This window comes from Stegostoma tigrinum, chromosome 20 (genome assembly GCF_030684315.1).
Source record: "Stegostoma tigrinum isolate sSteTig4 chromosome 20, sSteTig4.hap1, whole genome shotgun sequence".
Classification (NCBI taxonomy): Eukaryota; Metazoa; Chordata; class Chondrichthyes; order Orectolobiformes; family Stegostomatidae; genus Stegostoma; species Stegostoma tigrinum.
This window is the reverse complement of record NC_081373.1, coordinates 35714939-35787027: the sequence shown is the minus strand read 5'-3', so window position 1 is coordinate 35787027 and position 72089 is coordinate 35714939. Positions and strand designations below refer to the sequence as shown.

General features: G+C 39.0%; 1 protein-coding gene across 2 annotated transcripts; it reads right to left on the bottom strand.

Annotated features, from left to right (window-relative positions):
* Window positions 1–43752: 43752 nt before the first annotated feature.
* On the bottom strand, window positions 43753–67285 carry glrx3 (glutaredoxin 3). 2 transcript variants are annotated; one of them, XM_048551131.2, is made up of 12 exons: window positions 67172–67242; window positions 61014–61129; window positions 59698–59806; window positions 56471–56545; window positions 55009–55180; window positions 49918–50090; window positions 48889–48950; window positions 48646–48703; window positions 48154–48206; window positions 48015–48054; window positions 46917–47009; window positions 43753–44259 (listed from the first exon to the last, which is right to left on the bottom strand). In XM_048551131.2, the coding sequence occupies exons 2-12, from the start codon at window positions 61022–61024 to the stop codon at window positions 44203–44205; spliced, it is 903 nt and encodes a 300-aa protein (XP_048407088.1). In that variant the 5' UTR covers window positions 61025–61129; window positions 67172–67242; the 3' UTR covers window positions 43753–44202. The 2 variants fall into 2 exon arrangements, with proteins under 2 accessions (XP_048407088.1, XP_048407087.1); XM_048551130.1 differs by lacking the exon at window positions 61014–61129 and having other exon boundaries at window positions 67172–67285.
* Window positions 67286–72089: the final 4804 nt, after the last annotated feature.

The following is a 72089-nucleotide window of genomic DNA, read 5'->3' as shown; positions in this document are numbered from 1 at the left end:
TCCACAACCTAGCAATAAAGGCCAAAATTCTATTTGCCTTTTTATTTACTTGCTGCACAGAAAATGAATTGTGTTTTGTTTCTTGCACAAGTATATCCCGATCCCTCTGTGCTGCAGTTTTTGATATCTCTCTCCACTTAAATAATCATCTGCCTTTTGACACTTCCTCACAACATGCATAACCGCGCAGTTTCCTACATTAACTTCCATATGCTATGGTTCTGAACACTCACTGAATCATTATATTTTTGGAATGCTTACAGTGTCCTCCACTGTGAAGATTAATGAAAAATATTAGTACAAATTATCTGCAATTTCCTTAATGCCCATTGTCAATTCCCTAGTTACATCCTCCAAGAATCCCACATTCATTTTAGCTACCCTCTTTTTATATACCCCAGAATTTTGGGCCAATTTACTTTACTTTAATAATCAATTTGATCCCTTTTTATTAGCTTTTTAGTCATCTGCTGATTACTAAAATGTTCTCAATTCTTTGGTCTACCACTAGATTTCACTGCCTTGTATGCCTTCATTTTTGATTGATTACTTATCTTAACTATCTTTGTTAGTCTTCTTATTGAATTCTTCTTTTTGATAGAACAATTTTTGCTGAGCTTTATGAAATAACTGTTAAATATCTGCCACTTTCATCTACTGACTGTCCCCCCTTCCTATTTTCCCAACTTGCATAAGATAATGCTTTCCTCACAATTGTGTAATAGCCCATGTTTAATTTGAGGATGCTGGTTTGAGACCCAAATTGATTTCCCTTAAACTGACTTGAAATGCTACCACTGTTTGATTGCCATCCCTAGAGATCCTTAAGTCTGAGATCATTTATTAATCCTACCTCATTGCTCTTTACTCAATCTAAAATAGCCTGTTCCTAGTTAGGTTGTGCAATGTACTACTCTAAGAAACAATTCCTGATTTACTCTAAACATTCATCTTCTGTTAACCTTGCCCATCTGATTTGTTCATTCAATATACAGATTAAAATCATGACCAATGTAGTGCCTCCTTACATGCCTCCATTATTTCCTGCTTTTATTTTTCATCCTATGGTGAGGAATCTCTTCTTTAAACAGCTGATGCCTTGGAGTTAATTCCCTAGCTATTCCTTACTTCCACCTAAATTAATGCCACATGATTTATTGCACCATATCACTATTCACCATGACATAAAAAACTTTCTATATTAACAATACTAGCCCAACTCGTTTTACTTTTGTTCCTGTTTTTCCAGAATGTTGAGTACCCTCAAATATTAATCATGCAACTATGACTGTATAATAGCTATCAATTCATATTCATTTATTTCCATTTGTGCTTTCAACTCATCCATCATTTTCCAAATGCTGTGTGCATTCAGAAAAACAGCCTAAGATTTGTCGTCTTACAGATATTACATATTTGAGTACTGATATCTGTACACTCTTCCAATTATATTTCTGCCCTTCTATCATACTTTGACTATCAATTGTCTCTTTACTACCCTGAATCTCTTCTCTCTTATTTCTGTTTAGAGTTTTTTTTTCATTTCTCTACCATTATACCCCACTAAAAGGGTAAAGGCAACCTTGACAGAACAGCTCTCTCCCTAGTACAAATATCAATGCACCATCAATGAGAACAATAACAGCTTCTTTAAATATATAATATGAAACAAAGATCCAAGTGAACATCGGCCCCTTAAGAATTGAGCCTGGGAAGAGAGTTTTGGGGAAATGACCAAGGAATTAAATATATATTTTGCAGCAGTCTGTACAGTGGAAATCCCAACAATATTAAAGAATAGAGGAGAATATTAAAGAGGAAAGATTAAGTATCATCACCATCACTGTAGCATTAGACAAACTAAAGAGATAAAGACAGGCAGGTCCCCTGGCCCCAATGGCTTGCATCAAAATATCTCAAAAGATGTAGCTACAGAGATAAGGGATGCATTGGTTGTAATTTTCTTGGATTCTAGAGAAGTATGAAAGGGTTGGAAAACTGTCAAAATGACACACCTATTCAAAACAGGAGAGGGACTAAAGGTGGATAACTAAAGGCTGTTTAGCCTAATGTCAAATATTAGAAAGGAATTAGAATTGATTATTAAGGAAGTAATAACAGAATATTTGGAATATTATAATCAAATCAAGCAATGTCAGCATGGCTTCATGAAAGAGAAATCATGCCTGACTAAGTTATTAGAGATTTTTGAAGAAGCCCATACTAAAGTGAAAACAGGGGATCCAGTAGCTGCTGCTTGGCCTGCTGTGTTCATCCAGCTTCGCACCGTGTTATCTCAGATTCTCCAGCATTGGAAATTCCTGCTATCTCTGATACAGTAGATGTGTTTATTTGGACTTCGAGAAGGTGTTCTACAAGGTACTTCAGACAAGGTTTTGTCATAAGATAAAAACTTATGGAGTTGGAGGCAGAACATTGGCATGGGTGGAGCATTCGCTAATGAGTAAGAAACCACAAATGGAGATTGAAGTAACTCCATGGAGTCAGTATCTCTTCATCAAGTCATTCTTTTTTTTGACACGTGTAAATTTCTTGACACTAATCCAGCTTTGTCAGAGCTGGCTCTCCGAAAGAACAGAACCTTTGAGACTCCTGTTCTTGCCTGTCAGCCAGGACTCCCTGCTTGGACCAGATTAACAGCCTCAATCCAGGAACTCATATTTTACAAGGTCCACCTGGCTGATCTCATTACAATCCTTATAGGGGTAGAGAGTTTTTTCGGGTTGGTAACGTGTCACTATTGAATATGGTTTTAAGGTCACATGTATTTAGGAAAATACAATGAAAAGTTTCTTGTCGCCACAATCCAGCATCAATTTGGATTACAAAATGAAAAGAAAAATTAGTTAATAGAGCTTCACCTTCTATTCAATTGGCAGAAAAAATATAAAGGCTGAAAAATAAGAAATAATATTCTGCTTTACAGTCCTTCTTGTCAAGCATGGCATTGGGTTTTCTTAATGTCTCATGGGTATCTGTAAGGTGTTCTGGTCTCCAGGTGGCAATGAGTGCCCATCCCAGGTCCAGTTGATGACCCAGGAGACCCCGGCACTGCTGGTGCCATCTAGCTGATATTGCAAGGAGTCCCATCCAGGCCCACCCTGTTGCCAAAACTGTAGCTGCTGCCACACCGACATCGCTGGGCGTCCCTAAATCAGGCCCACCCTGTTGCCAAAACTGTAGCTGCCACCGCACCAACATCGCTGGGCAACCCCAATCCAGGCCCACCATGCTGCCAACACTGTAGCTGCTGCCACACCGACATCGCTGGGTGTCCCCAAATCAGGCCCACCATGCTGCCAAAACTGTAGACGCCACTGCACCAACATCGCTGGGCAACCCCAATTCAGGCCCACCATGTTGCCAAAACTGTAGCTGCTGCCACACCGACATCGCTGAAACATTAACTCTGCTTTCTCTCCAAAGATATTGTCAGACATGCTGAGTTTTTCCATTAACTTATGTTTTTGTAATATCAATTAACTTCCTTTTTTCTAGTAATATCACATTTTCAGCTTTCCCAAGTAGAAACAGGTTTAAAGGGTCTCTCATCAATGCTTATGCCCCACAACAACTGTCCTTCTCACACAAGTCATTCTCCTAGCCTACTTTATCATGATGCTCACTTACTGCACACTCTTTCCAGTCTCTATCCCAGATACAGTATACAGTAATAAAAATACATACCAAATGGGGTCAAAGGGGTGAAAAATAATTTTAAAGAAAAGAAAAAATAACTTTTTGGTTAAATATGTGCAGTATTCAGAACAAAATCAAAAAATTTCAGACAAAAACAGTGGTCAATAGGTATGATCTTACAGTTATTACAGAGACAAGGGTACAAGAATATCAAAGCTGGGAACTAAATATTCAGGGATATGTGATGTTTTAAATGGACAGGCATGGTGGGTTAGCAATGCTAGTACAGGATGAAATAAATTCAGTGGCAATAAATGATCTTCAATCAGAGATGTAGAATCTATTTTGTTTCAGGTAAGAAATAACAAGGGGAGCAAGACACTGATGGGAATAGTCTATAGGTCCCCAGCAGTAGCTGTTCTATAGGAGAGATAATAAATCAGGAGATAATGAAGGCATATTAAAAGGCAGCATATTAATCATGAGTGACTTTAATCTTCATGTAGATTGGAAAAATCAAATTGGCAAAGATTGCCACAAGGAAAAATTCATAAAATATTTCAAGACAGTTTCTGAGATCAATATATTATGGAATCAACCAGGGATCAGCTATTTCAGATCAGGTTATGTGTAATGAAGCAGGTTTAATGAATGATCACAGAGGACAAGATTCTTTAGTGAACAGTAACCACAACATAGCAAAGTGTAGCATTTAGTTTTCGATTAACAAGCATGGGTTAGAAGCAACTTTTCTCAAATTAACTGAAGGTAATTACAAGGGAATGAGGGCAGAACGAACTGAAAAATTAGTTTAGCAGAAAAAACAGTTGAGGAACAACATCAGAAATTTAAGAAAATAGTTCATGACTCACAACAATATCATATATAATGAGGAAGCAAGATTCTCTGAAAGGGATAAACTGCACATGGTTAAGCCAAAAAGTAAAGATTGTATCAAATTGTAAGAAAAAAAGCTAATACTGTAAAGTGTATTGAAATCTAGATGATTGGAAACCTTTTAAAAGCCAAAACAAAACAATAAATTAGAAACTAAACTATAGGGCAAACTAGCAAATTCTTTGAACTTCTTAGACTATATAAAAATGAGGTGAAAGGCCATATTGAATATAAGCCCCTCAGAGAATGAGGCTGGTGAAATAGTAATGGAGAACTAGGAAATAGAAGAGGAGTTGAATAAATTATTTCTATCAGCATTCATGGTAAATGACAGTAATAGTGTTCCAAAATTACTAAAACAAAAGCCAGAAGTAGAGGAATAATAAATACAATAACTAACACTAGAGTAAAGAGTACAAGAGAAATGAATGGGGTTAAATGCCAATAGGTTCCCTGGAACTAATGGGATGCTAAAAGATGCTAAAGCCTAAAATATTAAAGTAAGTAGCTACAGAGATAATGAATACATTGATAGAAATCTTGCAAGAATCCTTAGATTCTAGAATTGGAAAACTGTCTTTGAAACACTCTTAATCACAAAGGGAGGAAAACAAATAAAAAAAAGGTCATTATAAGCCAGTTAGCTTAACATTTGTCTCTAGGAAAATGTTAGTCTATTATAAATGTTGTAAAAGCATTTGGAAATACATCACGGCATGTGTATTTTCCAAGGCCACACAATCATTATTCCAGGAAAGATGGGAGTTGTGCAAAGACCCTGCTGAATCCCCATCATAGCAGACCCCAAAGATGTTGTCTGGGAAATTCAAGATTCTGCTGAGCAATTCCTCTACACTCTACACGAAATAAGAGAACTCAGAGATGTTCTGCTGAAATTAAGCAAATAGCTACTCACAAAAATTTAGATTAAATATACAGTCAAACTCCTGAGTAAATACCCAACTGATCCCATACTTACCTCACACATGTCCCACACACTGCCTCCAGACCACCTATAACCCCCAATCCCTGACCTGATATCCCTGGGTCCTGACATTCCTGGCCTTCTCCAGACCCCCATGATCCCAATCTGGACCCAACACCATGCTTTAATGCTCCAGACCCACTCATTCCTACACCTGCTCTGGACCAGAGTTCTACCTTATCTTCTACTCCAGGATTTTCCATACTCCAAACCCTAAATTCCCTTACCCCACTTCAGACCTGATATCCTTGATGCCCCACTCTGAGACTGAAACTTCACCTTAAATCCTTACCTGAACCCCTTTCAAACCTGGGAGATGACACACCTTCTTCATGCCAGACCTGAATCGCCATGTCCTACAGCTGAAATGGAGAGCTCTTCGCCCAGTCCAGATCCATTTCCCCTTCACCCTCTCTGGAGTAGATCCCAACATCAAAACTTTCATTCTTGCTTGACCTGACAACCCTTGCGTCCACTCCAGGCCCAACCCCCACTTTGCCTGGTCAAGACCCAGCCTTGCCTTCCATTTTCTGGACCTGGCCCTCTTTCCTCGACACTTGACATGAACTCCCATTCCCCAGTGCCAGATTTGACTAACCCCCAACAGCCTAACCCTCTGCGGACCCAACTATGCTTCAGCACCTCAGGCTGACTGCCACTAAACCCATTGTGGATCTGCTCCCCTTTTCCCCAACCTGCCTTCCACCCGGAACTGATTTGCCATTGGTACCTTCCTTTAGCCTGCTCTAGCCACAAAGTGTCTCCACTGCCCCTTCTTCTGCTGCCAAATATAGCACCACCCCTTTCATGGCATTCACCCTCTCCATTCCCCATTTGCAACTTTCATACCAACCCTGGCCTTTCACCTACCTGACCTCATTTACTACCTTGCGCCCTAGAACCCTAACTATCTGGCACTCTGCTACTTGCTTGGTACCCTGGCACGCTACTTACTTGACAACTTTACCTTTCACACCCGAACTTTACAATTACCAAATGTACACTTTGACAATTCTTGTCAAAATGATTCTGGACTATTAACTTCCAGACTGCAGCAGCTGATTGCTATGAATAGGTGGGGTGTGATTTGCCAACCTGACAGCTCTGTAATATGGCATAATTTTCAGAATGGAAGTGCAGCTCCAACTTTCCGGAGGAATCCTGACTGGAATCTCTTGCCAGATTGGCAACCTTTATGATATCATCACTCCTTGGAAATGTTGTCCTAATATTATAAGACCATAAGACATAGGAGTGGAAATAAGGCCATTTAGCCCATCAAGTCCTCTCTGCCATTTAATCATGCCTGATGGGTATTTCAACTCTACTTCCCTGCACTCCCCCCGTAGCCTTTGATTCCTTGTGAGATCAAGAATGTACCAATCTCTGCCTTGAAGACATTTAATGTCCTGCCTCCACTGCACTCCGTGGCAATGAATTCCACAGGCCCACCACTCTCTGGCTGAAGAAATGTCTCATTACCGTTTTAAATTTAACCCTCTAATTCTAAGGCTGTGCCCACAGGTCCTAGGCTCCCCGCCTGACGGAAATAACTGCCCAGTGTCCACCCTTTCTAAGCCATACATTATCTTGTAAGTTTCTATTAGATCTCCCCTCAACCTTCTAAACTCTAATGAATACAATCCCAGGATCCTCAGCCGTTCATCGTACGTTAAACCTACCATTCCAGGGATCATCCGTGTGAGGGTCGTGGAGGGTCAAGATTATTTCAGAAAAGGGGATATCTTACCTGAGACATTTCTTAGCATTCTTCGAAAGGTAACAAGCAGTGCAGGTAAAAGGGCACTAGTGGGGGTAATATATTTGATATAGAGAGAGAAAACAGGAGTGAGACAGAGAGAGAGAGAAGATAAAATGTAAAAGCAAAACACCCAAAAGCTGGAAATCTGAAACAAAAATAAAGTGCTGGAGAAAATCAACAGGCCTTGCAGCATCTGTGGAGAGAGAAACAGAGTTAACATTTTGAGTCCTTTACAATTCTTCTTTGGAACTCTATTCATAAAGTACGCTATTTACTACTAAGATAAGAGCCTATAGTGTTGGGTTATGGATAGAGCCCATGGATATAGGATTAGTTAACCGATAGAAAGTAGAGTGTTGGAATAAGCAGAATATTTTCAGGCTGGTAACCTGTTACTCATGGAGTGCTACAGGGATCAGTGCTGTTGGTCACATATATTTACACCGTATATTAATTACCTATATTTATTTAAATGAAGAATGGCTGCAGACTGTTGTAGCACAGAGGTTTGAGGACTCAAACAATCTGGTATTAGAAATAGCTTAGGGAACAGGGAAGGCAAAAGGCATGTTGGCCATTATTTCAAAGAGAATGGCGTACAGAAATAGTGACGCCTTGCTAGAAATATACCGCACATGAGTTAGACCACACATAGGGTACGGTAAGCATTTTGGTCCCTTTATCTAAGGAAAGACGTGTTGGCATAGGAGGCAGTCCAGACAAAGCTCTTTAGGTCAATCTGAACAAGGAGAAATTTTTCACAGGTCAAGTTAAGTATATTGGAAGATTCAGTATTCTTAAGATATATGTGGAGAGGTGGTTTCTCCTTGTGGGGGAGTCTAGAATCAGAAAGTATGAATTCAGAGTAAGAGCTTGCCCATTTAAGACAGAAATGAGGGTAAATTTCTTCTCTCAAGGTGGTGATTCCATGAAATTCTTTACCACAGCTGATTGTCAAGACTGGTCGTTAAGAATATTTAAGGCTGATATAGCCATATTATTAATCAGTAAGAGAATTAAATGTTGTAGGGAAGAGGCAGGAAAGTGGAGTTGAGGATTTTCAGATCAGCCATGATCTCAATGAATGGTGGAGCAGATTTGCTGGGCTGAATGGTCTCCTTCTGAACTTCCTACGGTCATAGAATCCTTACAGTGTGGAAGCAGGCCATTTGGCCCATTGAGTCTACACTGACCTCCTAGCAGCAACCCACCCAGGCCCACCCTCCTACCCTATCCCTGTAACCTTGTATTTCCCAGAGCTAATGTTCCTAGCATGCAAATCCCTCGACACTACCAAGTAATTTTCCATCACCAAATCACCCAACCTGCACATCTTTGGACTGTGGGAGGAAACCAGAGCAATTGGAGGAAACCCATGCAGACACAGGGAGAGGGTACAAACTCTATTTAGGCAGTCACCTGAGGGTGGAATTAAACCCAGTCCTTAACGCCGTGAGGCAGCAGTGCCAACCACTGAGCTACCATGCCGCCCCATGTTGTCTTGTGTCTTGTGGCATATGGCAAATGAACTACATCTGAAATATGTAAGAAAAATTTTCAATCTACTTTTTTCTGCACAAACATGGTTATTGAGGTTATCTGATAATATAAATATCAGATTATTGAAAGAAAGTGGGCTCAATAGGAAATAAGTACTGTTTTAGAATAAAACAATTATAAATTTATAGTGACATATAACAAGTGAAAGTATATTTTAATTTCATATTCTTTTTCAAATTAACAATGTTTGCACAGGGCTATTGGTTACATTAGGGGTGGAAAATGTTGAATTTGCATGTTTTTTGCCACTTAATAGAAGATGCTAGGTTCTGACATGTTCTGAAAGAGATTTCCACTCAGACATCATCATAAATACAAAGTGAGCATGAAAGATACCACTTCCTGAAATGCTTTCATTATTGTAGACTGCATTGATTTTTAGTCAGAGATCTGTGGAATGTGCTTGTAATTGATAGCTGTGTAGTTTATCTCGAGAGTCAATTATTTATGAATAGTATTTCAGAGCTATCTTTTTCGCATCTCTACTGTTTAAAAATAATTGACCAGAGTTTTGTGTAGGCAAATAAAATCAATTAAAACATAATAAGCATTTGTTATTTTACTGATATTAGATAATTGTGCTGGTCCAGAAAAGGTCTTTGCAGCATAACCATTAGTAACATTGTTTATGTGTATATATTATGCAAAATCCTGTGTATGTGATTTACAACGAAAGGTTTTAAAAGGTTAAAACTCTACTCATCATTATCTCATAGCTGAAAAATTTACAATGATAAATTTAAATTTTGTAACAATGAGACAGTAGAATCAAAAGCGAACTGTACCGGATGATATACCTTATTTGCTATAATTTGTGAAACAAAAAGAACTGGGATAATCAGAAATTTAAGCTAAAATGTATTGCTCCTTTGTATCTGGTAAAGAAACATTTTTCTCCCACATATTGAAATGAGGTAAGGGCTGCATTAGCTCCTATTTTTTCAAGCTTGTTGCCCATTAAAAAAAAGATTTTATGTTCTTTTTGGCATAAATCATTCCCCAGCTGTGAAGTTTTAACCTGAGAATACAGCCAGTGAGGGATGCTCTGGATCAAAGACAATGTGAATATTGAAGGTATTGTTGAGTTCTGTGTTGGGATCTTTCTCTAGTTTCCCTTCTCTATCATTTTTGTCCTTCCTGAGCAAAAGCAAGAATCTTTTTCAGTTTAAGTCACAGATCCATCTCCTCCACTATGCCAATGAAGTTGCTTGAATTAATTGGAGCATTCCCACATCTGGGTTTATTGTCTCCAAGTTAGATAATTGGAGATAACTCTTTAATTCCAACATATGAATTTGTCTCAAGGTTTTAATCAAACAGGAGATACAGCTTTCTTCAAACCAGGCTTGGTTTCAGTCCCTTCTGATAAAATACATTAATTTCAGTTCTGACTGACTTTTGTTTATTGATGTTTTTCAAGAGGCTTAATTCAACCAGTGGTCAGGTAACTGTGAGTATTTAAAGTTGCTGTTTTCTTTTTCTGAAACTATTACAACTATTACAATGGATTGTAATACTAGGAACTAAGTTCCTAGTATTAACTTACATGCAGTGAGTCAAATAGTCATAGTCCGTTCTTTACTACTATCATGATAATCAAAATAATGTATTCCCCTCTGGTAATTTATCACTTTTTTCTTGCTGCATTTCTCACCTTCTGAACACAGATGTCATACGGATGCACCACATCATGACAAGGGGTCTGCCCATCCTCTACATCTGCTTTGAGGCATTAGTTTGATATGAAAAGTGGAAAATTGTTTATCAGTGAATTATTCTAATCGCCTGGGGCCTGTTCTGATCCTAGCTCAATTCTACACAGCTAGACATCTCTCAGATCTGTCATTAGAAACCTAATCCACAGGTTTTCTGAGGCTATTTGTGTAGTCTCTGCCACTATTTGGTTAGTGAATTTACTCAATACATCAGAAATGATGTTCCATATAGGAACCAAATGTAAAGATAAGAAAAGGGTTCAGGTCATGGAGAGTTCCAGGAAGGTGTTAAAGTTCACTCCAAATGCCAGACCCTAGTGACTTACAGCAACATTAAATTAAAAAGGTTAACATGTGGCTACAGAAATGGTGCAATGGAGATGGATCCAGTTCACAGGATCGGGATAGGGTGGACTCAAATCAAAGAGAGGAGTTGAACATTACCAGACGTGAGTCCTTAGGGTTAACTGATATAATTTTAAAAATATTGGAAAAGGTAGACTTAGATACAAAATGCCTCGATAACTGGGAGAGATAACAAGCATTAGAATAAGGAATACTTCAGAAATAGAAGGGTCAAACAAGGGATCTGAGGTGGGTTTGGAGCGCATTATATAAGTAGACATTGTAAATATGGTGGTTAAGTTTTAGGTACAAGTAACCACATGTAATTACGAGACCAGGGGGGGTTAAACAAGGACAGGAAAAGAAATCAGGATTCTCAGGTCACAATACTTCCAAGAAAGGTATGAAGATAGCAAAGGAAAATAGCTTGTGCAGGGAGATGAAAGTGGTGCTTCAGTATTAATCCAAGATTGGTTGTATTTTTGTTTTTGGTTCTGAGGGAATGGGAAAGAAGTCATGGGGAGAATAGATAAGGCCACAGGGGAATGGCCAAGACTTGTGGGAATTTTCTTGACAGTGTGAATGTATTATAAAGCAGAAGTTGAGCACCCTCTCCCACCAATAACTAAAGCCAAAGCACCCAGAAAGGAGTACCTCATTTTATAATCTGTTAATAGAGCCCCCAATCCATTATAAAGAAGTGGTTAAATAAAATAAACCCCTGACACATACTCTTTGTAATCATCAAGGATTAATTAATTTATTTATTTACGGCAGTGAATAAATTAACTAAACTATTATCAAACCAACTACACCCTCTCTAACTACTAACTATTCCTGAATAAAATAAGATTATAAAGGTATGCTGTTCCAATAAATACATGTCCCATACATATAAATTAAAACAATTAGAATTTAGTCTCTTGAAATTGCAGCCAGATTATGCATTTGCCGGAATGTTCTGTGCCCTCTCCGGTGAATTCTTCTCTCAGGAACACCCTTTTGGTTGAATTCGTTTGTCAGGAACATTAATGACTTGTGCCATTGGTACCTTTAATTAGATGGAGCTTACTCTAAGACTTAGAGAATTCTGTGAGAACCAGTGATTCTTTCATTTGGCCAAGAACTGTTGTCTTTGCAGATGCCAGATAGCTCTTGCCTGATTTTCCGAATTCCCTCATCTCTTATACCCTTCATGACACACTAATTTTTTACAATAGGATTGGTCCTAGGTTGTCAAAACCGTCAGATTTAAATCTATTTGGTTTTTCAGAATCTAAGTGCCTGGTTTAAGTTAATTGGCTGTATTAAAACTTGTCTCAATAACAAAATAAAACTGCTGTTTGGCCTGCTAACCATCCAGCCTTTTCATATAAATGTTACAATTCAGGTGCTCTGCACACCTGCAAACCCACAAGCTGCCCACAGAATTTTTGTTTAAATCTCCAGACCAAGAAAGGCACTTCATCTTTAAAGGAACCACACGCTGTTTTCTCCCTATCATTTTATAAACATTTTGCAAGCAGCAACATTTTACAAACACAAAATTCTAACATCCCATTTCTCTATCTACAATTACTCTACCTAACTTCACAACAAATGCAATCATATAGTTTCCCGCACCAGGAGGTGGGCAGTTAATTTGAATATGTAGAGAGTATGAGAATGACTATTTTACAATGCTGTCAACAGAATAGCCCCTACCTCATTCCCACCATCTGAGGAGGCCACCAGCTAAATGAAAGCATACTCCCAGTGGTAGTCATGGATGGAAGGCTTTTCAGTAAGGCATAGAGCAGTCAAAGAGAAGGAGAGGCAGCCCTTCGGGTCCAATAATATCCTCAGAGGGGCTTCACCTTCAGAACTTGGCCTATTACCTTTTTATAAGTTTATTTTCCTTATCTACTGGAGGCTGCAGGACACTAGAAAAAGTCTAAGCTCAGTTGTATGAAGGGTCTAGAAAGTGGCGTTCATACTCTCAATGGAGAATTAAAATCATTCAAAATAAGCCTTCTTAATATGAAAGAGAAGGAAATTTGCTCTTGGATGGGTATTGGGATTAATGGGATAATGTTTGAAATATTTACTTTTATGTTATGTAAATATGTTGTTATTTTTCTATTTTATCTTAATTTCTGTTGCAAAATTATCTTCTGTTTTATTGTTAAACTTTAATCTGCACCTTATGTGTTTATTTCAGTGAAAGACCACTTCATTTTTTAAAATTTAAATATGATCTATCAAGCTAGATATCAGTCTGTGATTGGACATGTCCAGGAGTAACATCCCCTGGATCATTACAAACTGAAAAGGGAAGCTTAGCATAAATAGGTAAGTAACACACAAAATACATAAAGTAAAGAGGACCAAAGAGAAAGAAAATAAGATGACAAAGATACTCAAAGAGACTACCTTCATAGGTAACATGAAACCCTGGAGACCAAGCACTATCCAAGCAAACCTTTTCTGCACCTTCTCCAAAGCATTCACACCCTTCTGGTTGTGTGGTGACCAGAACTGCATGCAATATTCCAAATGTGGCCTAATTAAAATTTTATACAGCTGTAACATAACTTGCCAATTTTTATATTCGGTGCTGCGACCAATGAAGATAAGCACGCTGAATGGTATTCTGACCACTTTTCTATCTGTGTTGCCACTTTCAGGGATCCATGGACCTGTACATACAGGTCTTTCTGTATATCATGCTTCTATGAGTCCTGTCATCACCTTGCATTTTCTGCTTAGATCTGCAATCTCTCTATCCTACTGTACCCTTTAATAATCCTCCACACTATCTGCAACTCGGCCAATTTTGGTGTCACCTGCACTCTAAATAATCAGACCACCTACATTTTCCTCCAGACAATTTATACAGATGACAAACAACAAAGGTCCCAGCACCAATCCCTGCAGAACCACGAGTTGCTGATTTCCTTTCCAAAAAGCATCCTTCCACTGCTATTCCTTGTCTTCCATGATGAAGTCAGTTTTTTTTAATCCATGTAGACGATTCACACTGGAAACTCGTAAGACTCTACATTTTGTGCCAGCCTGCCATGAGATACCTTACTAAATACTTTACTATAGTCCATGTAGACAACATCCACTGCCCTTCCCTCATCAGTCATTCTTGTCACCTCCTCAAAAAACTCAATCAATTTGGCAAGATATGACCTTCTACACACAAACTCATTGCTTCCAAATGTGAATAAACCCTGTCTCTCAATATTTTCTCCAACTGCTTTCCCATACTAACGTCAGGCTGGCTGACCTGCAATTACCTGAATTATTTCTGTTTCCCTTCTTAAACAAAAGAACAACATTGGCCATTCTTCAGTCGTCTAAAGCCTTGTCTGAGGCCATAGAGAATGCAAAGATATCTGGTAAGTTTCCAGCTATTTCCTCACTTGCCTCCTACAGTATCCTGCGCTAGACCCCATCTGCCCTGGGGACTTGTCTACCTTATTACATTTCAAGAAACTCAACACATCCTCTTTCATTATGTTGACGTGCCTGACAATATTCGCACACTTTTCCCAAAACTAAAGATCCCTCACATCCCTCTCTTTGGGGTGTAGAAATGTAAAGTACTCATTAAGGATCTCACACATTTCCATTGGCTTCACACATAACCTTCCTCCTTTAGCCTTGAGTGGGCCTACAATTTATCCGGCTACCCTCTTGCTCTTAATACATGAAAAAAAAATGTCTTGGGATTCTCCTTAGCCCTGCTGGTCAAGGACATTTCATGGCTCCTTTTAGCCCACCTAACCATATGTTTGAGCTCCTTCCTACTTCCTTTTATATTCTTCTGTTTTTAGCTGCCTAGACTTTGGTTCCGCTTCCTTATTTCTTTTTTGACTAAGCTGATAATTTCCCCTGTCATCCAAAGTTCCCAAATACTACCATTCTTGTCCTTCATTTTCACAGGAACATGTCCATCCTGCACTCTAATCAACTGGTCTTTAAAAGAGTCTGAAATGTCAGATGTGGGTTTATCGTTAAACAGCCACTTCCAATCCCTGTTCTCTAATTCTTGCCTAATTCGGTTATTGTTGGCCATCCCCCAATTTAACACCTTCATCAAAGGCCCACTCTGTCCTTATCCATAAGTGTCCGAAAATATAGGGAATTATGGTCACTCTTCCCAAAATGATCCCCCTCTGAAACTTTGATCACCTGGCTGATCTTATTTCCCAATGCTCAGTCCAGTATGGTCTCCTCCCTTATTGGATTGTTCACATAGTGTTTTGAAAAACTGTCCTGGACATCCTTAACAAATTGCTCCCCATCCAAACCCCTGGCACTAAGGGAGTCCCAGTCGGTATGGGGAAATTAAAATCACCCACCAAAACAATCCTTTGTTTTCACATCTTCCCAGAATCTGACTACACATCTGAATTGAATTGAATAGCTTCATTGTCACGGACTCAAAAGAGTAGAGTGAAAAGTTAATGGTCACTGTAATGCAACACCATCTTAGGTGCAAAGGTACCTTGGTACAGATACCAAGATCAAATTCTTAGGAGACAAGATAAAGAAGAGTGAAGAAATAAACAGTCTAGCATTATAGCAAAATTTTAAAAAAGTTCAAATTATCGGTCTTTTGGACCCAGCCTCAAGGGAGACCTCTGCCGCATTACAGCCCCTTGCATTGGACTGACTGACACAGGAACCACCCCATCATCTCATTCTCTATCTCCTGTTGGCAGCTGGGAGGTCTGCAGCGCAATCCCAACATTGTGATTGCACCCTTCCTATTCCTGAACTCAACCCACAATGCCTCACTGCTAGATCCCTCCAGGGCATCCTCCCTTAACATAGCTGTGATATGCTCCTAATCAGTAACGCAACTCATCTGCCTCTCTTGTCTAAAGCATCAATATCTCGGAATGTTAAGCTGCCAGTCCAGTCCCTCTTTCCACCACTCTGCGATTGCAACAATATTATAATTGCATGCATTAATCCAGGCTCTAAGTTCATCCATTTTACCTGTTATACTTCTCATTTTGAAGCAATTACAGCCCAAACCTCCAGTTCCACTGAGATCAACAGCCTTTCCCTGACTGCTCTTTCTCTTAGCTATATTTGCCTTAGTCTTCCCCAGTCTCTATACTTACTGACCTGTTGCTCTGGATCCCAGTCCCCTGCCACACTAGCTTAAACTCTCCCGAGCGGCACAGTAGATCCTCGCTGCTGGGATATTGGTGCTCTTCCCGTTTATGTGCAACCTGTCCTTCTTGTACAGGTCTCATCTTCCCTGGAAGACATCCTAATGATCCCCATATCTGAATCTTCCCAACTCACCCCACACACCGGCTCTTTAGCTGTGTGTTCAATTGTACTCTGTCTTTGTTCCTAGCCTCAGTGCAGGGAGCAATCCTGAGGTTACGACCCTGAAGATCCTGCTTTTTAGTTTACTACTTAACTCGCTGAATTGCTATTGCAGGACCTCTTCATTCTTCTTACCTGTGTCATTTGTGCCAATACACACAATGACTTCTGTCTGTTTATCTGCCCATTTCAGGATGCCCTGTAGAACACTGAGACATCTATGACCATGGTACCAGGGAGGCAACATACCATCCTCGAGTCTCTCATGCAGCCACAGAACACCTATCAGTGCCCCTGAGGATTGAATCTCCAATTACTCTGCTATAATTTGTTGCTCTCCTCTGTACAGCAGGGCCAGTTCTGCTGCTCTGATTACTGCTACTGTCACCCGATGGGCCAGACCCCTTATCAGTAACGAAAACAGAATACTTGTTTTATAGGGGGACAACTGCAGGGGATCCCTGCAGCGACTACCCATCCTTCTGTACCTTAGATGTGGCCATGTTTCTGTAACTTGTATATTCATTCTTCACCACTCATGTGCTCCTTAGTATCTCCAATTGCTGCTCAAGCTGCTCAATTTTTTCAGTGAGCAGCTAACGCTGGATATACCTCCTGTATATCTAATTATCAGGATATTCCCAGCATCTATGATTTATGACATCATGCACATAGAACACAAAACCCCAGCAACTGACATGACTAACCTTCTATTGGCTGTTAGTTTACAAGTTAAATTTTAATTAGCTACCTAAAGTTATTACCCACAAACAAATATCAACATCCCCCAACTTACTGTCTTTCTGAACTACCAGTACTAACTAGAAGATGAACTAACTGTATTAACTCTTTCGAAAGACTGAGGCTCGCTTAGCCTGTACTGCAGCGAGATTCCTTCACCTGTAGCACCAAGGGAATGAATGGGCCAACACAAACTAACACTGACCAATCGGAAACCGTGCTCCCTTTTCTTCCCCTCTGTGAAGTCAACAGGATGCTTCCCTGGAATGGGTGGCTGTTAGCTCCTGAAGGGAATGGGGCCCAAGCAGAAACTAGGCCCAAAAATACTTGTGCTCAATTTTAAATCTTCCCCAGTGTATTCTCCTCCATGAAAGGAACAGGCCAAACCAAAACCTCACACTCAATTTTAAATCTTTATAGACTTTCTACCCACAATCTTGTAATCCATACATGTGAGGTAAGGCAAAGTGGAAATTTCAAATAACAGAGAAGTTCAAGAAGGATGAGGGATAAACCAGGTCTTGGCAGACCAGTCAGCACATTATAAATTGCAGAAGACTTTGAAGGATAACCGATTCATGAGAAATGAATTGACATTTGTAAAAATGTGGGTGAAATAAATGAAATCCAGTATGGATTCATAAAGTATTGTGTTTCATTAACTTGAATGAGTTCTTTGATGAAGTAACAAGAAAAATACAAAGAATTGCAATTACAAGTTTAGTGACTTGCAAATAATAAACAAGCCATTGCTGCAGATCATCTATTACTATGAGTAAAATGATTCTCATGTACATGAATTTCAGCCTTGATTTTAACTCTGTATAACTTATTGAGTTTTGAGTGTATTAAAATCGGGCCCACAGAATTTGATAAATTTCAATGAAAGGAAATGTAGATAACTGGACACTGGTGACTGAAATAAAGTTTTTGGTTCATTAATGTGGACAATCAGATTTGCATAGTCTCAGTAAACATTTACATTTCTGACCTCATGACTGAGGAAGAAGCCTTTAGATGGTTTTGGACACTATCCTGAGGAACACCTGCAGAGATGTCTTGGAGCTGAGATGACTGACCTCCAACAATGACAACCATTCCAGGTATGACTCCAGCCACTGGAGGGTCTTCCCATGATTCCATTGATTCTGAGTTAGCTGTAGCTCCTTGATGTAAGATTTTGTCAAATGTGGTCCTGATGTCAAGGCTGTTGAATCACTTCCAGCCATATCTGCTTGAATTCAGAGACTTAAGTCTTCTTATAGTCTGCTGGGATGATTGCTTCTCCGTGGAATCTTACAACTCTCAGTATCACTGAGGAACAGCCTTCTCAGGTTGAGACTCCATCATCTGCACTTACTGTCTCTGCCTGATAGTTCGACAATGGAACCATTCTGAATCTTATTGGGGTTTCTTAAAGTAAGGTCTTCAAGCATGTTGTCTATCCCAAATTGTTCAGGAAACCTGGAAGCAGGATTCTAATGCTGTGATTAAGTTTAAAAAGTCAAGGCAAAGCGTAGCCCATAACTTCACCAGCTCACTGCTTTGAGCAAATCTAAATGTTAAAATTTTGTGTTAATGACCTTGCATTAAAACTGCCCAATTTTAACACCTGTGACAGGTCTTAAGTAGGTACCAAGTCAAGAAAAGGGAATAGGGTATGAAAAAAAGGGGTAGATCAGTGATGAGGCATGTTTTGTTAAGTTTCATGGTCAATATGTTGGTATACTTTCAAATTCTCTCCTCATGATATCATCTCAGCATCATAGCATATGACCTAATAGTATAAATGTCTCTCGCTTTATCTTACAAGGGATCACTTGAAACATGGCATGCTGCAAGAAGTATGCTGCTCTGTGTAACCTATTAGCTTCATCTGTGGCCAGACACTTATGTGCTCATTAATGTAGTGTTGTCATAAACCTCTGTTAGTTCTTTAATAAACGACCAGTTTCTCATGTTATGGGTGATAACATAAACATTTTAGCATAAAATAGGCTAGAGGCAAAAATCACATTAGGGAGCAAGCTAGAAGTGACTAACTACCAAAATGGATAACTCATTACAAAGGTGAGCAGTAATGGGTCAAATATGAATCCAACAGAGCTCTAACTAGTGACAGCGTCATTATGGTATATGCATATGAGTAAAAGGTAATTACGATCTGAAATTGCTGAGCCCTGTTGACTCTAGGAATATTATAAAGATTTTAGTAGAAAGTTGAGACGCTCTTCCTTAAACTTCTGCTGAGTTTCATTCGGACAGGATAGAGTGCTATGGGCAGAGAGGTGTGGTGAAAGAAGCCCGTAAACAATGAGAAGCATAGAGTCACATTTACAAACTGAATAGTGTTCAGCAGAGCAATTGCCCATTCTGCATTCTAGCTCCATGACATGAACAGTAAATACCATACGTTAAATTGAACAATGTAAATGGTGCCCATCAGTAGGGAGAAGGCAGAGGTGGAAGGGTAGATGCTGCTTCTGTTGTCCTTGCACAAGAAGGTGCTGTGAGAAGAGGAATGGTTGTTGGGTACCAAAAGAAAAATCTCCTTGGAACGCAGAAAGGCCAATTGGCCTATCAACCTGTTTATTTCAATAGATAATGCACAATTTACCCCATCATAGAATCTACACCATTTATTTATTCTGAGAAAGGCTCTGCTCTGCTAGATGCATTCCATATAAAATACTCACAGGTCAATTCTAGATATAAATTTGAGTAATTATTTCAGGGCTTCTGCAGGTTTCTTTTAAAAATCCAACAATTAAAATTCAGAGATTTCTTCCGAGATGATTCTGCTCTATCTTTGTAATTTAGCTTAGGTGTTTAGAAATCTTGTTCGTGTGTGGAAATAGGGTTCCTGATGCAGTTTTAGCAAAGTTAAAATACTGGTTTGAAATTGGCCTGAAGGGCATTCCCAGCTTTAGACCATGTATCTAGTAAGTTACTGTCAGTGGGATTAATGCAAGATCTTTGAACACAGTTTACATTACATTCCTCTCTCCAACATGTTAATGGATGCATTAATTCAGTCTAAATTGACAGATTTATGTCTCTGTTAACATAGTACAACACATTCTTTATGTATCTAATGCTGCATTAGCAGTTGTTCCCAATCATTTATGTCAATGAAAAAATAAGGATGAATTGAAATGCTTGAAGGGAAAGGGTGAATAATCTAATTCATCTGCTTCAGCAATAATTATTCTTACATAATAAGGTCAGAAGTGGAGATGTAACACTGATTGCACAATATTCAAAACAATTTGTATTCTAAGATACTTGAGCTGTCTGCATCCTTACACAACAAGAACTGGACAGATGTGAGGCTTTGACTGATAAATAACAAGTGACTTTTTCAGCAAACAAGTGCCAACCAATGATCACTTCCAGCAAAACAGAACTGAAACTCACACAACTGATGTTGCCATTGTCCAGAAACTAATCCAAATATATAACTATTGTCACAACTACAACAACTCCACCTGACTTTCCAAATCTGTCTCCTATCAACTGTCAAATCCACATTCCCACTTACCCATTGTATCCATTCAGCGTTAAAAACTATCGAGGAATCTGATTCTACCAGCTTTTCAGGAAGAGAGTTCTAAACCTTCATGACCTTCTGAGGAAAGTAGAGGGTCATCTCTGTTTTAAATAGACAACTACTAATTTTTAAACAGTGACCCCTAGTTCTAGATTTTCCCATTAGACAAGACACCTTTACCAATCCTACCTTGTTGAGAACCCTCAGGGTTTTTTATGTTTCAATCAAGTCACAGTTTTACTCTTCAAAATTCCTTACTCAAGTCTAGTAAACCTTCTCTGAATTGTCTCTGAAGCATTTTCATTCTTCCTTCAATAAGGTGATTAATACTGCACGCAGTATTTGGAATGAGGTCTCCAAAGTGTCCTGTATTGTTGAAGCATTACCTCCCTACTTTTTTATTCAATTCTACTCTCAATGAATGATAACATCTTATTAGCTTTTCCAATGACTTGCTGCTCATGCATATTAATCTTTAGTGATTCATGCAAAAAGACACCAAGATTATTCTGCTTCTAAAAGCTCTACAATCTCTCACCTTTCAGATAACATACATTTTCTGTTTTTTTTTAAATGGACAGCTTCACATCTTTCCATAATTTATTCAATATTGCCACATCTTTGTCAACTGAAGCAACTTATTTATTTTGTTGTAGCCTCCTATATCCTCTTCATAACTAACTTTCCTTATCTTTCGATCCCATCATCTAAGTCACTTTTATAAATTGTAAACAGTTGAGGTCCTAGCACCAATTCCCATGGCACACCACTTATTACAGCTTGCAAACCTGCAAAAAAAACTGTCATATGCTACTCATTATTTCCCTTTTTATCCAGCTGATCTCCTATTTATATCAATGTCAGCACTTACATAAAAGCCAAAAGAACTGTGGAAGCTGTGAATCAGAAACAAAAGCAGAAATTGTTGGTAAAGCTCAGCAGGTCTGACAGTATCTGTGAAGAGAAATCAGAGTTAGCACTTGGATTCTGGTAATTCTTCCTCAGAACCTTCCTCAGCAACTTTTGTTTTTGCTCACCTCCTACATCGTGAGTCTAAATTTCCACAATAGCCTTTGAGGTGGCAGCTTATCAAACACCTTCTGGAAATCCAAGTACAGTACATTCACCAGTCCCCTTTTATCTACAGCGCATTGCTTACCAAGCCTCATTTGACAGTACCTTCCAAACTCATGACCACTGCCACTTAGAAGGACAAAAGCAACATGGGAACACAAGCTACACAGCATCTGATTTGGAACCATATGGCTGTTCCTTGATTGTCCCTGGGTAAATTTCCTGGAACTTGCTCCTGACAGCATATATATCTCCTAAGGACTACAGCAGATGGGGCAGGCTGCTCACCACCTCCTTCTCAAGGGCAATTAGTAATGGGCAAAACATGTTGGCCTAGCCAACTATGCCCACATTCTGTGAATGAATAATAGAAAATACAATAAAACAATAGATTTGATAAAGTTTATAAGAACTAATTAAGACACTTGCAAACCTCGTATTGGGCCTTTTATTGTCCCCTTGATTACTATTCAGTTCCCAGACAATGTTCTTGTTTGTAGTCTCAATAAAATGCAAAGATAAATATGTGGGTTGAAATAGTAGCAGAAAACAGAATTGAGCAAAATGTTCAGAGCCTAAGAAGTAAAATTATTAACTGGTATGTATTTCGGCAATATTGTGCAAAAGTAGTAACATGGTCCAAGGAAAAGGCTTCTACTTTTTAATTTAAATATTTTTCTTATTTTTTTCTAAAATTGTATTTTACAAATTAATCAAGCTTAAAATGACCAGTTGCATCAAGTATCTTTTCTCAGAAGTTGCTTCTGTGAAAGAAAAAAACTAGTTATTTATTGCTAAAAGTAAAACAGACTACCGCACTCACCCGCCCACCCCACACCTCCAACACCATCACCCCCCACCCCTGTCATCCTGATATTAAGAATTTTACAACTGTGGCTCTTAGAAGTCTGACTGAGAATTCTAAAATGGCTATCAGTGTTGGTTTCTGTGGTATACACTGTCCTCTTCTGGCTTTGCACAGTTATGGTCAGCATTTACCTTTAATTTCTGCCAAGGTTTGGTTGATTTTGATAAAATACCTAAAATGCATGCTACCTTGTACATCTAATCCTTCTTATGAAGGTCAGGACACTAAAAATAATTGAATAAAAGAGCTTGGTAATACTCGTGACATGGCAAGTTTATCTCTATAAATACTTTATAGTGGTTAAAATAATATTTAGACTCACAATTGAAATACACTCACATTGAGTTCTGATGTTTAACAGTTTTAAACTATTGACTAGAAAATATGTCAAATGGGATTGAAGCTGTTATAAAAACACTATTGTAACTGGATATTTGGAAGTATAATCGTAAACAACATTGTATACAAGGATACTTTAAGAGTAGATTTCAATGTTGCTGAGGATTAGAGAGGAAAATTTCTAACTTGGCACACTGGTGAAAAAAAAACAACCACATCATTGCATAAAAATAACATCTATAAAGCTATAACAGAACAACTTCTGGGCTTATGCATATTGAACTTTTTGAGGACTTTATCATGACCTCAGTGCACTGTTTTGTTAGGGGAATTTTATGTAATTCACAGCCTATTTAACACATTTTAGCTCATAAGGAGTGATTGAATCTGGTGAGCATTCTGGATCCCCAGTTCAACTAATTCCTAATTTTGCCAGAGGTACAAAGAAAAGGTGCTCAGCAGGATCCAACCACAAAATATCAGAAGGAATATTACATCAGGTTACATTTGTGCATTGCATATCAACCAGGTAGGGATCATGATTAGGAGAACCCTACGGATCTGATCTAGAAATGGTAACTGGAGTTCAGAGAGTTGAAAATAATCGAGTGGAAACCATCTACTTTCTAAGTTATTCCGTGAGATGCTTTTACTATGTCAGATCCTATGCTAAGAATAGGCAGCCTTCTCCAGTCTGCCATACTGAGGGCCAAATTTTCATGATGCCAATCAGGACCAAATAAAATGTTTCAGGCAAGCAGGGAAGCCAACAGGTCCCACCTCGATGTCCACCATTAGCCATTTTCGCAAGGAATGAAGTGGGCCCTGAAACCCATCTGCTCCTATGGACGATTAAAATGACAGCATTATGGACTCACTAAGAGCCAACTTTCACTTAATATTTATAATTTTCATGAGGTATCCAGACGTTGACAGCTTAGTGACTTTACACCAACTGCATGGAGAACCATGGATTGGAAATTGAAAGACTTTAAAAGGCGAATAAAATTGTTTTTTTCTCCTTTAAATTCTTTCGAATATTATTAACTAATATGAGTTGTATCTGTGTACCAGTAAGGTGAATTAAGACAATGCTTTTATACAAAATTCAATAACCCCTTAAGTACAAGCAAAATATTCAGGATGCCTGACATCTGAAAGACATCAGAAAGTGCTGGGAAAACTCTGGGAAAACAGCAGGTCTGGTGTCATCTGTGGAGAGAGAAACATTTGAGAACAGTATGACTCTACTTCAGAACTGAAAAGGGATGGAAACGAATGATTTTGACAGAGGGGGAGGAGGAGTGAGTACACAGATAGAACATAGAACATAGAACAATACAGCACAGAACAGGCCCTTTGGCCCTCGATGTTGCACTGACTTGTGAACATAATCTAAGCCCATCCCCCTACACTATCCCCAGATACTGAGGATGACCAGGGCAAAAGACAAAGGGAGTGGTAATGGTGGTAGAGGAAGGATATGATGTAAAATAAGTGTAATTGTTAGGTGTGTAAAGGAGAAAAATAGTCTACTTTGCTAGGGACAAAAAAATACACAAACAAGACCAGTCTTGGGATGGAAGGAGTTGACAGCAAAATAGAGGACCAATCATACTGTGAACACCATAAATAAAATGTTTTCCAAATTATTATTTGTCAACTGAGAAACTTTAAAGTAAATAATAACTATTGTCAATGTAGAGGACTTCAGATGAGTTTAAAATGTTCATGCAATGAATTTAGAAAGGTGCATTTCCAGTTCTTGAAAGTGTACCCTAATGTATTTTACTATGTGTAACTGTTTTGTTTTTACCTATTCTTTTTATGTACTGTGTTGAGATTGCGGTTCTGAAGACTTTAGTTTACTTATAGATTTTTATAGGCTCTAGACTGGACTTCAACCGCCTAGTCATTTCACAAATAATTTGCATTATTTATATAGCTGCTTTGAATACTTGTAAAAATTACTCAGAGATGGTCATAGGCTATTCAATGAATTTCACATGTTATAATAATGTTTGTGATTTTTTTTTCAGAAAATCCATGATGGCTGAGGGGGAAGTGGGTAAGGAAGGTATGAGTGAGAGATCCATTTTAAATGGGTGACTGCTTATTCTGAAATTAAATGCCCCACTTTGCCTAGTTTTGGATACCCAGTGTTAGATCTCACATTTTCAATGAGTGAATCGCGGGGCAGATTCAGATTATCTTTATTCCAATTTATCCGTCAGTGACAGCACAGCAGAAAAGGCACATAAAAAGCTTCAAAATGCCTTAACTGATACAATTTAAACCGAGAGTACACATGATCCTTCCCCCTTAGTTTACTATTGGTCAGCAAAGCCGAGTTGTCCCTCTGTAATTGGCTCTCTGCTTGATTTAAGCTTGCCTCAGCAAAATGGTGAGGACTTAGATCAGGACATTTTACCACCTTCAAATTGCAAGCAGGAGTTTATCCGGGTCAAAATGTCCATTCCCAAGAGAGCTTGTTCCACCAGTCGTTCATTTTTTCGTGTATGTGCCATCACCTTTGTCCAATCTGTCTTTGGGGGACAAACGCCTTGCCACCAATTTCACATTGCCTCCCAGCCCCCATCTAAATTTTGTAGGTCCTCGCTCAATCCTTTGTGTATTCTCCTACTCAATCTTTTACCTTCGCTCAGGGCTATCAGTACTGACATTTGGACCCCATCTATCAGATGTAAATGCTCCTCAGCCATTCCAGCTATCCCCATATTTTCATTCCCCCCTTTTTAGGGTTGGGTATCTCTCTAGACCATTTATCTATCTTTTCTCAGTCTGCAAGCATATCACGGCATTGTTTTTTATAAATGCAAGTGATGGTGGTGGCCCCACTGCCTCTGTACTCTCTCTCGTATTACTTTCGCTCTTTTTCTTTACAGTGGAGTAAACTGTGGTTTGGTCTCTTCTTCTGAGTCACCAGAGGAGTCTGGATCTGTGTCTAAACCGGCCTACCACCTATGTGCTCTTCGTTGGCCGTTGGCCAATTGGTTTAAACAGGGGTATCCGGGCAACTCTTCCCTTTAGGGTCAGGGGTTTGTTAGGCTCTTTAGATACATGTTTCTGGAGTTGTTTTCTGACTTTAACTCATCACATTTTCTTTTAGATTCCTCTGTTTCCTTCTTAGCCCCTACTAATTCTTTACACCCCACTTTTAAATGTTCTTTAATGCTGGTTAAATCTCGCTCATATTGACAATGTGTTATAATTTTGTTTGGCTGCCAGATCTGTCACAGCGAGGGACCACCTTACTAGTTCTTTCTCATTCATACTGGCTGTTTTCCCCCAGACCCTTTTAATATCATCCAGAGACCAATGTCCTTTGCAGGTATTGTAATTTTGTCTGATTTTTAGAGGTTTTGAGAAGGTCAAATTGTTATATATTTTCCTTTAGTTTAAGTAGAATTTAATCTTACGATGTCAGGTGGGTCCAGCCCACCCTTGATAGTTGTTGGCAGTTCTGTATTCTTATCATCTGCCATTGTGATCATTATGGGTCTCAAGTTGTGAGCTTAATTGGCCTTTGTCAGAGACCATGACCTCAGTTCTGTTATTTAAGGGAACTCGAACTTGCCTACCTTGCAGGAATTCAGAATCGCGTGAAGAAAGAGACCATCAAGTTTATTCATCTGACCAAGGACTTTTAGTAGGAGGGGTCCTTACCTCTATGGGTTTCTAATCTACAGTCAGGTCTAGGTTCCTTCAATGATCCTGCCAACCATGCCAAATTGTTAGATCTCATATTTTCAATGAGAGTCTGAGTCATAGAGCAGATTCAGATGACATTTATTGCAATTTAACCTTTAGTTACAGCATGACAAAAAAGTCACACAAGAGTTTCAGAATGTCTTAACTTATACAATTTAGAATGTACACCCTTTCCCCCCACCCCCCACCACTGATTATTATTGGTCAGCAGAGCCAAGTTGTCCCTCTGTGATTGGCTGCCTGTATAACTTAAGCTTGTCTCAGCAAAATGACGAAGAGATAGACAGGCTTGTGGTCCAATCCCAGTCTTTCATGATGTCGTCCAGTCTCTTCTCTCCTTTCTTGAGGCTTTTCACTATGGATAACATTTGCCAGCCACACATTGGTTAACTACCAATTAATTGGTTACTTATTCATTACAGGAAATAATATTGATTTTTGACCATTTTAAATGAAGCTATGTGGTTACACCTCAAGTCATAATTCCTTAAGTAACAAGTTGTGTCTCAATGTGTTCATTCAATCCACATTCCAAAATCTGCTAATCTCTGTATTCATTCCTCCCTGTAACTTAAAAGTTTAAAACTGAGATAGAAGGAAAGTTAGAAGATGTTCATAAGTGAGCGAGAGAGTGAACCAAGCTACTTGTACCATGTTCACTGAACTAACTGTTAATTATTTGTAATCTGATTTGAATCCTTTAGTGCTTTTGTCTAACTAATTCAGAACAATGGTTATTGATTTAAAAACTAATTAGTGTGAGATGTTCTGATTCAAAGTCAAATGTTCAATGTTATTATTTATGTCTTACAAAGCTGCTGTTGTTCTACTTGTGATTAATCAGATGTTATACGTTAGCTGAATCAAATGTTAAATGTTTAACATCTCTATCTTATGCACATTCAGCAACTTTGGATAAGTTATTGCCAGTCCTGTTATGCTGCATTAGCCATGGGCAGCTGTCAGCTATTTTGTGAGCTCAATTATGGGCAGCCCAAAACCCAGGGAGGGGAAACATCCTCTTCACAATTAATCTTATTGAGCCCCCTCATATCTTATTTATTTCAAACAAGATTACATTACATTAATCTTAAACTCTCATGATTTCAGTCACATTCTAATTAATATTTCCTCTTTAGATAGATTCTTAATCCTGGAATCAATCCAGTGAATATTCTTCAAACAGCCTCCTGTGTAAATAGATTCCTCCTTAAACAAGGTGGCTAACACTGTATACAATATCTCTAGGTAAGGTCTCACAGACAGCTTGTACATTTCTTTCAACTTACTCAATTCTCCTGTTTTAAAAGCCAACATTCCATTTTCCTTCTTAGTTACTTGGTGTATCTTCATGATAATTAATGAATAAATTTGGCTACAAAGCAATCAGTCCCTTCATCCAAATTATTAATATTGATTGTAAGTATTTTAGCTATCAATACTGATTTTCTGAGGCACCATCCAATTACAATTTGCCAATTTGAAAATAACTCATTTATGCTGACTTTCTATTTGCTCCTCATTAGCCAATTACCCTTTGTTTTATCTATGTGAATATATCAGCATCAGCACTATGAGCTCTTATGCACTGCCTTTTAATGTGGCACCTCATTGAGTATCCTTTGAAAATTCAGATGCATTACATTTACTTGTTACATCTTCAAAGAACTCTAATAAATTTGTCAAATATTATTGCCTTTTATAAAAAAAATTGACTTTGCTTGTCTATGATATTGTAACCATCCAGCTATATTTTTCTTAATAAGGAATTTCAACATTTCTTGTTGACACAATATTAAATCAACTAGGCTATCTTCTTGCTTCCAGTTTCCTTCCATTCTTAAATAACGTATTACATTTGTGGGTTTCCAGCCTTCTTCCGAAATCATCCCCTTGACTTTCCATGAGCTGATCCCCAAGAGAAACCATGGCCCAATCCCAGGAGTGTGAAAACACAGAACCCAATACTAAAAGGACCAGTGTCCCAAACCCCGGACTGAAACTGAATGAAAATTTTGGCTGACTGTGGTGACCCCTTAGACACATGACAGTCTCTTGACTTGATTAAGGACAACTCAAATTAGAGACATGGTCATTAGTTTGAAGGACAGACACGCAATGTGTTTGCTGCATAAGCTGTTGGCACATGATGCAGCTGTGAAAGTAACACAGTGCAATGTCTTTCAGCAACATGTCCATCCCTTGAGTGATCGTTGCATTCGTGCTAAATCATTACATTTGTGTTAAAGGGCACGGTAAGACAGAAATAATGTGAACCTATTAGTTCTGAATGAACTGGCAATGCACAAAAAGGAAAGGCAGCTATGAGCATCCAATTAGACACAAAGTGAGTGAGTGCTAAAAGCCTTGATAAAGCATCTGATCTGATTCATGATATGGATGCCTCTCCTGGCGTGAAATCTATTTAGAAACAGCATTGCAACTTAAATTGTCAGTGAGCTCCAGTGCACAGTATTGAAGTGTTGAGCTGCATTAAGTGAATCATGAAATATGTTGTGATAATGCGGGGGGGCTGGTTTTTGCCCAATATAACCTCTATGGGCATGGAGCAGGCAGTCCCTGCCCATGAACGGTGGCCTGGGGTGCTGGGGAATGCCAGTCAAAATGGAAATCCAGAAACAATGTTGGTGAGCTGCAGCTATTAGGTACCCGTTTAGAATTTGATGTTGGGAATTGTTACTACCTAGGTTCCTTCCACTACATGGGATAACAACTTGCATATAAATGAGATGAAATTGGGTAATTATGAAATGGTGAAGCATTCAAGTAAGCCCCTTGTCACTCACTAGCAAGATTCTCATTTAGCCATTAAAGCATTGGGTGGAAAATTGGACTTTTCTCCTTAATGTTGAGCATCTCATTTTTCTGTTCTTGCTGTATATTCCCAGTTGACTCCCTAGTGTTCACATTGTTCAGAGGCTGGGGTAATTTTGCTCATAGTCTATTTCCTCCCAGTTTTTTAACCATCCTATGCTGGCTTCTAAAATCTTTCAGAATCTTCTGGTCTATCATGACTCTTTACAACACTGCAAGCCTTCTCATTAAAGTAGATACCATCTTTAATTCCATGGTTAACCATTTGTGGCTCATTTTCTCAGTGTTTTTTTCTTTCTCAACGGAACATATCTTTGTTCACAATTTATGAAATAATCCCTGAAATGCCTGCCATTACTGATCTATGGCATTATCTTTTCATCTATTTCCCTAATTCATTTTCGTTACCTTAGTCTCAGTTTTTTTTATAAGAAAATTAAATTAGCTTAGTGATTTATTTCAAATCAAGTTTCACAATCTTAAGGTGAATGTAAGATTTTGCCATGATGTGATCACTTTTGTCTAAACAATCTTTTAATGTAAGATCATTGATAAATCTTGTTTCATCATACATTGTCAGATCCAAAATGGCCGATTCCCCAGTTTGTTTCACAATGTATTTCTTGAGAAACATTTTCTGAACATGCTCTACCCCTCTAACTGTATTATCCCCTACCACAATTACTTCCCCAATCTGAAAGATTCCTGTACCATTATGTGTCAGCATTCTTCGTACAGTTCCTGATGATGACCATACAGGTTGCAAGAAGCTTGTACCTGTTGGACAAGCACGTTGTCTGAAGGTCATCTAGAGTTGCCTTCTGGATCCTCATACTTGCCTCGTTCATACAATTTCCCTGCTGTCTTTGGCCATTTTTAGGTTGGAAGTATTTAACTGAAGGTTTGCGATTGCCTCATGAAATAAAGTATCCAGATAATTTTCTTCCTCACTGAAAGATTGTTGTATCTGAAATTCTGACTGTTGTTCATCAACTCTGAGCTGAAGTTCCTCAGATTTGCTATATATACTTCAGATGTACCTTCCTAACCTCATTCCTTACCTGAGGTTAAGCTCACCACCATTCATCTTTCTCTATTGTGAGAACATCCTATGGTGCACTAGGACTATGGGGATTTTTTACCTCAGAGGAAGGGGTTTGAGGGTCAGTTGTCCACAGAAACAGGCTGATTATCATCATCTGTGCTTTGTTGCTCAATAAATTTTGCAACATTTCTTTCCAATGATAGCCATGCAAGACACCAATCACAAAGTTTTGAATTTGATATTTACATAGATTACTTAGAAACTAACTCTGAATCAGTAGAAGTTGTATCATGGGTCTAGAGAGATTAGATAATTGCAATGTGCATCTCCTAGTCTGCAATAACTTCACGTGCTGGGCAGTGAAGCTTAAAAGTTTCAGACTTCAGTTAAGAGTGTATCAAATATTATTAACTTTGGGACTAAAGAACAGAAGTAGAACTTTTTCAGTGTGTTATATCCTTCTGGCTGTAGTTTTAATAAAATAATTGCTTTGCCTGGATTCTGCTATGTCAGTTTTATCAACTTATCTGACTCAAACCAGTCCTTCACTGAGCACTGAATCCAATCTACAGGTTCAAATTATATTGTAAATTGAGACACAATCATTTAAAGTTTCGTAAACATGGCACAAGCATGATATGAAATTAGATTCTGCAACTTCTGAACCAGCAACTGTTACCTTATCAAATATAGACTATTCTGCTATTCAGTAGAGCTGTTAAATTATACTGTTAATAACATTGTAAATTGGTCTCTGAAAACATCTTGTAATATTGTAACTGTCACCAATCATCTTGTCACATGGATGGTGCTACAGTATAATAAAAAGAACCATGGATAGTTAAGACACAAAAAGGATTGCAATTTAATCAAAATTGTCCAAACTCCTGTCCACCCACTCTATCCAATATCCCATGTCAGTAAATATTTCAATAAGTCCATCAGTCCTCTTTTAAGCAAATTCCAGGCGATCTACACCCTCTATTAACCTGTAAAATATCTGCTCTGATCACTTATTCACCCTTTAAAATCTTAACCTACATGATCAGATAACTGGTTCAACAGGACCACTGTACCTGGTTAAAAAATTTGTCACGTCCCTCAGCTGTCCAAATATTGAAACAGTGAATGGAAGTGGTCTCACAGCCACTTCTGTAACAAAACCCAGGCTTATGAAGTCCTCCAGACCCCTGTTGTAATTTTGACAGAACATCAGTGGAACCTCCACTGAACATGGTAAATAGCTCTTTTTAACACTTGCTCTGTTTCTCAGAAGTTACTCCAATGATTCATTGAAGTTATGGTAATTGAATTCCAGTGACTCATTGATTAGGAAGGCAGGTAATCTGGTGACATGAAGGACACCAGTTAAGATGCATTTCCTTCATCTGCTCTCACCCCAATCCCTCTCGCTTTAGAATCATGAAAGGTAATTCTTTGTTCTCGTCACCCGTCTTGCTAACCTCCATATTCAGCAGATCAACTGCCACTACCACCACATCCAGTGTGATACCATCACCAACTACGTATCCCTTCTCTTCTCTCTTCAGCTTTCCAAACAGACCATTCCCTCAAGGTTATCTTGGCCCACTCTCCAATTAATCCACAATACACTGTTCTTTTCCATGAATCATTTTCATGCAAACACCAATCATATACCTTTATTTTCTCTGTCCATAAGTCCCGAACACTCTTTTCACGTGAACCAGTGATTTATATGTACGTATCTCAATTTAGTAAACCGCTTTCACAGCTCACAGGGAAGTCTGTTCTACACTGCTATGACTAAAGATGATTGTTTTGTGGAACATGTCAATTAGGTCCTCAATTCTGCCTGAGTTTCTGGTGGACTGCCATCTTAATTCTTCACCTTAGCTCATTCTAACTTTGACCTACTGCAGTGTTCCAATAAGCTTCAAAGCCAGCTTGAAGGCCAGTACCCTATTTTTCAGTTAGCTAATTTACAGGTTTCTAGACTCAACAAATTCAGGCAGTATTCTCTGCTCCTATTCTTCCAACATCTCTTTGTATGTTTTGGTATTAATTTTTTCTTGCTTTGAGACACAAACTGTTTATTAATCTGCCATCTACACCTTCTCTGGATCCAATTTTTCTTTTTTCTCCCCATTACCACTCCCTTTAGCTTTGCTCTACTCACAATTATCAATAACGTCCAGACTTCAGGAGCCATGCTGAGATTAAATAATGTTTTACAAACATACGATATTTTTTAAAAAGTGCTCAATCATGATAACCTTATCAATACATTCAAATCACCTCAAGTACTGATACCTAATTTTTTTTAAAAATCACTTTCTTGACTCCACATTAAAGAGAATTAATCCTTTAACAATTTCTGTGAGCTGCCAACCAAACTTTGACTCTGCAGCACACCACTGTGATAACAACAGAAAATATTAAGTATTTATGAGAGCACTTAGGGCTATATCAACAAATAGACACTGAAATTGCTGGAACAGATTTTTCTGAACTCACAGGCACAGGTAGAAAATTTTCTTTTCAACTCTTAAAGGACAACTTATTTAATATGACAGCTTAACAGTCCCACAGATTTTATTCACACTTCATAAGCATTTACATCTAGTCCAAAAATTTTAAATTCACAGTATGGGATAAGGCCGTTGCTCTGGTCAAAATGGGCTTTTGGGGATTTTAGGTTTATACATTCATCCAATGATGTACCCTTGGCTCTTGACAGAAAGAGAATCTTTTAGAAATAGGATAAAATGTACTGCTGTGTATGGGCTTAGAATGATGAGAGTGAGGTTTAGAGAGCGTAACAGTGAAAAAGAAAACTTGGAAAAGTCCCAGCGAATTTGAGGTGGCCCTTTCACAAAGCCCACCTCTCCACGCAACAGTCCAGGGTGGCTGCTTCCAAACCACAGCCTTGGGATTGCAGGCTCACCTCTATCCTGCAGGTACACATTCCCCTGAAATAAAGACCCAATTCAGGGTACTTTTTAACTAAAGCAAGTGTCCAAACTCTCTGCACGTGCCATGGGAGTGCAAGTCCACGTCTTTCCTTGTAGATATGGCAGGGCCAGAACCAAAACGTCTGCTTTCCTGCTCCTCTGATGCTGCTTGGCCTGCTGTGTTCATCCAGCTCTACACCTTGTTATCTCAGATTCTCCAGCATCGGCAGTTCCTATGGTCTATAGTGAACTAGATTGGGAATTTATTTTGACAATCAACAATGGATTAATGTTAATCATTAGATTCTTAATTTGAGAGATATACTGAATTCAAATTCCACCATCTGTCATCACAGGATTCAAACCTGGATCCCCTGGTCATTATCTGGGTCTCTGCAGTAATACCAGTAGGCCATCATCTCCCTTCCTCTTCATACTTCAGATTAAAGAACGAGATTCGCTTCCAAAGATACCTGCACAGGCGATTCTGCATCTTTAAAGGACCTAATGGAATACAACATGACACCTGCAAATTAGAAATGCAGTCAGAAAAGGATCAGATAGGTTTCCATTCAATGTTGACCCAGTTTCTCCCAAGCAGGGGAATTTAAAGATCAAAGGTATGTGCCTGGGGTGTTTTCTGAGTTTTCTCCAGCAACAGTGTAAAAATGTGTCTTACCAACAGTTTTGTTTGCAGTTAAGTTGAATGGCCCACCTTTCATGAGATATTGTGAGGGACATTTTGTGTTCTTTCTTCACTTTTAGAATTTATACAAAGCTTATCATTAATTGTAATTCAACCTTTTCTTTCAGTATGGAAATAGTTTCTCCAGGGGCTAAGCTAGTAATCTCAGAAAAATAAAGCTGAAATAAGAAGTCAAATAACTAGTCTAAAATGTTTCCTTCCGTCATTTCCTTAAAGGAATCGAAAATGGAGGATAAGAGTGCAGTTTGTAGTTGGGGTTGTGCAGTAGGTAGAGTAAAATGTGAGCTAGAGGGAAAGGAAAATAAATGCAAGTAGAAGAGGGTTAAATAGTAGCAAGAAAAGGGGGAGAAAGATTGCAAGCTGGTGAGGGAGACAGAATGTTAAGTGAAAGGTAATGCAAATATTGCCTGACGGAAGAAATGAGATAAAGGTGGAATTAGAGGCTAAGGAGAGAGAGGAATATATAGGAGAGATGACAGGCAAGTGAGAAAACTAAAAACAATTGAGATGAGTTGCATCAAATTTTGCTGCTACAATCTGCTTAGATTTAATCAATAAATTCTATTATGGTGATGCACATGACATAATCTTAGCTCTCAAACCTTCCTAATATTCCATAAAATCCTTCTACACCAACAAATTTTAAGTAAATAGCTTTTTTTAATGTTGGTATGCTGTGCGCCCATTTAAGAAGTAATTGCTGTGTGCATAGGCTAATAAAAGCACATTGTACTGGGTTATTGCCAAAGTAACAGGTGGTGACATTTGCACACTAACAGATACCAATACCCCGCTTACCATGCCAAAATAGAATTCAATGCCTTTCTTTAAACAGCCAAGGTATTTTCCGTACATGAAGGAAATGTTTCATCTCAACATCATCTCTCTAGATGTAGCATGCCTAAAGTAGCTCAAACAGCTCTGTTGTTTGTGTCAATTTTTTTGTATTCACCAATGGGTGAGAAATCTACTACATAAATGGATCAACAAGCAAGCCTGAAAAGCCAAAACAAAGGTAGTCACGGATAACAAAGGAGAAGTTCGAAGCATACAATGTGTATCAGAATGGTGCATCTTCCAGATCACTCTTGTTAACTCAATGGATGTGATTAATGTTGACTGCCAACTGATGCGACAACTTGTCAGCTCAGTAACTATGCTGACTGATAAACTAGACATTAACAAGAAACACACAAGCATCCAATACAATCACATCTTTTAACAATACTGGTATCGATAGAATATATCGGAACGCTTTGCAGTAGATTAAGTCATTTGTTGAGAAAAAAACATCATTGATATGACACATAAAACTCGGTTAAAATCAAGTACTTAATCGCACAAGATGATTACTTGGGAATGAAACAATATATTAAACATGTTAATGAACTACAATCATCCATATCTTTTCAGGAAACTATGCAATGTCAACAATTTTTCAAAATTCATTCATGGGATGTGGGCACCACTGGCTGGCCAACATTTCTGGATTAAACGTAGTTGTCCTTCATAAGGTGGTGGTGAGCTGTCTTTTTAAACCACTGCAATCCACATGCTGTAGACTGATCCACAAGGAGAGGGAATTCTGGGATTTTGACCAAGTGACAGTGACAGTGAAGGAAAGCCAACATATTTCCCAGTCAGGATGTTAAGTGGCTTGGAGGGGAACTTGCAGATGGTGGTGCTCCCAAGTATCTCCTGCCTTTGTCATTACAGATGAAAGTGGCCATAAGTTTCAAAGGTACTATCTATGGATTTTTAGTGAATTTTAAACATTAAGACAGTTAACGTACTTCAGAACTGGTGAATCATCCATCTTGTTTATGTTAACACATGCTGTGAAATAAATTGTTTGGCTAATTAACCATTAACTAAGAATGTTATTAGAATGAAAGTTAAATCTTTTTGTACATTTTCTACATTAAGTCATTGCTGTATTCAAATTTGTATTTAAGCTGTGTCTAACTAATACATTCTTAGGTACCAGGAGAAACTGGTTACTGTTGGTGTGGGAATTTTAACCACATTATACAGCAATGCATCATGCCTCTATGGGCTCATACTGGAAACATCATCTGATGACTAAAGCAATTGGCCAAGAATGTCTTTGGCAGGATATCTATGCTCCTCTTTTGATCCAGTATCTCTGACTGACAATTGATAAATGTAAAAGTGAAGGGGGTATTGATGAATTGCTTTGTCAATTTCCTGTATCTCAGTGGCACCTGGGTCAGAGGTTGCTGTCAAGCATCCTCTACATATCTAAACTGATATGGTTAGAGGCCAGCACATGCTACCTGCAAGGATCTACACTTCTCCACACTGCAATGAGTAGTACCATAAAACTGCTCTGCCTGAAAGAATATCGGATGCTAGCAAGGATGAGGTGGACTTAAATGTGACTTGCCGAGAATAGGATAAATCCCAAGCATGTCATTGATAACAAAAAGAGAAAGTACACACTTCCAACATAGTGCAGTAAGCATAAAGATCTCCCATCATCAGAAAGAGTGCCCAACTGTAGGAATGCCAAAGGACAGAGTTCTCTACCCTTGACATCTGTAACAAGGAATTAAATGTTATGATCAATCCATCAGTATGCAACAAGGGTTGAGGTCATTATCCTCCCAGACCTGTGAAGGACCTTTGGAGTGTAATTGTTGGAGAAAAGACAAAAGAATTTATTTGGAGGAACTTAAAGACTTGATGAGCACAACAGCAAAGCCTGTTCCCCAGCCAGCCAAGGGGTTACATTACGTGATACAGAACAAGTTCAGTATTTTGTCATTAGCTACTTGTTCTTGTTTATATTGAGTTTTGCATCTCGTTATTGTGATATTAACAAGCATTTTGCTGTTCCTAGTTAGTTTTCAGAGAAACACAGAAGATTGGAGCGGGGCTGGGGGACCATTCAGCCCTCTCAGTTTGCTCTGCATTCATCATGATCATGGTTGAACATCCAACTCAGTGAACTAACGCTGCTTTTTCCCCATGACCTTTGATCCCCTTCACCCCAAGTGCTACATCTAGCCACCTCTTAAATACATGCAATTTTTTTGGTATCAACTACTTCCTGTGATAATGAATTCCACAGGTTCACCATTATTTGGGTGAAGAAATGTCTCATCTCCATCCTAAATGGTCTACCCTGAATCCTCAGACTGTGACCCCTGCTTCTGGACACACCCACCATTGGGAACATCCTCCTTAGACTTCTACCGTGTCTAGTCCTGTTAGAATTTTATAAGTGTCCATGAGATCCCCCTTCCTTCATCTGAACTCCAGTGCAAACAATCCTAACATAGTAATCTCTCCTCGTATGTCAGTCTCACCATCCCTGGAATCAGCGTGGTAACTCATTAAACTGTTCAATTCATCAGAAAACATGCTCAGCGTAGATCAATGGGCCTCTAACAAGTATCCAGTCTGGGTCATATCTCCTTGTTTGCGACATATTAACAAGGCATCAAGATTCAGTGCCAGTTACCATTCTTCCCTGTTGTGGGCTGGAGTAGGTCTGGGGTCATTTTGGCAAACTACATGGCATCTTCTTCCAATGTCGGTGAGCTACATAAGAGGCACTTGTGAGAGTATCAAAATAGGCTTTGGGAAAAGGAGTAACAGGTTTTGATCATTTATTAAATTGTAAATAATTCCAAATTTTTCTGATGTTTAAATATGACGGTGAATTCAAGCATTAATAATGTTCCAGGCTAAGCGTTTGCACTTTCAACAATTTCTAATAAATAGCTTAACAACTTGAACACAAAAATCAAGGCTGGCACTCTAATGTGATACTGCGTGCTGCAACGTCAAAGGTGACACCCTTCTCTTAAAATGTTAATGAGGTCCTAACTGTCCTCTGTGGTGGACATAAAAGTTTCCACAGCACTATTTCAAAGAAGAGCAGGGGAGTTATCCTTGGCTTCCTGACAAGTATTTGTCTCCCATCCAAATGTTTTAAATCCTTGTCACCTTACTGCTTATGGGAGCTCACTGTGATCAAACTGATTGCTCTATTTTCTATACTACAACAGTGACTCTACCTCAAAAGTGGACTCTATGCTACACAATCAGGTATAAAATGCTTTGACATCTGTTGTTGCAAAAGATGCAACATAAATGCAAGTCTTTTTTTCTCTCCCTGTTTATCCTGATTAATAATTGAAAGCTGTATTAACTATAATTAAATAGTTACAATAGCAGCATTTTCTATCTGTGTGCCAGCTGGGCAAGTGGCAAGGGTAGAATGCCAGCTAGCAGAGAAAGCCTGCCAATGAATAGAATGCCAAGTAGAAAGGGGGTTGGGTGCCAGTGAACAAGTTAAAGTGTTTAGATTAGGCCAGGGTAAGTAGGAGAAATTGAGTCCAATGGAGGCTGGACCCTACAGAAGGAGTAAGGGGTGGTGGTGGGGGCGCAGAAGCAGGCAGACGGAGCCTTGTCTGGTCCTGTGGATGGGTAGTCAGGTCTGGTAGGGGTTGCTGGCAGATTTGGTCTGTTGTAGGGGCAAGTACCATCCGATACAGGAGTCAAATTAGGCCATTTGAGCCATCAAATCTGGTCTGCCATTCAATCATGGCTGATATGTTTCTCAACCCCATTCTCCTGCCTACTCCCCTTAAACCTTCCCTTACTAATTAAGATCCTATCTATCCACCTTAAATACTCTAAATGAAAGGACAGATGCAGCAGGGATTAGTGGGAGAAAAGGGGGCATCTATCCAGCCGGGGGTGGGAGAATTGAGGAAGAGGTTAGGTCCTTGAGAGGTGCCAGTATCTAGTGGATACATTTACGGTGCGAGTTAAATGTGGGGGCAGTTTAATAGTTACTCAGGAGTCAGACAATGTACTTAATAATCTAGCCTTTCCTGATTAAATTATTTACTAATTTTATCAGAATCCTCTTATAACTCTGATTTAAGTGGAGATTTTTGGAAGTGTTGCAGGCATGAAAAACAAGGGAATGTTCAGTTTCCTTAACATGCCTTCAGAGTCTGTTATACTAGGAATTTTGCAGGGTTCCCATGAGCAAATCCTATCTATGTCTAGCCAGTTTAAAATCCAGGAGGGTGAATAAAGGATTCCAAAGGCCTGCAATGTCTTAATTACTAAGTGAATAACTGAGCAATACAAAGTGGTGCTGTCCCCTCTTCAATGCCTACTTAATGCTGAGATATCCAATGATCCACAGGAGTCGTCATTTAAGGACTGGAAAAAAAATTACCCTGCTTTTTATTGCTATTCATTGATTCTGCTGCAAGCGTACATTTAAAAATTTCAGTTGCAGGAGAAATCAATTTCAGCTACAATTGGAATAATAATATCATCAATGAAAAACAAGTTGTGAGCTGTTGATATCCACACTAAGGATAAGAGTTTAGATGTAGATCTTATGTTTGTAGATTCGTTCCAGGAAAGCATAATCAGAAACATATATGGGAACGCAATGCAGGGGAACACACATTATAGTTGGTGGTATAATTGTCTAGAATAATAATGTAATGGATAAATCTTTGGCAGTATGTTAGTATTATTATTATTAGCCTGTGCAATGAGATTGTACATTTGGCATAAATCAAATCAAATTGGCTGTTATTAAATGTGTGGGAACGCAAGAGTTAAGCGAGTGGAAAATAGTGATAGTTAATTTGCCTTCACAAATACTTAAACAAAAATGAAATGTCTTAAAATGGATGTGGGCAAAATAAATTACTGAGAAACCAGTAATTATCAGAGGTCAAGAAGCATGTCATGGTACCAATATCTACGATTTTAGAGAGATAGATAGAACCATATTGAGGAAATCTTGAAACTTCTGATTTCATACTTGTGATTAGAAATCGAGGGTACTTTTGAGTCAACCTGTTTACACATCTCTGGAGCAAGTGGGACACTACTAGTGCACCACAAGACACCCTCAGGAAGTGAAGACTCTGCATCTGTTTATAGATCTTCTAAAAGTCAAAAGGACATTTTGCATGGGGATCCTGGCCAAAAGGGGCAATGGGAGGCATAGGGAAAAAAAAATCATACTTTTCCTTTCTTTCTGGCTGCACAGCTGGTCATAAGCTAACAGATCAGAAGTTAGTTTTTTTTAAGATCAATGCTCCAAATGGGAGCAGCAATAAGTATGATGAAAGGCGTGATATCAATGTTTCAAAAACATTTTGAATTCAACCTACAAATTTGGTAACGAAGGAGCATTCTGAATACTGTGAAAAGGATGGTTTGGGGAATAGATGGGGTGTTGATTTGCCAGGTGTTTGAAAACCTTTTCATTCATGATAGATAGGCTGATTTCTTTTTCAACGTATCTTTCACACAAACATGTTTCATTGTTAAACATGCAAGGCTGCGGATTGGTGTTTCAGTAAGAGACCTCCATATTTATAGAAAAAAGTAACAAGCCAGATTTAATTCTGGGATCAGACTTGCACAGTAATATCATCAGCTAGGATCATTACATTAGGATATTATGAGTATTGTTCAAGGAACCTGAAACACATTCACAGTCAGAATTAAAACAGAAAAATGGTTTGCATTGCCCTTAACTTTGCATGTAAATTAATCAATCAGGTGATTTACTAATGGCGATGAAAAATACCACAGGTGATTTGGTGATGTGAAGGAAAAAAACATAGTTGTGCAAGAGCACTTGTAGATTCAAACAAAAAGAAAAGAAAGAGGGATCTGCCTGTTTTCCTGTAGGTTAAAATTAGAAGGCCTTGCAGCTTTAGTGAAGGCTGAAAGGCTACACTGGGAGATTATGCGTGATTCAACTGGGAGAGCATTTCCTGACACCTGGACGTGTAAAAATTTGCCCTTAGTTTAAACTAAGACTGGTGGCTGGATAAAAAGGAGCCAGATAAAAGAAATATTTCTTAACTGAAGAAAAAATTTAATTGCAAGGAATCAGTGATTGGGTCCAGCATGATGTTGCACACTTGGTCATTACTTAGATTCATGTGATTTTGAAACATAATTTATTAGTTTGTTCGAAAAGTTATAATCTCATGCATTTAGTCACAGACTTAAGAGTTAGGCTGAGTTCGGTCATAAGCAGGTCATATTTCAATCTTTGTTTTATATCCCATAGTTTTGCTCTTAGTCTTGCCATTACATTATAGCTTTTCCAAGAACTGCCTTGAGGACAAAAGTTCCACAATAGCAGCTGTCAGGACGTTGGCAGTTTCCTTTTAAGGATAGGAAAGATAAATAAATAAATAGTGAAGCTGTTGAGAACTAGCGTGGCACAAAATTCCTCTCTCTCAGCCAGAAGGTACAAGGTTCAAGTCCCACCTGTCCTGGAAGTATGCTGTACAGATGACAACTACACTAAAGCTACCTTTTAAACAAATAGATATTATGATAGATAAATAAACCTATCACAATGTAAGATGATTTTGAGATTCCTTATCTAAAAAGGGGTACTACCATAAGGTTTCTTGGTACCGTCCAACCCTTGGTTGCTTCAGAAAATTTCTGAACTGTTGTTAATTGCAAAGTGGAATTCAAACAATTTCGCAAAACTCCTCCTTAAACAGGTTGAATTTTCCATTAACACAGTAGTTAAAAATTTAGCAGCTTTAAGTCTATTACATCTCTAACTTTTCCTGCTCTTAATGAGCTCCAGATCATTGACTTAAAACGTTAACTGTTTCACTGGGAGTGTTTCCCACATTTTGTTTTTATCTTGCAGTCCTCCTTACATCAAGGAGGCATGTAAATGTTGTTTGGATCCATGTTCAGAAAGGATAAATCCAGCACGTGTCAGTGTTAAGGAACCATTTACAGCAAATCGTTTACAAAAATGTATACCTATAAATGACAGCAAGTACAGACTTGATAAAGGTGTGTTGTCAAAATTATTTGAACTCTGGTGAAGTAATGCAGAGTTGATAAACATAGTACTTTAAATGTTCCTTATATGTACTTTCAAAAAGTTCGTTTGATAGAGCAATACATGACATTTATTAGCAAAACTGAAATCAATGAGATTAAGGGAGCAGTGGCAGTTGGATGCAAAGTTATCAATATTTCAGAAAGATTCATTACTATTTATTTTTCAGACTGAAACGTGTGAAGTATACAGCAGTGTCCCCCAGGGATCGACAATTAGAAAAAGCAGTGATATAAAAACAACTATTCATCAGGCGGACTTGCAGAAAGGAAAATTTTAAAATTTTAAAATTTTGCAGGTGACATGGAACTTAGAAATACACAGTGAACGTAATGAGAACACCAGACTTCAAAAGGGACACAAACCGGTGAAATGAGCACACACACAGTAGATGACATTAACACGTGTGAAATGATGCATTTTTGGAGAGATGAATGAGGAAAGACAATAGAAAATATAGTCCAGTTTTAAAGGTAGATCTGAAACAAGAAACCTAGGAACAGATGTGCAAACATTTTTATAACGCTCCCATCAGTAATACCACTGCCAACCATTCCAGCCCAAAACTCTTAATTTCAATCTGCTTAGATGATTTCAAAAATGCTCCTTAAAACTTCTCTCTATTTTGGTTATGTTGTCCCTATAGAGCTTTATGGACTAGCAGCCAAATGTTATTTGATAACACTGTTTAAGATACAAAATAAATATTTAAAATCTGTAAAATGCATAATATCTAAAAAAACTCAGATGATACCAGGCTGCAGGACTTCAATTACATGGAGACACTGGGAAAGTTAGATTTTTTTTATGTGTTCAAGACTTTTTAAGTGAGAGAAGGGTCAAAAACTAGTTTTACAGCAACTGGCAACAGGACCAAAGATGTAAATTTGTCCTAATGCAAAGAATTATGACAATCTGCCTGAAACAGTGGTAGAGGCAGATTCAATAAATGCTGATGAAAAAAAACTGCAGATACTGGATGGAAAAAAAAGACAAATGGAATCACTTGGACAAAAAACTGGCACAGGCAGATGGAGCAAATGGCCTCTTGTTGTACACCATCAACCTCCCAAATACATAAAAATCATTACATCTTTTATTTTACCTTCCTCACAATATACGACTAACCTGAATTTGCTACCCGATTCAGATCCACCTCCTTAATGGGCACTAGTTGTGGTACCTAGCTTGATGACATTAGTTTCGAACCCAGTGCCAATTCTTGGTTCAAAATTCAAAAGAGAACTTCTTAAAGATACTGATATCCAATTCCTCCCCACCTAGCACTATTTCTAATCCTACTGGAAATAAGGTATTTTAAAATCTTAGTTTATTTGCAATTTAGAACTCTATAGCTATCTAAAGCTTTATAATATATGGCAAACTTGTAAATATTTATTTGAAAGGCTGTATTTGTGTTTCTTTTTTTACAAAGAATAATTATTCGCACAAATTTTTCAAACCTTGGCAGCATTTTTTTTGAGTGAAGATCTAAAAAATTGATAGTTTACAGGCATAATTAATGCCCAAAGCTAGATTAAATTTAAGCATTTAATTAAAATGCACTGTGCTCATGCTGAAGTAGCTTTTTAATGAAAATTAGTCTCAAGATATTTATAGCAAGGGATGGTAACATAATTCAGCACTTTACGCGTGATACCCAAGCAGGTATACTAATGAAAGATTCTATTGAGATATTTTGATCAATTTTTTTCTTGAATTCTGTTTTTTCACAGCTGTGTCCAGATGTGGCTCACTGGGCATCAACAAAAATAAACTTGTCATTTATTTATCAAATAAATCACAAACATAGAAACAAATGACCAAAGCGCACAATTAATTTGCATGCAAATATATTAACAGCACGTTGTTACTTGAACGCTGCACAATGTAAAGTTAGACCTTTTTTACTAATAATTATTTCACCAGATTGTGCTTAAAATGGTGAACATTTCTTATATTCACTGTGCAATAAAAAGTCACACCATATATACCAGTAATGTTTTATTATAATAAGAGGTTTAATATTTTACTGTTCTACCATTTGCATTTTGCTCCCTTTGTGCTACCATGTTATTCATGAATTACCAAAGCATGGAAACATCAAAAATGATTTATAATCACTATTCTGTTACCTGACTTTAGACCACATTATTGCCAATTAGCAATTTTTAAAATTAACATTATGTATGATGGTGATTGTTCTTTTTGCAAAATTCTAACTAGCGTTTTCTCCTTTTAAGGTTGAAAGAAGCTCTCCACTTATTTCCAATTCCTGTAAAACAAAAGTTGTATATTATTGCATTGCCTTAGGGTCAACTATTATATCAAAAGACATAAACATTCATGTTAACATCATGAAACACCATTCACACAGAAATGTGCAGTTTCTAAGCTCTACTCTCCTTATTTTCTTTCCACAGCTGTTGTCCTGTTCAGTTACACTCATGGAAATGTTAATTAGGACTGTACACGGTGGTATGTGCATCCTCTGTTACCCATTAATTTAACCACTATAAAAGTGAATCCTAGATTTGTAAAATGGACAAAAGTTTCGATTATCATCTCGACTGTAACTAACAGCTATAAAATATTAATATTTCCATGAAAAAATTATTAGATTTAGTCTCCTGATTCTATTTGGAATGAATGCTAAATCCAGATTTTATATAAACATTTAATTGGGATGCAGTCTATCCAAGCTTTAAGTATATTGTTTGTGAAATGAAAATTGGTATCCAAGATATTTATAGCATGCACTGCAAAATAATTCAGCATGTTTTATACAATGCCTGGGCAGTTATGCCAATAAAAATTTTATGGAGATACTCAGGCAGCACCTTCAAACAAAAATTATATTGGCATATATGAAATAGAATCTAAAACAATACCAAATGGTCCTACCCGTACTAATGCAAAACCTGTATGTTAACTGGTATATAAAGGTCTGATTTGTACAACAGCAGTGGGATACCACTATGTGCAATTTTGGCTCTCAGTTCATTTTCCACATAGTTACAGCTTTTCTTTGAGTCAATGCTTCTTTAATGTTCTGCCCATTTCCCAACTTAACATGCTTCTTGCTCAAATACCAACTTTACTGCAAAAAAAAAGTCAGTTCAAACCATTATATAAGTAATATAATATTTATACCCTTAAAATAACTCTGGAATTCTGCTCTGGAGTATGAGTCTTTGAATGAAGTACAATAACAAATCACCCAGGGTCCTTTAACAGCATATACCAAATCTGTAAACTCTCCCACCAAGAAGAGCAAGCCCGAGGTTGCATGTTCCGTTCCAACCGACAGTTCAAACCAGAACTATATTGCTGCCATTCCTTCACTGGGGCTGGCTCAAAATCCTGAAATTCCCTTCCTAACACAGAGTACCTACACCCCAAGGGCAGCAGCAATTCAAGGAGGCAGCTCACCATCACCTTTGAAGACAGTAACAAATGCTGGTCTGGCCAACACAGTCCACATCCCATGAATCAATGAACGAATGAATGAAAATCACACACCGTTACTCTTTTGTTAATCTTTCCATTCAACATCTATCAATTTCTAGCAGTCAGAGACAGAGAGGCATTTTGCCATGCAATGTTTCAAATGCCACTGCCTCAGCTAATCCAAGCCATTTATTGGCACAAATATTGGCCCAGATCTTCCAAATACAAGCTGCCTTTGAAGATGTGCTATCGGACCTCACAAGTCCTGATGCACCTGGAAACTTATGCTTCTGTTGAGCAAATTACCCACTATGAGGATGTATTCAAAATAAAAATCCCCATCTCCCAGGTAACTTTAAAACTTGACACCATCCCAACCAAGTGACCAAAACTGTTTCCCTCCCATCATCTTCTGCCAACGTACACAAACACGCCATCAATGCTGTCAACCCCTACCCAACATCACGATCCAGGTCACTGATTTATTATCTTCCCTCAACCACATACCTGCCAACCTATTCCATAACCTATTACACTAGCTGCTGTCATTATTGCTCAAAAAAAAGGGGAGGCCAGCAATTTTGATCCTTTCAGCTTTTCAGGAGAAAGGCTTTTCACATATTTTTGCAGCCTCACCACAACTATGATGTCATTAATTGGCTTTGCTTTACAGGCCCTGATCACTGCCAAAACTCTTGGTCTCCGTATCTTCTTTAGCACCAAAAAGGATTTTCGCAACATAACTGCAAAGCAGTTTTCAAAAACCTTAATGTTATTGTAGTTGGTGAAGTTTGTTCAACAGCTCTTACCCCACTATGAAGTCTAAATAATCACTGGAGTCAGTTTTTCATTTTTATCTGTAATATTATGATGAACACGCTGTACGACTTCTTCTTATTTCACCCAAGCCACAAAAGATGCCTGCTTGTAGCTCCTTCCTAGTACTCAGTTGAAAATATCAGCAGGTTCCTCTCACAGATGCTAACTTTACTCTTTCAGGGAGATCATATAGTGAAAGTTCATACCCAAGATTAATGATACTTCTACCTTTTTCTTTTGCCAACATATCAACTAAACCATAAAGGAACTGAAGAAAGAGCAAGTTCAGATGGTGACATTTGATTTAATTTCTAACTATAAACATGCTTATTATTTTATCCTCAATGGCAAGGGAATGCTGCATAGTTATTGGTTTCATGTCCAGAAAAGACATTTTCATCAACTTGAAGGGGCAGATTTAATGAGCCAACGTTTATGTATCGACAAAATACCAATGTGCTGTTTTATTCCACTGCTGCCCATGGCATGTGCTATGTACAAAATGTCTGCATGTCAATGCAGTTATGAAATGCTATGTCATTGCAAAGTTCTTCCTTTCTTATTTTGAAGGAAATATGTTTATTTTTCCCGCAGATACAATAAAACAAGGGATATTTCTGTGAAGCCCTTCCAGTTTTATATTTAACAATGTATAAAAGTTACCTTCACAATATCAAGCCCACCAACAAGTTCACCATTCACATATAACTGTGGGTATGTTGGCCAGTTGGAAAATGTTTTTAATCCCTGCCTCACCTGTGGGGGAAAAAAAAACAAATACATGAATTAAAGCTAAGATCACCAAGTAATTAGCAGTCCAATACATAAAAGTGGAACACTCAACTTTACTACTGGGCAGTTAGCTATCCTGATTTTTTTACTATTGATTGGTAGTTCAAAGGAGTATTTCAAAGCAGTGCCGTTTTGCACTTTAGGTCAGATCTGTCACAGGACATACTGTAAGACTTGCAATCTTAAGGCAACAAATGACTATGTTTTGAAAATAAATTAAGTAGCAAATACCCAAAGTGGAAATTTAATTTTCTTTACATGTTAAGATCTTTAGATATTCTTAAGATATGTTCTTAATTAATCAGTCACTAAATTCATTTTATATTTCTAGAAAATGGAGGAATCTTCATAATATGCTTACATTTCAATGTTACATACAGCAAGAAGTTACTTGCTTTCTGCCACACGTGCATGATGTGATTTGATAATTCCATTTAGTTGCTGACACCTAGTGGTTTTGCAGAAAAATTGCAGGGTGACTGCCCAAAACACAGCACATGATAGCTTCTGCACCCACTGTTACTGTAACAGACTTTTAAACAGTATAAATACTAAACATTGCGTCACCTAAAAGTGTGATAGGTAGTACAAAATAAATACTGACAGTGGTAAAACAGGTCTCATTATGAATATCTGATAGAGAAGCTCCCATTTCACTGAAATGGAATGCTGCAACTCATTGGTTTTCGAAATGAGGTTCAGTTCATAGGTCGCACAGCATCCTAGTGAAGATTTTGAATGCTAACAAAAATACATAAAATTTTGGTCATTGCACTATTATGAAACTGTTGCTTTACATAATAAATGGGATCATTTTCCACATCAATGCAGGGGGCAGGAAGGCCCAGCTGAAACTGACATGCCTTATGCTTCCACAGAGCAGAGGCATTCCAATCAGAGGGGTGACACACAATCAGATCCATAATTGTTCACTTCACGTACAATAGCTTAAAACATAGCAGAACTTACTTCTTCATCTTCCAAAATGTCGAATGTTTCATACTCAACACTATATTAAGAAAGTAAAATGTTAAACTCCAACTTAACCAGAATAAGTTAATACATTAATTTAATAAACTATATTTGTAGTCCAAATGCTGATACATACCCAGTTTCATTCAGTATTCCCACAATAGTGCGGCTGAATCCACATTTTGCCAACTAAGAATAAAATTACAAACAACATTGACAAATGTGACTAGGATCATGTTCTTAATGTTTCCTCTTAAGATGCTTGTTTGGCACACAAAAATGCTGAAATATGCCTTGATGTTGTTTCCCTCCAGGCTGTGCAAAATCCTAACAGTAGTAGGCAGCAAGGCAATGGTGGCATAACAAGGCAAGTAGCACCTTCCCCTAGCCAGACTAAGGAACACTACAGCTAAAACATGCCTTAAAAAGAAAAATAAAATAATAAGCATTGATTTCTTCATGGCAGAATGTTGAAACTACTTAAATTTTGACATTGTTTGTTCAGGTCTCACATGTGCCACCATTGACAACTCTTAGTTGAGAGTGTATACATATTTATACAAAATATTCATGCATGACTTAAATCAGTATTTGAATTTGAGCTGTTAATTAATAAAAGTATACATACTGCTTTGCTTCCTTTCATAAACAGGACAACTTTTGATTTGTTGATCAGTGCTTTCAACCTAAAAATACAAAGTTACTGAATACAAAACGTTGTGGAATGTAGCTATGATGTTTTGTATCATATTTAAATCTAAATGTTTTAAAAGAATCAAAAAAAGGTTAAAACATTACATTAGGTGTGGTCACAATATTTCTTGCTGCACAAAATACATCAAATCCATTGCAGTAACAACCATTACTTTACCTATCTTCCAATCGCATTTCCTTGTGACAAGTTTTTTCCAGTTCACCAGTTTCAGCTAGCTCCTAGGAGAGAATCTGGGGATTAATATTGATATGCAGAAAGCAAAAAAGTAGTGTTACTGTTAAGCTTTTTTTTAAAAAGGAATTTTAAAATATCAATTCAGCATATTGCATTTGTGATCAAAAGATAATGTAAGCTTAATTAGACACAATATTAACACAGTTCAGAAGCCTTTAATCACATGGATTTTGTCAGAAATTCTAACTAAGCAGTTGACTGCAAACTCACCTGTGAAATACTTTGATTTAGTTAGTTTTCTGAAATGACAGCTAGAGTTTGTTTAAACCTTTTACAGTAATTTCATTGACCATATATGGGCCATGCCTGTGACTTTCATAGTTTTTTTTATGGCATCATGCTTTAGCTTGTGAATTTCAACGTGAGTTGAATTTCAATGGGTGGCTTATAGTCCATAAAGTTAGTTGACTGTTTGTTTAACGTGTACAACCATCAAGGGTGCATTTTTAATTAGACCCTGTCCATTGCCTAAGACAGTGATCACCTTCTTGTTGGACAACAATCTTCCCTGTTTGCAATGAAACATCAAAATTATCTACTCAGCAGCTGATGAAAATAAACTTTTTAGAAAGCTACAGTTATGCTTCCTGCATGGCTTTGTTAAAGTATTTTTAATTTTTAAATGAAGAATTTCAGATGTAAAAGAACACACTTCATTTTGGAGGTTAGAAGACAATGGGAACTGCGGATGCTAGAGAATCCAAGATAACAAAGTGTGAAGCTGGATGAACACAGCAGGCCAAGCAGCATCTTAGGAGCTCCTGAGATGCTGCTTAACCTGCTGTGTTCATCCAGCTTCACACTTTGTCACTTTGGAGGTTAATTATTTTTCACCCGTATGGCTGGATTCATCTTACCAAAGCTACTAGGACAAGCTGTTCTGCCTTGGTTTCAGTAAAAAGCTATAAACCATACATTTTCACCACAGGACCCAAATACTACAGTACCAACCTTTACAATATCAAGTCCCCCCACCAGTTCTCCATTCACATACAGTTGAGGATATGTAGGCCAGTTAGAGTAAACTTTTAGGCCCTGACGCACATCTTCATCAGAAAGAATATCAAAGCTGCAAAAACGAATATTATGCTCATTGAGAATTTCCACAATCTTCTTGCTGAAGCCTGCCAAACAAAACAGGATACAACAGATTAACACTGATGCAGTTTTGAGAAATTTCAGGCCCAATTTTTACAGCAGGAAGATTTGCAGCATTACTAACCTAAAGATGTTCAATCTGACGTTACTTTAGATATAGAGTCTTTCAGTTGTACTGGAATTGCACCTACCACAGCTGACCCACCACAGCATGGTTATGGGTCAAGACAGTCAACTCATCATAGTGTACTTACCTCTTGCATCTCTTAAAAGAGGAGAGAAACAATTTTTTTTTGAAAAGTGAGAAAAGTATATGAATTTTTCCAAGTCCCACGCTTGGGTCCTTCAGCAAGTGAATGAGTCTTGTGTCATGTTATGTAAACCTACACAGAACTCCCTTCAGGTGAAGTAGTAGTGATGACTCAAAGCTGGAGGCACTCTAACTTCACACAAGACAACCTGAAAGCAACCAGGAAATGCTGTGTTCTTGCATTTGTGGGTTGTGGCTTATTTAAGGATTTAACATTCACTTCTACTGGAATCAGAGGGGAAGTCATGCTGGGAGGTTTGCAGGTCCTAGTTAAACATAACCCATTTATTAGTCAACAGAGTAAATATTTTCATTTAGCATTGCAAGGTTCATTCTAAAATAATTTCCTGACAGTTTTGCAACAAGCCACACGAACCAATCAGCACCATTTTGGAACAGCATAACCCAGTTCCCTGACCGCTTTCTTTGTTGCTGAACTTAAAATGTGTGGTCTGTCACTTCCTGACTTAACCGTTTACTGTTCCTTGCCATTACTAATCCCTTCATTCCCCACTTCCCTGGACTCAATCTAGGACCTTATTTGAACAGCAGCCTAAGTCCCGGTTCAGATCCAACCTCCAAAGTCATAACAGAATGGGGGTCTCAACTATACAGAAGAGTCTAAGATGTGACCTTGCAAATAAGCAACTGTGGCAGGACTAGAGCCTTGGTTGTAGCAAAGCATGGTGGAAACATACCCAGCAGACAATGTTATTTAGCTAAAGTAGACCCATTCCAGGTTTCACATATAGCATACAGTTAAACAAAATAGCTATTCAACATCCCTGGCTTGGATCGTTGGGACCTGCACTTTTGTTATCCGAGGGATCTAGCTTTGAGCTGGTCTGGATCTTGAAAGTGCATTCCTGTTCAAGACAGGGAGAATTTAAACTGGCAGGGTCAAAGAAATAGTGAGAGCAAGAGTAACAGAGGCTGCAAGTTTGAGACTCAGCAGCAAGATAAGCAGGAGAGTCCACGTGTTTGAGGGTGGATGAAGGACCCACAGTAACTAGGTTGATTAGTACAGCATGTGCAGTGAGAGGGAAGTTCAGTCAGCAAGACTGATGGCAAGCAGGTTGGGCAGCAAGCAGGTGATTACTATGCTACTTCTTTATCTTTTAAACTTATTTTTAACTAATTTAGGAATTTGTTGATGGAAGCATTTCAACATGATATAATGTTTTAATCCTTTCTCTGTAGAGAAAGGTCAAGCAGAATCCAACTACAGCTTTCTTTTGGAAAATGGAAAAACAAAATCAGAATTGCTTAAAAGTTGCTTCACTTACATTCCTGAAACTCATGACTTATAACTACAACTTTAAGTGAAGACTTGCAGTCTATCAGCTTCAAAAATAAAAGAAATCAAAGTGCCACACAACCAAAAATAATTACAGCAAGGAAAAGAAAAAGCTGTCTTAACCCAGTAATGACAAAGGAACAGAAATATGCTTCCAAATCAGGTCGGATAGTACCTTGGAGAAAATCTTGCAGGTGATGGTGGCGGCAGCAGTGTTCTCATGTCTATTGCCCTTCTCCTTCCATGTGTTAGACATCATGGATTTGCAAGGTGACATTAGGGGAGTTTCAATGTATTGTTGCAGTATATTTTGTGTATGGTTGCCATGCTCCAATGATGGAGGAGGGAGTGAATGTTTAGTTGGGTTGAAAGGGCGTCTAACAGACTACATTGTCCTGGGTAGTGTGAAGCTTGAGTTTTGTTAGAGCTGCACTCAAACAGACAAATAGACGGAATTCCAGCACACCCCGATTTATGTCTTGTTGATGGTGGACGGACTTTGTGGAGCCAAGTGAGGAGTTACCCATCTCAGCATTTACAGCTTGTGACCCAATCTTATAGCCAAATATTTATATGGCTGGTCCAATTTGATTTCTGGTTAATGGTCAGCCCCAAAATGTTGACAATATGGAACTCAGTAATAATAACGCCAGTAAATACTTTGGGGAAATGGTTGTATAGTCTTATGTTAGAGATGGGCAATACATTGGACTTGCCACTAAGCAGTATGAGTCTGAATGTTATTCAGGAATTGCTGCATATGGTCACTGACTGCTTCTGTATTTGAGAATTGTGGACACATGCTGTTCAGTATCAGTGAACATCCCTATTTCTGACCTTATAGAGGGAAGTTCATTGATGAAGCAGCTGAAGATGGTTGGGCCTAGGAATTGCTGTAGCGATGCCCTGGGTCTGAGAAGATTGGCCTCCACCAATCATAACCATCGTCTTTTCTAGTAGGTACGACTCTAACCAGTGCAGAGTTTTCCATGCTTCCCATTGGCTTCAATTTTGAAGAAAACAAACCTTAATACAAAATAATAGTGAATCTTTCTTTTGGTTCTAATGGAAAAACAAGTGAAATGAGTATGTTTAAAAGTACTAATGTATTTTGCCATCTTGATATATATCCACTTCTTTCAGAACACATACATGGTCTCTTTCTGTACAGTAATCAATGAATGTAAAAAAAGACAAGCAGTAATTAATTGAGAAATAAAGAAACCACTAGTTCATCTTTAAAAAAAAAATCAACTTTATGAAAAGTTAACAAACACAAACCAATTTGATTGATCAACACTACAGCCATTAAAAGAATTTTTTTTTTGTAAATCATTCACAAGTTAGCTCAAGAGTTGCAACACTGCAGACAGAAAATGGTGAAAATTGACATCCGTCCCTTAGGGAAGGATGGTTACCTGCAAAGCGTTTAGGGGATGGAGTCACGTTCCTGCAGAAATATTTGCATTCCATACGTAAGCTCCAAAATAAAAATCAAACTTATCTCACTATCTTTTCTTAAACTACACAACAGTAATGTAGAATAAAAACGAAGGCATTAAGATAATTAGCGATTGTTCGACTAAGGACTTAAACAACCAGATGGAAAGGACATAGAACCTCAAACTGGAATATACACTATTTGGTTAACTATTTGAATTAGAGAAGTGAGGAGTTAAACACGGTTAGCATGTTTTTTTAAACAGTGACAAAACAATTAATTCCGTTAGTCTTTTTTTCTTTTGAAATTGACATTAGGCTGTCTCACTAGACTACACACAAAATAACAATGTGGATTAGCAAATACAGCCAATGTAAACAGGCAAACTAAATTTCAATCGAATATGTTTAGTATCATCTGTTGTTTGGTTACCCTTGAATCAGAAGATTGAGAGCTGAAGCCCATTTCAGGATTGGAGCACAATACTTATGGCTGAAACCAGTATAGTACTGATGGCAATACAGCACAGTCAGAAGTCCTGTCTTTCACATGAGATGCTAAGCCAAGGCCACATTTATCTTAAGTAAAAAGATCCCATGACACTATTTTGAAGAGCAGCAGAGAAGACAGACCTAATAATGACACACTACTCTCTACCAATGTTACTGTGAGGAAATTGGATGCTGCACTCCCCATATTAAGAAGTGACGACACTACAATTGCTCTTTGATAGGTGCAAAATACTAAGACACCTGGTGGCCATGAGAATTTAAAAGAATGAAAAGGTTTACATTTTTGCACACTCAATAATGAAATATTATTTTGAATGATTAAAACTGAATTGGGAACATTTTTATCATAATTGTACTTCTGAATAACATACAATGACTGCTTTCTATCTCAAACTTTTAAATGGTGACACATTGCACAGCTTCAAGACAGAGACACCTGGGAGTTTGAAATGCATGAACTGAAGGTCAGTATGCACATACAGCAAACACTCAAGAAAGCCAAAAGAATGTTGCATTCAATTCCCCTTAATAAAATGTAAGAGTGGGGAGGTTATGCTTCATTATTACAGGGCAATGGAGAGACTGCAGTTACGTGGACAATACTGGTCACTGTACTTATAGAAGAACATTAATGCATCAAATGCAGTTCTTTGAAAGTTTATTAGACTAATAACCTAGAAAGAGCAGACTGCCTTATGAGGAAAAGTTAGTTAGAGGGGCTAGGTCTGTATCCCTTTAAGTTTAGAAGACTTTGAAGTAACTTAATTGAAACATAGAAGAATCCGAGGGGATTTGATTCAGTGAATGTTGAAAGAATGTTTCATCTTTTGTAAAAATCTAGAACTAGGGAGGTCATAATTTCAAAATATAGGGTCACCTATTTAAGACAAAGAAAAAAAAATTCTCCGGAGTTGAGTCTTTTTGGAATTCCCTACCTCACAAGGCAGTGGATGCAGTATCTTGAATTCTTTTAAAAAAGCAAAAGGTAGATAGATTCTTGATTATCAAGGGAAGTAAAGATTAAAATCGGGCATATGCATGAACGTAGAGTTGAGGCTAAAAAAAAAATCAGAGCAGCTATGATCTTATTGAATGACAGAAAAGCTTGAAGAGCTGAGTGGCCTACTTTATTCAAACCTTATTTGCATAAGACATTACACCAATCAGTGCCAGCTAAATGAAGTCATTACACTGAATGATTTTGCAAACATGCAAAATATATTGCCCAATTTCTTTTAATCAGAATGTAACAATTTAATATGTTATATATCCTATATGTAAGCAGTTTTTAATCCCATGTTCAAATAAAAACATTCCAGGCATTTGGAATAGCAATTATTAATTAAACTCTGCAGCTACATTTTTAAAACAGAATTACTCTTACCACACCGAGGTTCTTGAGGAGTTCCCTTCATAAATAACATACAGGGCGCGGAATTTAGAAGTTTCCCCAATTGTTCATTCAAGTCTTGTTTGGTAGTCTCACTGTGCTGCTGCACTTTTTTAGTTAAATCAGGAGCACGGGCACCGTCTACTCGGTCGATTCTCTGACAATTCTGGAGCAAACATATTCACTTTGATTAAATCAAAGCCACAACTGCAGCAAAGCAATATTAGTGACTCTGAAAAATAACCACTTAGAACTATATTTCCATCAAGAGACACTATTTTAACATAAAAGCAATCACTCTGACTATGTAAAAGTCAAAGATCACCATGCAGTAAAACTTGGAAATGGACAATCGTACTAAAAAATTAAGAGCTAAATCGTAAATCTTGTTAAAAACTAAAATGAAACTGGAAATTTACAGTTGACAATAACACCGTAGAGAAAACAAAGTTATAAGCATCAAATTGTGGGCTCATCAGAGCACAGCACTTTTGTCTCAACTACCTGTTTACTTTTTGAAATACTTGGAAAAACCTGGTATTATCAGTGTTCCAAACTAAATTAGTACCTAACTCAGCATTTACAAAGCTTCTGGCGTGAGAATCATGGAGAATTGCAAATTTTAATTGTATCATGAGCATATGAGACTGGCTCAATGATCCAGCTAAGTCTTGCTATTCATCCATTTTTTAAAAAAATTACCTATGCAGTATCTCCACTTTTCACAACAGCTTTAAAATCAGAAGCGAACCATGAGTAGGGAAGAGGAGGAATCTCTCTTCAAAAAAAAACCTCAAATGACAAAACTGCAATGATCATTTAAAACTAACACAAACAAACAACATATGGAAGAAAAGATGCAGTGAGAACATTTTGGGTGATCTTAACTTATCGAAAATATCTTTTAACTGTTAATCGACACATAAATCAATCTTTTTAATCCTATCATTTATGAATCTTACAATATATAGAAATCCCTGTAACTAGCAACAGATACAAATTAACTCTCAACCTTTTGATCCTTGATATATGTCTTCCATTTCAAAAACTTAAAGCAAAACAGAGCTGCGTTAGCAAAGCCTGCAGATTTTCAAAATGAATTCATTCAGAAAATTCCAACAATGTTTAGAATAAATATTGTTCCGCTCATCACATTCTTACAAAGCATGTTTATCAATTGTAACCTGAAACAATTTACAATTAACATACAAATATTTCTTCACTATATGGGGTTAAGTCACGAAACTGCATTTCAAGAAAAATTTCCAAAGACAGACATCACAATAAATTATTTACACTGGTACTTTACGACTTGTCAAGGTTCTTATCACTTTAAAATTCAGGCAGCTTAGAAACTGGTTTCTATGGCAACCTAAAAATAGAAACAATGCAACTGGTATTGAGTTTCTTCAAAAGGAGTTGACGTTTTAGAATCTGTTTCAAAGTAAAATCTTACCTTAAAAAACAAGAAAGTAGGCACTGAACTAATGCCATATTTTTCAGATACTTCTGGAACAGATTCAGCTTCAAGCTATAAAAGAAGTCCATAACAAGATGACTGTAACAAATTTGGAGTTAAACGACTAATGTTCTTCATATAAATCAATATTACATCTGCACATGCTAAACATTCTTGCAGAGAAACTAAATAATTTTTTAAAACAAGCTCTTCTAACAAAATATTCAATGTGATGGTTACAAAAATTCCACACTGCCATGATTTAGACAAGTTTCATATGATGCTGGAATAGGCCAGAATAATGGACTTTCTTATACATTTCACAGTGCCTAAGGCTGCAGACAGGAATTTGCTGAAAAGGACATTAAAATCTCAATTTTCATTCATGCCCACAGACTTTGAAGACTTGGGAAGTCTTGACTACTAATTCCAGTGAGATTTCTTTTCTGCTTTTAGTAAAATGTCCTATTCTCCAGACAAATGCCAAAGGCCTCTATAACACAATGGAAATCTGCAATAACAAGAGGGCACAGATTCAAAGCAAGAGGGAGAAGGCCAAGAAGAAAGTTGAGGAGAAACGTTTTCACCAAAAAGGTTGGTGGGACTCTGGAACTTGCTACCTGACAGAATGGTTGGCATAGTAATTAGCACTGTTGCTAACAGCATCAGGGACCTGGGTTTGATCCCACCTTTGAGTGACTGTCTTTGTGGAAAATGCACTTCTCCCCATGTCTGGATAGGTTTCCTCTAGCTCCTGTTTCCTCCCACAGACCAAAAAGTGCAAGTTAGGAGGATTGGACGTGCTAAATTGCCCAGTGACCAGGGATGTGCATTAGCCATGGGAAATGCAGGGTTACAGGGATAGGGTAGGGAGTTGGGTCTAGAAGAGATGATCTTTGGAGGGTCAGTGTGGATTCAATGGGCCAAATGGCCTGCTTCCACACTGTAGGGAATCTATGTTAATTGCCAGAAACTCTCAAGTACCCTACGCAAGGTGTATTTAAATACTTGTTTGCTTTGCCATAGTCAACAGAATTATTGGCTAAGAGCTCAAAAACGGGATTGGTGTAATGAGATTTTTTTAATTAGTGCAGTCAGGATAGACTGAGTGGCCTCCTTCTATATGTCAATGACACCATCAAGGTAATATTCATTGACTTTTAATGACCTCAGGGATGTGAAATCATCCAAGGATTCTGTGGTCAAGTGTGGCTCTTTCCAGAAAAAGGTGCGAGTTCTCTTCACCAAAAGATTTCAGTAAACCTGATGAAGGGTCTAGGCCCAAAATGTCAGCTTTTGTGCTCCTGAGATGCTGCTTGGCCTGCTGTGTTCATCCAGCTTCACACTTTATTATCTTGATTTCAGTAAACCAATTAAGTTTCAGCAACAATCTGATGCCAATCCACAAATTACCAGAGTCACTCATCTTGTGCAGCAGTTGTTACAATGGTGGTGTAAGTAAATTCAGCACACATGAACCAAATTTCTGCCCATTGCACAGTTAAAGACTGACCAACTGCTGAGGGGTACATCTGCAGGTCTGTACTTTTCCACCATAAAGTACAGAAAATAAATACGAAGTGATAAGCTTGCTCAACACTTCACCACAACTTCACATGTATATAGGATCGATCATGCAAGATCTCAAAAGCAGATTCACACCAGCTAAATGCATCGAACTATTCCAGCTAAATTTAAAAAAAACAGAAATTTGGAAATGGGATTGGAATGTGATCAGGTGACATCACAGGATAAACCCAGCCACAATTTTCTGTGGTCTACCACCATTCATACATGTGCTGGCTAGGTGGATTGGCCATGTTAAATTGTCCATAGTGCCCAGGGATGTTTAGGTTAGGTGGGTTAAACATTAAGGTCCTGAATGCAATATAGGGATAATAATACTAATATTATTATTAACACAATAATATTGTTGTTATTATATCCCTACAGTGTGGGAACAGGCCATTCGGCCCAACAAATCCACACTGCTCCTCAAAGCCTCCAGGCCAGAATGGGTCTGGCTGGGATGCTGAGGAGCAATGTGGACTTGTTGGGCCAAATGGACCATTTCCACACTACAGGGATATAACAACAACAGCCCTATGTTGCATTCAAAACCTTAATACCAAGACAAACGTTTGTTCCTTTTTACTTTCTCCTGAAAATATTTTATCCTGGGAGGAAAGTTCCCAATTTTGCCAGCTAAAGCATTGTTATAAACTGGACTGAAACATTCTAACTAATGCCACTACTTCCCTGGCTTTTTTATTTCAAAAAAGAACTTTGCACATTTGAATGCAAATATCCCAACTCTAACCCACTCACATAGCTAATTATCTTTCACCAGTTTTAGGTCTGTCCTGACTTCTCAGCCACAGTCAATTCTGCACTCAACTGACTTTATTATTTTTAAAGAATTCTTTACAGGTGGAGTCACATAGATCCGCAACACAGAAAAAAGGCCTTTCGGCCCAGTGAGTCTGTACAAGTCAAAACGAACATAAGGGCTCCAATTCTAGAGATTCTTAAAATGTGGAGGGTTTTTGCCTTTACTACTCTTATAGGCAGTGAATTCCAAATTCCCAGCACACAGGCTGGGTTAAAAACATTTCCTGATGTCTTAGGTGGGGTGGGGTTGGGAGGAGAAGAGAGAGAGCGCGAGATCGAGAGCAACAAGTTTAGCTATGGTTGGACAGAATTGATAGTTTGATACAAATGACCTATATCCTTTGGTAGAAGCGGTACTGATACCCAGGAACAAATATTGAAAGTTTACAGGTGGCTTAGAGAAGTGAATTTTTTGTCACCCAGATGATGACAGAGATCTAGAATACAAAGCATGTCAGTTCGTGTTAGTGCCAAAAACAACCGTGATATTTAAAATATATTTGGATATACGTGGCATAACCTTGAAAACTTGTTATCAAGAACTAGAAAGTAGGATTAGGCTACCACAGACCAGATAGGGCAATTGGCCTCTCTCTGTAGTGCCAGCTTCTATAATTCCGTAAACATTGTTGATAATTTATCTGTTTTCTTATAGTGTTCTATAAAAATTATAGATTAATGCTTTGTTCCAAAAGATTCAATTTATCTCAGAAGAATTATCAGCAGAAACAGAAGGCTTATATTTCAATTTCTATGCCCTTTGTGTTACTTACTATACGTACTTTTTGATAGTTACATTGCAGAAAATTTGGCAGATTATTTGTGAAAATTACCTTTACAAATATAACATGTGGATATTCTTTGGACAGTTCAGTCATGACTTCATTCATTTGCAAACACTGATGAGCCCATGATGCCCAAAAATGAACCACGACCAATGACCTAAAGAGGGAATTTTTAAAATTAAACTTAAATTAGTTATTAGAAAGTCAAATCTTGACACTTTATTCATTTACAATATTTTGAAACCATACAAGTGCCCCTAGAGACTGAAGTCTGACCTTAGTGAATGAACTGGTTTTCTACCATCTTTACAGCTCAACAACCTTGAACATTTTATACAACCTTAATGACAAGCTTTACTGCCAGCTTTACCCTGGTCATTTTGACTTATTAAAGTCCAATTATACAATAAATCTCAATGTAGCTAGTAATTATAGTTATGTAATATGATCAGGATTATTAGCCAAGGTAAATATTCTGTGTTGATAGCTGTACCTTTGGATTTACCTTCAGGACTACAGAATTCTTATACTGTATTCCCACTCATTTAGTGTTCCATACCAGTTGACCTGCTTTAATCATTGCACAGAGGAAGCCAAAATCATTAACAGAAATGGGGCTATTTGTTGTTGACAGTCATTCCACAAGTTACTTAGATCATGACTGACCTGCATCTTAACTAGCTTTAGACAAACTGTTCCGTATCCCTGAGGGTCAATACTAAATATATCAATCTCAGCCTTTTGGAAGAAAGGCAAACAGCTCTGTAATTCTATTACAGTTTGTGCTCAGACGTTCATCCTGACACCTCACCCTAATAGCGCACTCTGAGGCAAGGTTAAACTCCCATGTTCAGGACTCATCCAGCAGAAAACTGTTTCTCTTTACCTCCCCTTCCTTATCTTGGAATCATTTTAAGCACTTCAATTAGATCAATCTTATTCAATCAACATTTGAGGAAATAAGTGATCTGTGGACTCTAGCTTCAATGTAAATTTTTAGCCTAACTAAACGTTCTGATGAATCTGCAACAACCACAGGATCCTATTAAGACAATAAATAAATATTCCGAGATTCATTCAGCTACGGGCAGTGTATCACTTCAGGTATGGCATATGAGCTGTATATAACTGTAGTACCCTTTTCATTCCAAACTACCCAAAAGAAAATTAATATGCCGTAGGCCTTTTAAATTTATTTTTATGTATTCATGCTTTTAGAAATTATCTGCAGTGTTCCAGGGTGGTGGTTTTGTGGGGCAGTGGTTAGCATCCTTATTGAGAAACCCAGAGCTCAAATCCTACTCCAACATTTGATGGCCATAGAAGGCACGTATACAACAGGGACAAACAGATTTACTATCAACCTGTAAATCATTCCAATATGCCTGTGACAGGCAGTAGAGGTGGGAAAGTGGTCCAGTCAGTCACACTTAATTTTGAGTGGCATCCCTCAAGCCACATCCTCTGAAGATACGATGACCTGTTCCAGAGGAATAAAAACAAATAGAAACAGATGACAGCACATGTTTTATCTACCTCATGCTCTACTTGGCGTGGTAAAACACGAAAACAATGAATCAAGGCAAGCTGTGCTAGATAGGGGACAACTGAACCCAGAAGATAGAGGGGAAATGAGAATAGCAGAATTGAGGGGGACAAGATTGGAACAGAGGGGTAAACAATTAATTTGATTGTGGCTTCCACTTCAAGACAAGATCAAGTTACTAAAGCACATAATTAAACCAGAACTGTAAAACGTTGTACAGTCGTCAGTGTTGGGGAAAGACAAGGTTGCAAGGATTGGAATTTTTAAAAATTGGGTAAAGTGGAGAGACGAGAGCCTATCTCAGGGGAAACTGCGATGAACAGGATTTCGTTTGGGATTGGATACAGGCAAGAGTTTTGGATGAGCTGGATTTTAGAAGCAAGTATGGGACTGGACAGGAATACTGAAACCGTTGAGTCTGATGGTGACAAAAGCCTAGGTAAAGTTTCAGCAGAAAGTGGGCTGAGATACAGACAGTTTAAGTGATGCTACAGACATGAAAATGGATGGTCATTGTGACTGAAATGGGGTCAGCTGCTTAGCTCAAGAGGTAATAGGCTACTGGGGTTGCAACTAAATCTGGTTCAGCCTGAGGCAGTAGCCAGGAGGGGCTGAAATCAGTAACATGATTACAAAGACCACGACAACAATTAAAGGCCGGAATTTCTCAACGCCTAACTGTACGCAATTGCAGCACAGTACTAAAGAATGGTAAGATCTCTCTTTCATTTTAGAACAGGAGTTATCAAAATATTTGATAAGTAAAACTTCACTTTCAGCTTTTCACCTTGTTAACTTAATTTTATCAACATTGTAATTCATGCTGTTTAGAACTTTCAACTAGAATCTCCTGGAGCTAGAATTAAGCCAGCACCGATTGTCATACTGACCACCGACACATTCACATAAAGTTGAACTTATGCTGGCACCGAGACCAAGAAAAACTTAGAGACAGCCTATAGAAACTGAGTCAGCAATCTGCAAACCTCATTGTGCAGAGATAGACCATGCTGGAACACCTTTTTCAGACTGAAATCTGGGAACACAACGGTGCAGTACAGGGTACTTCCATTGAGATCAGACATAGCATCAAACGTGTCCCTGTTCTTCTCGATGATCTCGTGGCAACAAAATCATGTTTATACGACTCAGCTGGCCAGCCAAAAGAAAAAAGATAGCCAACATCAGCCATGCAGCATGGTTAAAAAGATAAACCATGGATCATACTTATGGAAAACATTGACCAGTTGCCCATGCTAAGCATATCAGAAACTACTGTGATGCACTAACATCTGTGAATCAAGGTGTCAAATCAAAAGTTCTGAGGAGCAGCAACGTCAGGATAGTACACACTAGCAAGTCAACGCTGGGTCTCTGGTCAGAGTACACTGAAATACCCTTCAATGTCAACTGCACAATATAGAGTAGTGCCATCAATAACAGCCTGTCAAGACAGAACTAGATGAAAGGTTCTTGCGAAGATTTGTAGCTTGGGTTCTGCGTGAGGTTGATTTGCTCACTGAGCTGGCTGGTTGTAGTTCTGATGTCTTGTCACCATGCTTGGTAACATCATCAGTGCTGTCTCCAATGAAGTGATGTTGTTCTACTCTGCTTAGTATTTATATGATCTGGTCTGTTGAGGTATTTTATGAAATTTCCGGTTGTTTTGTGCAAGGGTTTGTATGTAGGGTCTAATTCTACATGTTTATTGATTGCATTACAGGTGGAGAACCTGGCCTCTAGGAATTGCTGTGTGTGTCTACAGTTGGCTTGGGTTAGGATAGTCACATCATCCCATCTAAATTGATGGCCTTTGTTGTCTGAGTGTACTGAAATGAGGGAAAGTTTGTTGTGTCACTTTGCTGCTAGCTGGTGTTTGTGTATCCAGATGGCTAGCTTCCTTCCTGTCTGACCGATGTAATGCATTGGCAGTCTTTGCACGATATCTTGTACACTACATTAGTGGTGCATGTCATGGTATGGGGTCTTTGGTGCTTGTAAGTGTTCATTATAGTGTGACTATAATGACACTTTTGCTTGTTCATATGATGGTGGATATGATGGTGAATAACCTCAGGGCCAGCACATGCTCCACCTTAAGCCATTGTGATTTGAAAGGGAGTTGAGGTCACTGTTCTGATTTATCAGTATTGATTTTCATGAAACTGCTTCACTCTGGTCAGAGTGTTTGTGCACTATTCTGATTCCTAGTGGTCACAGGAGTTTCACCGTCAGTTCCGATATGTTCTTGATACGCTGTAGTATGGCCAGTGTGTCCTCTTGGTATTGACAACCAATCCACCTAATTCGCACATCTTTGGACTGTGGGAGGAAACCCCGCAGTCGTGGGGAGAATGTGCAAATTTGCCACAGACAGAAGCTTGAGCGTAGACAGTGACTGTCAGATTCAGCCACAGTGGGTGGTACCCTGGTGCTGTGAGGCAGAAATGCTAAACACTGCACCGCCATGCTGCCTCATGCCAAAGAAAACCTCCCAGAGAGCTACTGCAGTATTTTCAGTACCACAGATATGGTAGTCTCACTCAGACGAGTACAAGAAAAGTGTCAAGAGCAAGACAAAGGCCGGCACATCACTTTTGTAGACCTCACCAAGGTCTCTGATGTGTGAGCAGAATTGGAATTTGAAAAAAACTGTGATAAACTTGGGATACTTACCTAGGTTCCTAGCTAAAGTGAAGCAGTTTCATGAAAATCAATACTGATAAATCAGAACAGTGACCTCAACTCCCTTTCAAATCACAATGGCTTAAGGTGGAGCATGTGCTGGCCCTGAGGTTATTCACCATCATATCCACCATCATATGAACAAGCAAAAGAAGAGCTGAAGGCAGAGGTTTCATTTCACTCATCTTCAGACTCACACAAAGACCCTGGGGAAAAAAAATTCATTAACTTCTTTTTGCCAATAAACTGTGCTCTCCTGGTCCAATGTCTGTGCTGCATGCATAACACCACATTCTTCAAAGCTGGCACAAGTCTTCAGACTTAAAGTCCATTTAAAGAAAACTAGAGTCCAGAATAAGCCTGCACCCCAAGAAGAATATAGACCAAGCACTGGAACAGAGGGAACCAAGCAGAATGTTGTCAAACAGTTCACCAACTTGGAAGTGTTATCCTAGATAACAAAGTGTGGAGCTGGATGAACACAGCAGGCCAAGCAGCATTCTAGGAGCTCAAAAGGTGACGTTTCGGGCCAGATCCTTCTTCAGAAAAGCTCAGCAGGTTTTCCGTGCAGCACCACATGGTTCCACATGTTTTCTAGAACATTTTCACCAGGGCTGCCTCCAAAGCATCCTCAAAATCCTCTGGTAGGAGTGCATCACAAACACTGAAGTTCTAGAAATAGCCAACATCACCGGCATCTTGATGACAACTGATCAAGATCATGCTGCATGGAAAACTGACCACCATTAATCAAAATAGTGGAGGTTTGTGGCAAACATTTCAGGGACACCCTGAGAAGTTTTTCTGCATTCACCTATCACCATCCCACCTACCTTACCCTTCCACATCGACCATCGTGAGTGGGAAGCTCAGATCACAGGATACGATGCCTAGAGATGCCAAATCAGGTGTACTATAAACACTGAGATTAAGTGAATAACCAGTATGAACAAGAAAGATAAGGCAGCGGGGTCCAATTCTCCCCAGTAGCAACTACATCTTCACTTCCACCCACTGTGGCTGAATCTGACAGTCACAAAGATCTCACTAATCACTAGTAGCCTGCAAACAATTTCAACCATCCTAAGATCTGCAAAGAAATGCTAAGAGGACTCTAATGAACTTACAATTTAGGGGCATCTGGATGTAAGTATAACATTGCAAATGTTCTTCCTCTTCTATGCACCTTCATTTTGTTGATAAAGAAGTTTATAGTTTCTCTACATCCCATGATTTTCACCATATAACCCTGTTCAGTTTCTGGACTGATCAACAAATTTTGAAGTATATATTCTGCTTGCCACAGATTGATAAGAAAATCCAGCTGATTATTATAATAGTTGTTCATGCAATCTGTGCATAAATGAATTTCATTTTTAATAGTATTAATTTGCTCAGTGCATACTGTTTACAAATTAACTAGATTAATACTTTATGAGCAGTTTGGCTGCAGGTGACAGAACAAGCCAACAGTCTCTAAAACATGCCACTGATGTTAAGTTTATAAAGAATAAGCAAAGCCAGAAGAAACAAAAAACACTGTATTGCAGAAGCTCACATTAGCAAATTATGCACAACTTGTTTTCGGTAATTTTGTCATACCAGGTCTTGAACTTGAACTTGTTCTTTCTAGGATTGTAAAACTGTTAGCTTTCCTCTCCAGCGATAGTAAGAACTGCAGATGCTGGAGTCAGGGATTACAGTGTGGAAGTGGAGGAACACAGCAGGCCAGGCAACATCAGAGGAGCAGGCAAGTTGATGTTTCAGTTGGGACCCTTCTTCAGAAACAGGGGTGGGGAAGGGAGCTCAGAAATAGAGAGAGGAGGAGTGGGGCTGGGTAAGGTAGGTGGGATGGTGATAGGTGAATGCAGGCAGAGTGTGGTTTGGATTGGGCAGTGAGGTAGGAGGGGTGGACAGGTGGAAGCGAAGATGGACAGGTTGTGTCAGGTAAAGGAAGCGAGGTTGAGAGGGAGGGTTGGTCATGGGATGAGGCCAGGGGCAAAGAGATTTTGAAACTGGTGAAATCCACATTTAGGCCATTGGGCTACAGGCTCTTGAGGTGCTGCTCCTCCAGTTTGTGGGTGGCATCACTGTGACCAAGCGGTGGCTTGGAGACCATATTGTAGCGCAGAGCTCTGTTTGTGACAAACGACAACACCTTCTGGTCACCAACTATTTTAACTCCCTCTCCCCCTCTCTGGGTGATACGTCCATCCTGGGCCCCCTCCAGTGTCACAAACCCACAAACTGGAGAAGCCTACAGCCTAAATAAGGATTTACCAGTTTTAAAACATCCCCACCACTGGCCTCATTTCGTGTCCAACGTTCCCTCTCATCCCCAAGGCCTTGACCTGGCACAACCTGTCCATCTTCTTGCCTTCCTATCCACCGCTCCCACCTGACTGACCAATCCCCACCACTCCCTACATGCATTCACCTATCACCATTCCACCTACCATCCCCAACCCTATCCCTCCTCAATCTATATTTCTGAGCTCCCATCTTCCGCTCCGTTTCTGAAGAACGGTCTCAACCCGAGACGTCACGTTTCTTGCTTCTGACGCAGCCTGGCCTGCTGTGTTCCTCCAGCTCCACACTGTATCATCCCAGCTTTTGTCTCCATTCATCTTCCCTCCCAAAATTCGTAAATATAAACTTAGCAGCATCTAATCATTGTTTCTCTTGTTATTTGGGAATGACAAGAATCAGGACCACTAATACTCCTACACAGAATAAATCACGACAAGTGAATGATACAGCAGCCCGTTTCCTCATCGCAATGTCTGCGTAAATACCCCTTGACTGGAGATAACACCCACATAAACAATTCACCTAGTCAAACGTGTTCGGATGGAGGCAAAGGTGGTTGGAAGTTACTGCCAGTTTCTTTACGACTCACGTTTTCAAAAAAAAAGTTCATGGTTAATTATACCGAATCGTCTCTTTTCGATTCGCACAATCCCTCTTCCCCAAGCCCAACCCCCGTCAGCAACAACGCCAGGAGAACAGCTTCGTGTGTCTGAGGTTCACCGCCCGACTCTCCACCAGTGCCTTTCCACCGCTCCATGGGCGGATCCCGCACTGAAAACCCGCCGGGCTTCCTTCAGCCCGAAAACTCTACGGGAAAGGCTGAAGGAAGCAGCTCCTTGGGCCTCAGCAATGTGCCCACACACCGGCCTTTCCATCCCCGGGGGGGTGTGGGGAAAGGAGGCCGCTTCCATCAGCCCGGGGAACTGGTGTACACGTTTTTCGGGAAATCTCCAAACGTCACCCCCACGGCCCCGAACCTACCTCTTAGCTTTTTCCAGCACCTCCTGGAACTGGGTCGCACTCTCAACGGCCGCCGCCGCCATGATGAGCAGACCACACTAGTGGCACATCGAATGATCCGAGTGATGATGGATTGATCAGTGCCCGCCCCCTTTGCCTTTTACAGGCATGTCCCAGCTTCAGTCTGTCAAGAAGCAGCATTGCCAAGACTTTTTCACAATGTATGACACATACAACCTTTCAGTTCCTTTTTTGTTCGTTTGAGGGTGTGCAGTGCAACACATTTACGCTTCCTTACTAAGGTTGACTCATTAAAGAAATTTATGGATTTTTTTAAAGAGATTCATTGATTTATTCAAAGGACCGTTAATATCATGAGCTCAGTATTTATCAGCTTTGATTTCAGCACATGGGTAATACCAATTCGAAACCTTGCCATTCGAGTTTAAAATTTCCCCAGTTACTTTGGAAAAAAGTAGTGAGCTGAGTTGTAACCAGTGAACCCAATGGTGTAGTTTAAATGGAAGACCCCTGAGAAGAACATAAAAATATTAAAAATCTTATATCCTCAATCTTCACCATGTTATCAGAATAACTATGAAAAAGGTAATCATGTGGAATAGTTTGGAGATTTAAAGGGTGATACAGCTATACGTTTTGTGCAATGAATAACTGGAGCTGAATGATTGTGCAAACTGAAAGAACTGTGGAAGCTGTAAATCAGGAAAAAAGACAGAAGTTGCTGGAAAAGCTCATCAGGTCTGCAGAGCTGATGGTAGCTAGGAAACTGTTGGCTTATATGTAGAAGATAGGGTAGGGGAGAGGGGTAGGGAGGAAATGATAGGTGGGAATAGAACCCAGAGAGAAGAACTGTTGGACAAAGGAGTTGATAATGAACAAAAACAGAAGTTGCTGGAAAAGCTTAGCAGGTCTGGCAGCATCTGTGGAGAAAAAAAATCAGTTTACATTTCAGATCTGGTGACCCTTCCTCAGAACAGTTGATAACGATCTGGCTAGGAGAGTGAATACCTGCTGATGGAGACTGTAAGTCACAAACAATATGTAGTGTGTAGTGGCAGGCTATGTAAATCCCGATAGTGTGGAGGTAGGCCATCAAGTCCACGGTGAACTTCTGAGAAGCAACCCACCCTAGACACAGTGGGCAATTTAGCATAGGCAATCCACCTAAGCTGTGCATTTTTGGACTGCAGGAGGAAACTAGAGCACCTGGAGAAAACCCACACAAACATGGGGAGAATGTACAAACTCCACACACACTGTCACCCGAGGGTGGAATTGAACGCAGGTCAATGGCATGGTGAGGCAACAGTCCTAACCACTGAGCCACCATGCCACCGTAAAGATGATAACAAGGTAGACAAACAAGAAGCTAGAAGAACATAGCAGCCAGGCAGCATTTAGAGGAAAAGAGCAGTCAGCATTTCAGGTATTAGTGATAATGGGAACTGCAGATGCTGGAGAATCCAAGATAATGAAATGTGAGGCTGGATGAACACAGCAGGCCCAGCAGCATCTCAGGAGCACAAAATCCGATGAAGGGTCTAGGCCCGAAACGTCAGCTTTTGTGCTCCTGAGATGCTGCTGGGCCTGCTGTGTTCATCCAGCCTCACATTTCATTATCTAGCATTTCAGGTATTGTTGGCCAGTAAACAGGGTGGTGTGTTAAAGTGGAGTTCTAGTGAAGCTCAGTGCAAACCGAAAGAACAGCAATCTCATTTTCAGAGATAGTAGGAAATGCAGACGCTGGAGAAGCTGAGATAACAAGATGTAGAGCTGGATGAACACAGCAGGCCAAGCAGCATCAGAGCAGCAGGAAGGCTGATGTTTCAGGCCTAGACCCTTCTTCAGAAGTGGGGGAGGGGAAGGGGGTACTGAAATAAATCGGGAGAGAGGGGGAGGCGGATAGAAGATGGATAGAGGGGAAGATAAGTGGAGAGGAAACAGACAGGTCAACAAGGTGGGGATGGAGCCAGAAAAGGAGAGTGTGGGCAGGGAGGGAAAAGATAGGTCAGTCCAGAGAGGACTGACAGGTCAAGGGGGCAGGATGAGTTTAGTGGGTAGGAGTGGGGGTGGGACTTGAGGTGGCAGACAGGGATAGGTGGGAGGAAGGACAGGCTAGGGAGGCGGGGCGAGCTGGGCTGATTTTGGTATGCGGTAGGGGGAGGGGAGAGTTTGAAGCTTGTGAAGTCCACATTGATACCATTGGTCTGCAGGGTTCCCAAGAGAAATATGAGTTCTTGTTCCTGAAACCATCGGGTAGCATCGTTGTGGCACTTCAGGAGGCCCAGGATGGACATGTTTTCTGAGGAATGGGAGTTGGTGTTGAAATGGTTCACGGCTGGGAGGTGCAGTTGTTTAGTGCGAACCGAGCGTAGGTGTTCTGCAAAGTAGTCCTTAAGCCGCCGCTTGGTTTCCCTGACATAGAGGCGGCCATGACGGTAACAGCAGATGCAGTATATCACCTTAGCAGATGTGCAGGTGAACATCTGTTTGATGTGGAATGTCTTCTTGGGGCCTGGGATGGGAGTGAGGAGGGAGGTGTAGGGGTAGGTGTAGCACTTCCTACAGTTGCAGGGAAAAGTGTTGGGTGTGGCGGGGCTGGAGGGGAGTGTGGAATGGACAAGGGAGTCATGGAGAGAGTGGTCCCTCCAGAAAGCAGATAAGGGTGCGGTTCAAAGCTTCACAAGCATCAAAATGTCCCCTCCCCCTACTGCATCCCAAAACCAGCCCAGCTCATCCCCGCCTCCCTAACATGTCCTTCCTCCCACCTATCCTCTCCTCCCATCTCAAGCGCCACCCCCATCTCCTACCTACTAACCTCATCCCCCCACCCTCGACCTGTCCATCTTCCTGGACTGACCTATCTCGTCTCTACCTCCCCACCTACACTCTCCTTTACTGACTCCATCCCCACCTCTTTGACCTGTCTGTCTCCTCTCCACCTATCTTCTCCTCTATCCATCTTCGATCCGCCTCCCCCTCTCTCCCTATTTATTTGAGAATACCCTTCCCCTCCCCCATTTCTGAAGAAGGGTCTAGGCCTGAAACGTCAGCTTTCCTGTTCCTCTGATGCTGCTTGGCCTGCTGTGTTCATCCAGCTCTACACCTTGTAACCTCATTTTCACCTCTTTTAAACTATCAGTTCTGAGGAAGGGTCACTGGAATTAAAATGATAACTCTGATTTTTCTTCATGCAAGTCTACTTTTTGTGTTTATGTTGTATCTGTTTCCTGTCTCCATCATTGTAAAGCTTACTTGGAAATTGTCTTTCTTTTCCCAAGACTGGGGGCATATTGAAAATACAGATGTATATTTACAGACTATGTGAGATAAGCTGGAAGAGGTCAAATTATTTGGACACTTTCTGAACTGAAAAGCATCATTGATCTTTTGTAATTTCATTCAGCAGGACTTGAGTTGTAAGCCACAGCTAATTATTGAAGTCAAATTCAATGTGTTCTGTAAATCATCTCCTCCTTTCACCTGAAATCAAATAATTGTGGAGAAACAGATAAGCATCAATTTCAGGATGAGAAAGTGTTTATCACTGTGATTACTGTTAGAAATTACTTGAAGAGAGGATATTAATGATTGCCGAGCAACCTTCCCTGATCTGAGAACTATGTTTTGCATGACCCTGAAGTCAATGAGTAAAGAAGTCACCCCCCAGGAAGCTGTAGTCTCTCTCCTGAAGTCCTGCTTTCAGAAGACTTCTCTGGGAATTTGATGGTTTTGGACACTAATTCTGTCCTGGACTGAAATTCTCAGCAAGATGAGTTCAAGTGGAATGGGAATCCAAGCTGGACAAAATTGGTAGGATATTTTAATGAATGTGAGATGCTGTTGCTTTTTTATCCTTTTGTTTTCAGACTTTTGACCAGAGGAGTGTTATATATATCCCATTTTGCCTTAAACCCATCTTCTCTGCAGAGACATTTTTTGTGCTGTTTGTATGTTGAGAAAGAGGATATGGTTTTAATTCCACATCATAGTTTAGGTATTGATCAGTTGTTGCTACTTCTTTTAAGTTTTGTTCACTATAAACAGGTTATTTTGAGCTCATTATAGACTGGTCAATGCAATGACTCCACAGAGTTCGCTATCCTGTCACCAAGTCACCTTTTATTTGCACATGGACAATTTTTGTGACTGAGTTAGCTCAGAACGAAGAGAACCTCTGACATTCCTTTTTATATTTGTCGGTCAGGGCTCCTTGATTGGGACAGCCCCAATCAGGAAACTCACATGTATTCTATTATGTCCACCTGGCTGACATCTTTACAATCACTACCATAAAACCATAGGACATAGGAGCAGAAATTAGGCCATTCGGCCCGCAGAGTTTGCTCTGCCATTCAATCATAGCTGACAAGTTCCTCAACCCCATTCTCCTGCTTTCTCCCCATAACCCTTGATCCTGTTGCTAATCAAGAACCTATCTATTGACACTACAGTATTCATTTTGTTCTGTTATTTGATAGTCAGTCTGCTCCCTCTGTGACAGTTGTAACTGGAGAAAAGTTTGGGGTTGACAGTTAGTATTTATCTGATGGATAAATAACTCTCTCAGGGTAAAGCAGGTCCAGTTCAAGAACTGAATGAAAAATGGGTGTCACTGTCTTTTCGCTGTTTTAATATGTCTAGAAAATGAGACATACTGTTACATTAGGAAGGTAAACTGACGTCAGTCAGTACGATGTCCAACCTTTAACTATTGGTTGTCCAGCACATTACAACGAATGTGGGTATTGCTTGGTTAGAAAATCTAGGACCTGTACACAGGGTGAGAGGCTTTGAGAGAGTTGGGAGACATGGCGTGTGAACAGCAGAAAAGGTGCAATTTAGAGTATTTAGTGCTGTGAGTTTCAATTATTCTGATTATTTACTCGAATACAACTTATAGGTTTGGTTCTGGAAC

Coding starts and splice junctions, on each gene's coding strand:
- glrx3 (XM_048551130.1), bottom strand. CDS start 67,233: ATGGCGGCGGCGGCCGTTGAGAGTGCGACCCAGTTCCAGGAGGTGCTG. Junction 59,807..67,171: donor GTGCTGGAAAAAGCTAAGAG/GTAGGTTCGGGG, acceptor TTCCCTCTTTAG/GTCATTGGTCGTGGTTCATT. Junction 48,207..48,645: donor TTATGAAAGGAAGCAAAGCA/GTATGTATACTT, acceptor TTTTATTCTTAG/TTGGCAAAATGTGGATTCAG.